At 36.0% G+C, this 72,089-nt stretch overlaps 1 protein-coding gene across 1 annotated transcript; it reads right to left on the bottom strand.

Moving 5' to 3' along the window:
* Nucleotides 1-12,247: 12,247 nt before the first annotated feature.
* LOC131151189 (peroxidase 24-like) lies at nucleotides 12,248-43,696 on the bottom strand. The gene is made up of 6 exons (XM_058102436.1): nucleotides 43,579-43,696; nucleotides 43,299-43,381; nucleotides 36,131-36,262; nucleotides 35,345-35,536; nucleotides 12,873-13,038; nucleotides 12,248-12,648 (listed from the first exon to the last, which is right to left on the bottom strand). Exons 1-6 carry the CDS (start codon nucleotides 43,694-43,696, stop codon nucleotides 12,248-12,250), a joined length of 1,092 nt encoding a protein of 363 aa, XP_057958419.1.
* Between the last annotated feature and the right edge of the window lie 28,393 nt (nucleotides 43,697-72,089).

The raw sequence follows: 72,089 nt of genomic DNA, 5'->3' as shown, positions 1-72,089 counted from the left end.
ACAACCATACTATTTCACATATAGGAATATAACCAAATTTCACACCAGCTCGTTCATATTCAATGCACACAATTCCGAAGCATGTCACTCATGCAAGTTTCATCATTATATAGCAATTAAAAACATTATACTCACATGAAGTTAACCAACAGTACAATTCAGAGTTAATGTGGTCATACAAATTTGAGTATAAATAGGTGAAATCTCGAGGTATGTGTGATGTGTGTGACTCGTTACATCTACGATACTAGTGGACACCTATAGAACGGTCATTTTGACTCGCCCTAACTGGTATACCCTAAAAAACACTAAAAAAGAATGAGTTCGGTCGTCATATGTGAGGAGAAGTGTCGCAATCAAACATCCCACATATTGCAAGAAAAAAACGTTAAATGTATGGATTAGACTAGTCTGAAAAGGATCTAGCCTATTTGTGAGGTGTTGGATCCTTCACCCTAGCATCTTCTCGCCTACTCGTTATGTCCAACCAAGACCACCCTAGATCAAATTATTCACAAACTAGGCGTGAATACATCTGAGATATTAAGTGATTGAAGAATCTTCATATGTGGAGAACATGTGTCATGTCCCTAACTCTTTGTGGTATTTATATGGAGCAGGTATTAACCATTCATCTCATGCACATTTTTTTCTTATTCTTTCTTTTGTAATATACAATACCAACCAAATACAATACAATACCAGAGTACTACCCATCTATACATACACATATACAACTCCAAGAATATACTCAAATATATACTAGGGAATTTCACAAATCACATTTCCCAACGCAAAACACTTATCCTGTCTATTAGCGTACCAGTTCCCTTCTATCTCGAAGCTCTCTTTACTGTTCTGTCACAGTTCCTTGAAATGTTTAAATATTTCGGTGAGACACCTCTCAGTAAGTTGGAATAAATTATTTATAGTGTGTGACACATGAGTTCAATTATATCATAACACATTTCATTTTAATAAATATATCAGCTGAGAAAAATATATATAGATATGTACTCATAATCACATAAGTATGTAAAATATAGTTTCAAAGGCTTTCATTTCATTTTCATAATCATATATACATACACTTCCATTTCTCAAATCATATACATACCCCTTCATTCTCGTATCATATACATACTTAGTTATTCTCATATCATTTACATACTTTCTCATTCCTCATTCCTCATAATCATATTCATATTCTTTCATGTCCCGTATTCATATTCACATTTCCTAGCCTATGGGTGTCCACCAGCATATAGCACATCGTTTCTGTAACCCACAATTGTTCATTTCACATATCAATTTCATATTCTTTCATTTCTCATATTCATATTCACATTTTCTAGCCCATGGGTATTAACCAGCCTATAGCACGATGCATTTGTAACCCATCGTAGTTCATTTTACTTTTCACTTTTCAAAACATTTTCTAACTTATGAGCATCCACCAGTATATAATACAAGTTGCGTCTATAGCTTATGACTTTTCTAAGGATATTCACATCGTCATGTATTCACCCTACGTGACCGGGTTGTACGGTCCGAAAGCTGGACCTAACCGTGGTTGGCCTACTCGATTAGATCAAAATAGGGAACGCGTCTGTAGTATGATTGACCTGCCTAAACCTGGTCCAAATTCCAGGGGGCAACACTACCCTTCTCACTGGCCCAATCAACTGTACGCCACACGTTATACAAGTTGTGTGGTTGAACTAACACAATTCTAGCAACGATACCGTGCTCTGATACTATGGTCCATCAGGGTTCTCATTTTCACTTTTCTATATTCATATTTCATCATTTCTGTATATCCCATCATACCAATAATATTCTCAGAATTTTCTGTATTATTCTCATCATATCAATAATATTCTCAGCATTTCTGTTTATACCAACTCTATGTATATCACATATATATTTTTTTCCAGTAAAACATATTTGTATAACACATTTTATCATATCTTTGTAAAACATAACTGTATATCTCATATTGCACTATTTCGGAATACATCATATCTATATAAATCTCATGTTTGTATCAAACATATCAAGGTTTCTCACATTATCATTTTTGTATAAAAACATACCCATATAACATATATATATACACACACACACACACACATTCTATTTTATTGTAATCCCAGTATAAAATATTATTTCGCATTCCTCGTGCCACACAATTTCGTCTAATATTCACAAGGAAAATATTCATATTTTAGTTTCCTTAAAACTATACTCCAAATTCACATTTTCACATATTTTACTCAACTAGTAATTTAAAAAATAACTGTTATAATTTATTCACTTTACTTGACTTACTAAGAGACCTGCTAAAATCCCTAGTTCCACACCTGCGGCGTTCGGAGCTCAAAACTTTAAAATCATTTTTCCCCAGTTCAATCAACTCAACCCGAGAATAATAATAATTTTAATATTTCCTAGGCCCACACACTCTCGATAACTAACTAAACTTCAAAAATAATTAATTGATATAATTTCATTATCTTTACCCTAACCTTTGAGTGGTGCTTAGGAAGCCCAAATTAAAAATTTGCTCTGATTAAAATGGCGAGGATCGACACTAGGACTCATGGTGGTGTTCGATCATCAATTTGGCTAAATATTTGAGAAAAATTGAGGAGGGAGGGAGAGAGAGAGAGAGAGAGAGAGAGAGAGAGAGAGAGAGAGAGAGAGAGAGAGAGAGAGAGAGGTTACCTTATCCCAAGAGTGGTGCCTATGACGCCCTAATCACGAATCCACTCCGATTAAAATGTTGGTGGTTGAGAATGGAACCCAGTTGTATTTTTGTTCTTCAATCGGTCGAGAATCGGGGAAAATATGTGGAGAGAGAAAGAGAGAGCATAGAGACATGAATTTGGGGGGGGGGGGGGTGGGGGAGGGGGCTGCTCTCTTAAGATTTCAATAGAAATCAACCTTCCTGATTCTTCAGGAAGGTTGATTTTATATATATACATATATTTTATTATATTATATCAATATTTTATATATATATATATATATATATATCTTATTATATTATTTATTTAATTAATTCAATTTAATAATTAATATGTATATTTATATATATATTTTACACTCCCAAGCATATCATTTTATGGGGCATTACATGCAGTCACTTCCAATGATCTGTAAACTCCACAAATAAATCCCTTAGCCGCTTAGCTATCCTGTATGCTACAGTTCCTAACTGACAGAATTTTAATTCTTTGCCAAATATAGCATTTGTGCCTTGTAATTCCTATTGCAAGATGAAAATCATAAAATCAATTATGCAATTCCACAACAGAGCTCCAATACTAGAACAAAATCTCTCTTTTATAGTTGATATTTTCTCAAAAAATAATAAAAATGAAAATGAAAGAACTTGCTAGGGGCTTCTCTTTCGGGTTCCCAATTTTTGGGCACAATCTATGCATTGATATCTTTTCAGTTATCACCCATAGCCTGCGAAAAATGAACAAAACAATGGAAGCTAATTGACAAGGGAAATATAAGTTCTAATGAAAGCAATTACTCCAAATCCAATATAATCCGAGATAGAAATAGAGGAAAAAGGCAGACACTGTACAATCAAAAATAATAATGCATTTGTAGATACTTTCCTATTGAAGATGTTATAATGTGATTTAGATTCCCCAAAAATTCCTATAATTTCTCCCAGTTCTCTTTAGAATCCAACCCAATGGTTTCCCTTGTGTATGTCTCCGAAGACAAGCTTGGGAAAACGCAGACTTGTGTTGATATGGTAGTCGACTTTTGTATGAATTATGTTGACTTTTTGAGTCTGATCCCTATTTTGATTATGACAAACAATAGCATCTCACTTGTGTACTTAGTGAATATACAAGTTTATAATTTTGAAATTAAGCACAAGTGAAGGATGCAAAATGGAATCCGTAAATGAACTTCAAGCTCGCACCAATTGGCGTATTCCATGGGAATCATGAGAGCAAGCTTGAAGACTTTGGGTTGTAATAATTAATTAGGTTTAATTGTACATGCATCTCATGATTTAATTTGAAACTCATACTTGACCTTATACTAACCTTAGGCACTCTATATTTCATGGAAAATCATTTTAAAAATGTGTAAAAATTATTTCAAGTGCAAAAATCTTTTTTTTTTAAATGAAAAACTTCAAAGCAAGCTTTTCAAAGACCACTTAATGTTTCTTCCGGCTCATTGATGAGCGATTTTCTCAATCAATACATTCTCATATTAAAACACGTTCAACATGAAAGTTGTGGGATTTTCTCTTAGCTTTCTGTTGCTATCAATAACATTCAATTTGAAGTCATATAGAAAACCTTATGGTCAAAACACTGAAAGTTGTCCGTAGCAGAAAAATTCCCTTCATGTTTCTTCCGTCTCATTGATGGACATTTTTCTCTTTTCATAACTTCTTATCTTAACAAGTATTCAAAATAAAAGTTGTGGGTTTTTTTCTTAGATTTCTGTTGATACTAATAAAGTTTAATTTGGAGTTGTATATAAAAAGTTATGGGTAAAAAATGGAAGGGTGTCCACGCAGAAAGCTCCCCAACGGTTGAAAAACGGCTAGTTTTCAAATTAAATCATATTTTAATACCCCAACGGCCATAAAACGACTAGTTTTGGTTTTTACCTATAAATACAAGACAAAGAAACTAGAAAAATTGAGGAGAAACATTTTGAGAGCATATCTACACATTCTTTGTTTCTCCCTCATTTTTCATACCCCCTTTGTGCATTAAATATATTTCTCCTACTCTTTCACTTTGAAAATTCTTTTTAGGAGAAACTATTATGGGTTATTGAAGAAAGCTTGGAGCATATATCCACTTGTATATTTCTACTTTAAAGGCTTCTTTTTCTTAAGGTAATTTTGAAAAGGTTTGAGCACATACTCAAGTTTATATATATAGCTTGATAGCCTTTTTATTATCATGTTATTCAAAGATCAAATTTCTCTCATAACTTTTATTTGAAAACATTTTGGAGAAATTTATTTTGAAATTGTCTTGAAGGCTTAAGCATATATTTAATCTTGTACATATATTGCTAGAAAACCTCATTGAATTTTTTTTTTATAAAGGTTAATCATTTTAAATGAAAACCCTAACTTCTCCTATTCATTTATTTGGAAATTTTTTTTATTGGAGAAAATCTATGGGTTAGTTCAAGAATGCTTTGAGCATATATATATATATAGTGCTTGAGAAACTTCTTGACAATGGCTTAAACTAATATTCACTTTCATATATTTTGCCTGGAAGCCTTATTTAAATTAAATTTTAAAAGGTCATTTTCATAAAGAAAATCATTTTCCATACTCTCATTGGTTTACTTGAAAAATATTTTGAGAGGAATACCACACTCTACTGAGCTTCAGTTTTAAATCATTTGAGAGTGCATATCAAAGCTTTCATTGTGTACATCTTTGCTTATCTGAGAAGCATTCTCGTTGTACGCAAATTTTTATTATTGTTGTATTCCCGGTGTGTGGTCGGAAGAGGATTGCACTGACCTGTAACGTGCACCGAATTGGTCCGAACCCAGTTAGGAGAACTAGGAGCACCATCTTGTAAGGTGTGGTTGTAGATTGTGGCTCAGTCCCAAAATTTGAGCTGGGATTTACCTCACCTTGTAGGGAGAGGTTGTACCTGTGTCACTCCACCCGGTAAGTGAGCAAAAGTAGTAGAATCCTCTAAGCTAGTTTGGCTAGAGGCGGGGACGTAGGCAAGATTGGCCGAACCTCGATAACAAATCTTGTTTCTCTTTCTCTCTCTCTCTCTCTCTCTCTCTCTCTCTCTCTCTCTCTCATTTAAATTCCACATTTTAATTTCCGCATGTGTATGAATGTTTATATATTGTCATTCTTATTTTTCATGCACACTTTAATTTTTAAATGAGATTTAATGTGGTGAATCAGTGAAGTTTAAATTAGCAAAATATTTTTAAATCCCAATTCAGCCCCCTCTTGGGATCACACAATAACTCTTAAATTCAACAACTATTCTTGGGGACAAGTCTTTCTCCAAATTGTCATTTAACACAAAATGGTCATAGCTAGTGATCCTATTCATCAATGAAGTTTCCCCTCCCATATCTAAATCTTGTTCTATAGACTGAGACAAGATTGACTTGTTCTTGACATTTAACTATAAATATTCGCATGGCAGGTAGCACTTCCAACCCTAGAATCACCACCTTCTTTTTAATTTGAACCAAAAGCTTGTAGGACCGTAGCTACAAAATTGAAGGAGTGAGTGCAACCACACTAATATGCTATGGTGGTGTTGGTGATTGACATTCGATTGGGCCTGCGAAGAGATGTTGACTGCCCTGGGTTCGGACCAGTTGCGGTAGACCAATCATACTACAGACATATATTGAAATTGACTTAGCCTAGTGGTGGCTAGCTTCGGTTAAGTCCAACCTTCAGGCTGCACAACCTTGCCATAGGGGGAAGCATGACGTTAGCTAGGAAAACCTTATGTGGGAAGTTCTTTATGAATATATGTTGGTTTATTTGCATGGAGGCATTTTATTGAAATTGAACATGTTTTGAGAAAAGTAAGTGTTATCAATATATATATATATATATATATATATATATATATGCGTGAGTACAATTTTATACATTTTCTCAGTTGAAATTAATGATTAAATGGATGTGTTTTATTATATTAAAATTCATGTTGTCACACATTGATGATAACCTATCCCGTCTTACTGAGAGGTGTCTTACCCTAATATTTATTCCCATATTTTAGGACCTCGGGATGATCGAGCTTAGCGCTCTAGAGCAGGGCGTAGTTAGTTTATTGAAAATAAGTGCTAGTGAGATTTGTTTTGTATGTAGAGATGTTCTGTACACCTGAGATTGTGGTAACATTTTGGAGAACTTATATATAATAGTACTAGAACTCTGGTATTGTATTCTAGATTTGATGTTTATGATTCCGCTGCATATATAATATATAATATATATATATATATATATATATTAAATGGATTGTGAAGTTATGGTATTAAAAAAAAAGTAGAAATTTCAGGTCATGACAAGATTCATCTACTTCTTGTCTACAAATAAAATGTAAAATAAAATAAAATACAAAATCTTAACTATAAAATAAAAATTAAATAAATTAATCATATCGAGTTCTCACAAATTGACTACTACTTAGTAAACTTAGTTGATTTTCAGCACTTTGGTTTCCAAGCCGGACATACGAGGTCCAAACCAAGTGGGGTCAGTGCTGAAATGTCTATGACATTGAGGTAGGTGTATCAAAGTTAACGATGCCCAAAAAATCCTCCCCGGTTGAAAATTATGCGCTTAGAGGCAAACTTAGTAAACTTAGTTGATTTTAAGCCCTCAAGTGTCCAAGTCTGACATACGAGGTCCAAACTGAGTGTGGTTAGTCCCGACACGTCCATGAGATTGAGTTGGACGTGTCGGAGCTGACAGTGGCCAAAAACTCCTCCTAGGGAGCTTTCTACGCACTTAGAACTAAAGTTAAAATATAAATAAACATAACAAACTTAATGGATTTAAGTGCTCATGTGTCGAAGTAGGGCATATGAAGTCCAAATCGAGTGGGGCCAGTCTCGACATGTCCGTAACATTGAGTTGGACGCGTTGGAGCTAACGATTCCTAAAAACTACTCTTTGGTTGAAAATAATGCACTTAGAAGTTAACATAGCAAACTTAGTTGACTTTAAGCACTCAAGTATCCAAGTAGGGCATACAAGGTTCAAACAGAGTGGGGTCAGTCCCAAAATGTTCGTGACATTGAGTTGGACATGTTGGAGCTGACGATACCCAAAAAGTTAGATGCGTTGGAGCTGGAGGTACCCAAAACTCCTCCCCGGTTGAAAATTATGCACTTAGAGGCGAACTTAGTAAATTTAGTTGATTTTAAGCACTCAAGTGTCCAAGTCGGGCATATGAGGCCGAAACCCGACTAGGGTTAGTCCCTACACATCCGTGACATTGAGTTAGACATGCTGGAGTTGACTGTGCCTAAAATTTCCTTCTCGAAAATTTTTTATGCACTTAGAAGTAAAGTAAGAATACATGCAAACTTAGCAAACTTAGTAGATTTAAGCACTCTGGTATCTAAGTTAGGTATACGAGGTTCAAACCGAGTGGGGTCAGTCTCAAAATATCCATGACATTGAACTGGATCTATCAGAGCTGATGGTACCAAAAACTCCTCCCCAATTGAAAATTATGCGCTTAGAAGGTAACCTAGCAAACTTAGTTGATTTTCAACATCGAGTGTCCAAGTCAGGCATACAAGGTAAAAAATGAGTGGGGTTAGTCCTGCAATGTCCATGATATTGCGTTGGATGTATTGAAGCTGAAGGTACCCAAAAACTTCTTCTTGGATGAAAATTATGCACTTAGAAGCTAACCTAGCAAACTTAGTTAATTTTAAGCACTCAGGTGTCCAAGTCGAGCATATGAGGTCCAAACCGAGTGGGGTCACTTCTGACACGTTCGTGATATTTTTGGACGCATTGGAGTTGATGGTACCCAAAAACTTTTCCCCGAGAGCTTTTTACACTCTTAGAAGCAAAGTTAGAATATAAACAAACTTAGCAAACTTAGTTGATTTATGCACTGAGGTGTCCAAGTCGGGCATACAAGGTCCAACCCGAGTGGGGCCAGTCTTGACACATCCATGACATTGAGTTGGACATGCTAAAGCTAACGATGCCCAAAAACTTCTCATTGATTAACAATTATGTGCTTAGAAGCTAACATAGCAAACTTAATTAATTTAAGCACTCAGGTGTCCAAGTCAGGCATACAAGGTCCAAATTGAGTGAGGTCAAATCCCACTAATCAAACTTAGCTGTATAAAATTGTATTATTTTTCGTACTATGTTCGATCATTCTTGATATCAAATCATTTGTACATACATACTTATAGTGCATACATATTCAAACGTTACATACTGATTTTTTATATAATTATTACTTTGTAGGGTCTGCGATCTGTCTGGTGAAGATGAGGATGATGCTGAGCTCTACAGTCGAATGCAACTATCTTTTTTGTTATTTGAATAGATAATTGTTTTTTTTGTATTTTTTGTTATTCGAATAGATCATGTATATACGATGTTTTTAAACAATTTGTTATGTATATATTTTCATTTTCTGAACAATTTACGATTTTTTCATTAATTCTGGTTCAATATTATGTGTGCAAAAATTTAATTAAAGATTTTTATAAGGATTAATGGGTGATTTAAAAAAAATTTAATTATTTTAAACTTTTAGTGACGGTTCTATAACCGTCACTAAAAGTTAAGATAGTGACTGTGTGACGATTTTGAAACCATCACTAAAATTCATACTATTAGTGACGAATTCTCAAGTTGTCACTAATAGTGGCTTTTTAGTAATGGTCTCAAAACTGTCACTAATAGTACAACTTTTAGTGAAGGTTTTGAAAACCATCACTAATAGTATGACTTTTAGTGATGGTTTGGGAACCCGCACTAATAGTATGTCTTTAGTGACGATTTTTAGTCGATGAAATGTGCCAATTATAGTGACGGTCTTAGGCGTTTAGTGACGGAATGAAATCATCACTCATAGTACGAATTTTATAGAAGGTTTTGAAAACTATCACTAATAGTATGACTTTTAGTGACGATTTGGGAACACGCCACTAATAGTATGTCTTTAGTGATGATTTTTAGCTGAGGAAATGTGTCAGTTATAGTGACGATCTTAGACTTTTAGTGACAAATTGAAACCGTCACTAATAGTTAGTTGTGATTGTTGTTTTAGTCATCACTCTGTAACCATCACTAAGCCATCACTAATAAGTATTAGTGACAGTTTTATATTATTAGTGATAGTTTGAAATTGTCACTAAAGACTTTTTTTTTTTTTTTTGTAGTTTTATTTGCTCTGCTACTGCACAACCTTTGCTAGTTTTATTTTTTATTTTTTATTTTTTCCTTTTTATTATTAATTTTTTTGGAATTTACAACATTACAAATTTGCATTTTCTTTTATGAATTGTTACTTCCTAGTTTGACTAATTTGAATGCTTTCATTTTTTATTTTTTATTTTTTTTTTACAAAAGCCATAAAATGAGACGTATGTGAAATTCAATGAATAATATGGAACCTTGGATGGTTAAATTTTTTAAAAAAGTTAAGCTAATTAAGTTTTTAGGTAACCAACCATACTAGTCAGTTCAGTCTCAGTTTATACAGACATTCCACCTAGTTTGTTTGCTTTCTAGGCTGAAAAAAAAATCGATTCAACTGAAATCACCAATTGCACTATGTAACTGTGGTGCGTGTGAGTCAACTTAACCCAAGTCAACAAACCCTAAACCTACCCAAAACCTAGACCATGTCCAACTCACCTTGACCCAATCCAATCCACAACCCAAACCATCAAACTGAAAATCCAATCTAGTATTTAAAAAAATAAAATACTATCATGCTTAAAGATCAAAATTATTGTGAATATAGAACATCGATCCACACATAGAATAAGCCAGACAAGAAAGCAAAGAAACAAGAACATAGGATTCTATACTCGTAAAGTCAAAGTGGCCTACAACACTCCTCAAGCGGCAGGCGGCTTGTGACGTGATGGGGATGCAATAGGCAGCAAACAATTGTGGTGCACGGTGAGAGGCGGTACAGGCTATGGCCTTTATAGGCGGCAAATAGCTGGCCAATAGCGGCGGCGATAGCTCTTGGGCAAATCGCATGCACTAGCAAGAGGGGCTGCAAGATGGGAGCATGAGAGAGAGAATAGGGATTTGGGATACATGGGAGATTTTGTGCGAGGTTAGGGAGTAGGGGAATATTTTAGGAAATTTTCAGTGACAGTTTTAAAAATCGTCACTAAAATATCTCTATTAGTGATAGTTTTTTGAAAACGTCACTAAAAGTCACTATTAGTGATGGTCTACAATCATCACTACTAATAGACTATTAGTGACGAAAACTTTTGTCACTACTATCTGGAAAATCATTACTAATATTTTCACTCGATCGTTAGAGAAGGAAAACCTGTGTTTAGTGACGAACCCAAAACCGTCACTAATAATGTATTATTAGTGACAAATACGAGGTTCTTTGCTAGTGGCTTAAATATTTGTGACAAATTTTTATTTGGTCACTGATAGCGCATTATTAGTGACAATTTTCGATTCGTCAATAATATTTTCGTCACTAAAATGGGCATTTGTTTGTAGTGTATGTGTTTTCTAATGCTTTTCTCAATGTCAGAAGGTCGAGGATGAAACCCTTACTATCTAAAACTCATGCATTTTATCATGCTTTTCAACTTAAACTCTTTTTCAAAACCCATCGTTTCTACTACTTTCATTCAAATATCAGTAATACAAACCCGATGTCTCCTTTTTTAACTTTGGTTTTTCAAGTTAGTAATATAAGTCTAACATTATCAAAGCAACTATTTTCACCACTATCATCATTGTCATCATATTTTCTCTAGAACTTGAGTTTTGAGGCCAACCCCTTTAAGAGAAATACTTTGGACTTCTCGAAAGCACGTTGGAGTGCTCCCAATAAACAATGATACCAGCATTGGAGAACCAAAATGAATCTTTTTTCTATTTTTTCTTCTATATCTTTTCTTTTTAAAGGAACACATGTGTAATTGCAGTAATCGTTCTATGAAAAGTGTCAATAAGAATATCGGTTGGCTAATTATCACCAAGATAGGAAATTAATCACCTTCCCTATGTGCAAACGTACTCCTAGACTCGAATTCTGGTGTTTCACTAATTTATTCTAAATTTTTCTTTGTTTTTCCTGTGTTTTTAAAAAATAAGGTGGCAACTCTGAGTCATATATGTTTTTACCCCCTCTTCTACAAACCTTTCTTGGTTTAGGAACCGTCATTCCCTTTCATCAACACCCGGGATAGAATTCAGTGTCGACATTGCCAAGCAAAACTAATAACACAAACTAAAAATTAAGTTCACAACAAAAATGCATTTTATTTTTTTTTTCTTTGTACGAAAATAGAAAACAAAAAATAAAACGATATACTTAAATGGCTAAAATAAAGATGAATTAAAACTCACAATTTCATTCTCACTTGAGGATTCAATTGCAATACTCCAACACAATGACAAAACAACTTCATTAAATAAAAGCAGTTCCAGTTTAAAACACGGGAGGATGGCCTTAACTAACCATCTAGCAATATATATAAGCTAATTGACAGTGTTGCATTCTTTCCTTACTTCTCCGCTGTTTCCGGTGAGCACACCAATCCTGCCCATGTTTCGCATTGACACTCCAAACTGAGCGAGGAAAAATTTAAGGTCGAGCATCTCATCGACCATCTCGGCAGCCTCCTCGTCGGTGATTAGTGCGGCGTCTAACTGGAAAAGTCCCATATTTAGTTTAAGGTTTTCGTAGTAATTGGTGTCAAATGTCGCAGGGGTTAAGTCCAAGCCCACCGTGGTGGTTTTGTCCGAACGGTTAGCGCACGCGTGCTTTAACCATGCAGCATAGCTTGCGTTTAGAGAATGATCTCGATCTCCTTTTCCAGTGAAATTATCGATTCTTTTTTCGAAGAATAAGCAGTGTGAAGAGCCCAGGGTATGTCCACCTAAGCACACACCAATTCATACATTATATTTTATTAGTGTATTTTTCTTAGGTTAAGTAATTTCAATGACACTTCAACTGGCTAAATTTTCGAAGAGCTATGAAGGATTATGAGATGTGTGATCTATGAGCACGTCAAGTATTTAAAATCTGCAACGAGTGTGAGAAACTTTTAACACTAAAAAATTGAAGCAAATGGAAAGGGGAAAAGGGGTTTTTGATTACCTAGTAAACTCACAAGATCTCTTTTATCGAGGCCTTTGTTTTTAAAGCTTTGAAAACCCGTGGAAAAGTTGGAGAATGGTGAAATGACATTGAGAAGGACCTCAGAGGCTCGAGAGATTTTGCCATCTCTTCTACCCAGTTCTACTTGCCATAATGACTTCTTGTACTGCAATTATATATCAAGAGTCAAAAGATGGGGCATAGTCTAGTAAAGATTAAACAATTGTAAGTGTTCTTTCACATTAGATTTGAAACCCACAAATCACAAGATTTTATGTTAATATTTGAGTCAACTAGAGTGAAATGGGATCCGCACTAAACCATAGCTCTCATCAGTATGGTTCAAGTGTTTAAGTGATATATTGCAATTTTAGGGCTCTAAATGCAACATGGAGGAGTATTCACCCCTCACAAGTATATCTTTCTCGAATGATTTTTAATTTTCTGCCGCCACCACCACCACTGTTGTCGTCATCGTCGTCATCATCATCATCATTATTATTATTATTATTATTAAATCCTACCTACTTGCATGAACACACACGTGCACATATGGGCACAGAGAGTGAGAAAGAGATAAGTAACCAAGAGGCTGGTGGGGGGTTATATGCTGTAGGTTGTGATGACAATGTCGCCCCGGGGTAAACTCTCAAGAGGAAATCGAACATGTCACAAGTTGCCCTTACCACTTGAGTTAACCCAACTGGGCAAAATATATTTTATATTGTTTTTAATGTTTCTTTTTTTTATCTTTCAAAATTTCATGAAAATTTTTGTTTTAATTATATTTAAAAATGACTTGATTATTTATTTTAATTTTAATTAAAAGTATGTGTAAAATGAATGATTTAATAAAAAAAAATTATTTTTTAACAGGTAAATCATTCATCACAACACTAGCAATGACAAGTGAGAGGGCAACATCGTTTATGGTGCACCAATACAATCAAATCAATATCCCGCACACTACCAACAGATTTTTAACATGATCCTAGACTGATTTTGAATAATTAAAATCATTATAGTTCACTTCAAGTCACAACGTTATTGGGAGTAAAATAAAGAAAAATAATGGATAAAAATCCAATAATAGAGAAATAAAAGGAGAGAAAAAAAGAACATATCGATGATTAATTAGATAAACCCTTGTCATATATGTTAGATAGAAATTCCAAGAGCATTCTTAAAGCATATAAATCATTAATTAGTAGAGATCACTATTTTTGTGTGTGCATGTGTTGGGACAAATAGATATTATGAAGGTGTCCAACAAAACAAGCCTTAAGTCTCACTAAATAGCATTGATCATATTAATTCTTTTCTGCCAACTAACACGATCAAGGGCATTTTCCTCGAGTAGCTTAAGAGCTATTAAATCTCTGTATATTATTGAAGTGTAACCCCTTAAAATGTAAAATGTCATGCCACTTCAATTTGAGACATTTAACTTATACAGTATGTGCCTATAACCTAAGAGCTATGGTAAGGGGACTCTAAGATATTTTATAAGATAGTTATATATATATAGACACACACACACACACACACTCCATCTTAATACTAAGCTTAAGTGTCAAAAAATCCCTCATCCTAATACTAGCTTAAGTGTTGGAAAAGCCTTCAAAAGTCACTCGAGAGTCTCTTGAACTTTTTCTTTTTTTCCTTACTTGCATGTAATTCTCACAATTTGTGGACACAAAGATAGGGATACGATTTTAAGCATCAATAAATTGGTGTGTCATGTATGAGGAGTTCACTTACCTCATAATGATCCTTGTAATGAAGGGAAAAAAAAAAGGGGAAGTGGAGGGCACATTGATTGGCTTCTTAAAATCAAGGGATGACTCCACCCAAGGCTTGATAAGGCAAAAAGAGGGTGAGGATTGCCTCAACTCCAATCCCACGAAGGCAGAGAGAGAGAGAGAGAGAGAGAGAGAGAGAGAGAGAGAGAGAGAGAGAGAGAGAGAGAGAGAGAGAGAGAGAGAGAGGGAAAGGGGAGGAAGTAGCATGACTAATTAAATCTTGTACTCAATAATCCTTCTACCTTGCACAAGTAAGCACACTAATAGTTGATGAAAATGCTCAAGAACAATGTAGCACAATTTATTGAGCTACGATTACAACATTTTTGTTTGTTTCTCTTCTCTCCAATTTTTTGGTCGTGAAGGAAAGGTATGTATTTAGCTCATTTAAGTTTAATTTCCTTATAACTAGTTTTTAACATAAAAAACCCACCATATATATCGAGGTATGTAAAAACCTTGTCATGACCAAGAAGAATAACATGTACACCTCCACATAGTAGCCTAGTAGTTGTTGAAAGTTCTTTAAGAAGAACCATAAATTGTTATAAGTTTGCATCCTTTACATGACAAAAATCAAGTGTATAGGTTGGAATAATATGTTGCAATGAGATGATTTACCTCTTCATACCGCCCCCCTTTTATATTGGGGAAGCTTAACCTGGGTGATACGCCATTTTTGAGTGCTCTTATGGTGTTTGGCGTGAATCATTTGATTCCCTATAGTCATTATAGTGTTGGCATCAATTGCTCTGGCCGAGCAATTAACTTGGATGGTGATTGTCCTCATCAATGCAATGTTAGTCTTCTCTTAATTTATGGTAGGCTATTTTTCTAGTGATATACCCTAAATATATCAGTGTCAAAAAGTCAATCTGCCACAAAGAAGTATTAAGGCACAACATCAATAAGGGCAGTCAACTTTCAAGTCGATTAATTCTCAGCCATAGCAATTGGCACCAACTCTATAATGACCAGAATGATCCATGCCGGCACTGTAATGGCCGGAGTGATCCACGCCAAGCACCATAATGGCGAATATCCTAAGGGTCAAACCTCACTAGTATAAAAGGGGGCACTACGAAGAGGCAAAGGTATCTCATCCTAACCCATTTTACTATTGCATACAACCACTCTAGAAAATCCCTTACTTAGGCATCGAAGTGATCCTTTAGAGTTACACCCCATGTCCTCAAAGCCATCTTCATTTCCTTATTTTTCAAGCAATCGTGATTGGAAGGTTTCTCAAAGGTCACTCGACTTTTCCATTTCGGAACAGTTGACACTATTTGTGGGAACACTTCTGAGAGGTTTTCATCTTATTTCCAATCTTTGGTCCGTGAATCATGACAAGGACCACCAATTCAAGGTCAGAATCTATTGCGGGTGATCAATCACCCTAGTCCATTCACTTCACACCCAAAGACCATTCAAGGGTGACAAGGGAGGAATTCTTTGCCTTCTAAAGGATAATAGAAAACATGGCAGCTACCTAGAAGAAGATGGAAAACATGTTTAACATGATACTACAACAAAAGGGTCATGAAGAACTTGTCCCCCCCCCCCCCCACAAAAAAAATCAACCAATAGATCCTAAATCACATGAAAAAAGTGGCAAAACTGAAGGAGAGCAATGGAAAAACCAACCTTGTAAAGAAGGTGGAAGACGCAAATAGCATGGGGATCAATGAACAATAATCAAATGAGCTGAAGGAGAAGATCAAGAAGATTGAACAAATAGAAAAGATGATGAAGGAGACTCGCACCAAACCGTCTTATGGAGAGACCTTGTTGAAGTCTTCAGATCCGCCCTCCACCAAAGAAGTGATGGAGGTCCCGCTGCCAAGTAGGTTCAAAATGCCTACCTTTGAAAGGTTTGAAGACTCAACCGACCCATTTGATCACTTGGATACCTTTATCGTGTTAATGCAATTATAAGGTGCACCTGATGCCATAATGTGACATGTGTTTTCCGCCACCCTTAAAGGGAATGCCAAGACATGGTATCAGACCTTGAAACCTGGATCCATCAACTCCTTCACTAAGATGGAACAACAATTTATCAGGCACTTCATCAGAAATGGTAGGATAGCTAAAACCTTGGCCCATATAATGAGCCTAGTCCAAGGAGAAAAAGAGACATTGAAAAAGTTCGTACATTGCTTTGTCACTGCAACCCTAGAAATTCACAACTTGGATGACGAGGTGGCACCGGCAGCCCTAACCATTGCCCTCCAACCTGGAGACTTCCTATGCTCGCTGGGAAAGAAGCCTCTAGCCAAAATGGAAGATTTGATCTCAAGGGGAGATAAATATATCAATATGGAGGAGGTGATGGACACAAGAAAAGATCGGTCTGAGTTGAAAGAAAGAGTCTGAGGGATATGGGTGAAACCTTTAGAACTAGGAAAAGGTAGGAGAGCAGCAAGTTGCAGAGTAGTTCTAGGGGGTCAAGACACACAAGTAAGTTTCAGTCCTACACTCCCCTAAATGTCCCTCGAACTAACGTGCTAATGCATATAAAAGAAAAGGGGTATGTCTCATGGCTTGAGCCTATGCGTGCACCCTCGCATAAGCGAAATATGTTGAAATACTGTCAATTCCATAGGGATCACAGGCATGAAATAGAAGAGTGCATTCACCTAAAAAAACAAAATTGAGGCCCTGATAAAAAGGAGTTCATGGTTTGTAAAAATTAAAAGAGATCCTTAAACAGAAACCTACGAGTAGAGGAAACCCAAAGTAAAACAGAGGGAAAAATAGATTGTTCGGGAGATTGCGGTAATCTTTGGCAAACCTGCCTATGGAGGTGCACAAAAAGATACGCCAAACTGGTGCTCTTGAAGCAAGGAAAAGAGAAAAATCATAAGAGACATAGGCAAGAGGAGGAGATCACCTTCAATAGAGAAGACGACGTAGGTGTGTAGTAGCCTCATGATGATGCGCTAGTAGTGTCACTACTAGTAGCCAACTATAAAATAAGAAGAGTGTTGATAGACAATGGGAGCTCGGCCGACATAATCTTTTGGTTGGTACTACAGGAGATGAAAATTGGGAGAGAGCAGCTAAAACCAATTTCTACACCTTTGGTTGGGCTCAGATGAGATGTTGTCCATCCAATGGGTATGATAACGCTCTATGTGGCTTTGGGGACATCTCCACAGTAAATCACCCTTATGACGAACTTCCTAGTGGTCGATCGTCCCTCAATTTACAACATCATATTGGGTTGCCCAACACTCAATGCGACCAGTGCCATAACCTCCACCTACCGCTTGAAGGTGAAGTTCCCCACCCCCATGGGGTTGGGGTAGTCAAAGGGGACCAAACAGCTACTTGCAACTACTATGTAATGACATTAAAGGGTAATACTGATGCACGGGAGACCCTAGCCATCAAGGATCTAGAGGTAAAGGGAGAATATCCGCAAATTATCATGCTCAATAAAGATCTTATGAGCATCCCAGTAGGTGGTGACTAGGAGAGGTGCGTCTAGATTGGGAGCTACTTACAAGAGATCTTGAAAGTAGAGCTGAGCCTACTAACTAAATGAGTATGCAGTCTTTTTTTCTTGGCTGACTGATGAAATGCCAGGGATTGACCCCCCCAATCATGGAGCACAAGTTACAGGTAGATTCAAACCATAGGCTCGTAAAATAGAAGAATAGGAGCTTTGCTTTGGAGCAAGTCAAAGTAATACATGAAGAGGTAACAAAACTAGTGAAAGCCAATTTTTTTAGGGAAGTTAGCTACTCGGAGTGGCTCAACTATGTTGTCTTAGTGAAGAAGCCAAACGGAAAGTGGCGGATTTGCGTCAACTTCACAAACTTGAACAAGGCGTGTCCAACAGACAACTTCCCCCTTCCACAGATCAACTAGCTAGTAGACTCCACATTTGGACACGAGCTCCTAAGTTTCATGGATGAATACTCAAGATATAACCAGATCCGCATGCACCTTGGAGATGGGGTGAAGTTGTTATTCATCACCGAAAGGGGGCTCTACTACTACAGGGTGATGCCTTACAGATTAAATAATGTAAGGGCAACATAGTAGAGGCTGGTGAATAGAATATTTAAATATTTATTGGGAAAAACCAAGGAGGCATACATTGATGACATGCTCGCGAAAAGTTTAAAGGCTGAGGAGCACTACAAGGATTTAAAAGGGGTATTTAAGCTGTTGCGCTGCTACCAAATGAGGTTAAATCTTGTTAAATGTGCATTTAGTGTCTTTGCAGGAAAATTTCTACAGTTCATGGTGACACATAGGGGGATTGAAGAGAACCCTAACAAAATACGGGCGTTACTAGAAATGAAAACCCCCCGAATGAAAAAGGAGGTCCAGGTCCTAAGAGGGAGGATTGCTTCACCTAGTAGATTTGTCTCTTATTCTGGAGATAAAAGCCTACCATTCTTTAAGACATTACAGAAAACTAGAGAATTCAAATAGGGAGAGGAGCAAGGTAAGGATTTCGAACAACTTAAGCACTACCTTGGTTCCCCACCTCTGTTGACAAAGGTGAAAACTAGAGAGGACCTTTACTTGTACGTGGCCTCTACTCCCCATGCGGTCAGCGCAAACTTGTTTAGAGAAGAGGGAAGGCAACACAAGCCCATCTATTATACAAGCAAAGTACTAAGTGGGTCCGAGATCAACTACACTATAGCCGAGAAGGCATCCTTTGCCATCATCTATGCAGCTCGAAAGTTGAAACCTTACTTTCAAGCGCACAAGGTAATTGTGCTGACCAACTTGCCATTGAAACAGATCCTCCAGTGACCAGAGACGTTTGGGAAAATGGTGAGGTGGTCGATTGAGTTAGGGGAATTTGACATAAACTACAAGACAAAGCTTGCAATCAAAGCTCAAGTGCTAGCTGATTTCATGGTAGAAGAGTCCTATGAAAAATTCAGAGGCGCCAAATGTATAGGTGCTGCACATGGGTGGGTCCTCCAACAAAGCCGAAGGAGGAGCAAGGTTAATCCTTATGGTCCCAAATGACTCAAAAATTTTGTATGCTTTGCTATTGGAGTTCCCAAAAACCAACACCGACATTGAATATGAAACCTTGCTGGCAGGTATGCGCTCATCAGAATGACTCCGGGTGGCTTGACTTCAAGTCTCGAGTGATTCTCAACTTGTAATTGAATAGATAAAGGGAGAATATGAGGTTACGCACCAGAAAATGAAAAAAAATATCTGGAAAAGGCACAAAAGTAGATCAAGACATTTACTCAGTTCGACATAGAGCACATACCACGAGCTGAAAACACGAAGGCGGATGCGTTGGTGAGATTGGCCTCAGCTTCCAAGCTAGATTAGGAAAATGCTATTTACTTGGAAAGAATTGGGAAGCCATCCTATGAGGAGGTTAGCATCAAGGTGGTGGTAGTAGGATATAACGAAGAAGACTGGAGGACCGTCTTGAGACAGAACCTCCCAGACGAATCACTACTAGACAATAAGAAGCAATCCATTAAGGTGAGAAGGAAGGCAGCCAGATATACACTCATAAATCAAGAGTTGTACAGGCGATCCTTGTCATTGCCCTATCTGCGGTGCTTAGGCATCAAATAAGGAGAATATGTGTTGAGGGATGTTCACGAAGGGGTATATAGGAACCACTTGGCTAGCAGAGCCTTAGCTCACAAGCCTTTACGGTGAGGGTTCTATTGCCTCACTTTGAGGAAGGACATAATCAAGTTAGTTAAGCGGTACGACAGATGCCAGAGGTGTGCTAGTATACCACACTTGGTGGCAAATTCTCTCTCTTCCCTAACAAGTCCTTGTCCGTTTGCCCAATGGGGACTAGATATTCTAGGACCGTTACCTCAAGAAGCATGGCAATGGAAGTTCCTACTGGTGGCTATTAACTACTTTACCAAGTGGGTAGAAGTAGAAGTCCTGACCCATATAATAGAGTGCAACATCACGAAGTTCATATGGACTTCAGTGGTCTGCATGTTTGGCATCCCCTGTGATATAGTGACGGATCATGGAAGACAGTTTGACAATGATCGCTTCAAAAAATTCTGTGCTGACTTGGGCATAAAAATTTTGTTTGCATTTATTGGGCATCCTTAAAGTAATGGACAAGTAGAGAATATAAATAGGACAATATTATACAATCTAAGAACACAGCTCAATTCCTCACATGGGAAATGGGTAGAAGAACTACCATCCATTATTTGGGCCTATCATACAACCTGATGAATAGCTACTAGGGAAACCCCTTTCACGCCCGCCTTTGGAGCAGAGGCCGTAATCCCTGTGGAAATAGGAATCTCTTCATGGTGAAGGCAGCATTTTAACAAAGAGAACAACAATGAAAAATTAAGAGCAGAGTTGGATCTTTTTTAGGAAAGACAAGATTAAGTGCAGGTGAGAATCACAGCATACCAACAAAAGGTGGCTAGGTATTACAATGCTTGGGTGAAGGCACGAATGTTCAACTTGATAGATTTAGTCCTAAGGAAAGTATGAAACATCCATGTAGAACCTGGATCAAGTAAGCTGAAGCCCAATTCGAAAGGACTGTACCAAATAGCATCAGAAGTCAAATTGGGAGCATACACGTTAAAAGACTTCAAGGGAAAGGAAATTGAAAACACATGGAATTTTGATATGTTAAAGAAATACTATACTCAAATTACCATTCATAAATTGTACACTTTATAGCAAGCTGCAAAAGCTTGGAAATCTAAATTACAAAAAGTAAAAGCAATAAAACTTTAGGCTGATCTTAGTTACTAGCTTTGCTACCTTCTCCACCCTCCTCTTCAATATCTTCAATCTCGTCCATCTCCTCCCCCAACTATGGACTTTCACCACCATAACTATATGAGCAGACACTGAATAAAGAAAGATCAGGATGCTTCGTCCTGACATGCTCTTAGCACCTCTGAAAGCTTGCTCGGTACAACTAAGAATGTCGAGGATAAACTACTTGGAGCTTTGATAGCTTGATATCGTGGCACTTGTAGTAGCAGGGACCTCTTCATTCCGAATCCTCACAATCTCCTATCGAAGAGCCTTCTCTCGACGAGCAGCTTCAGATCGGACTTTGTACTATTTGTTATGCGCAGTAACATGTTTCTCCCTCGACTCCATAGAAACCCGATACATCTCAATCACATTTTCTTCCATGCTCAGAGACATAGTCGCTAGTTGAGAAAAATATCAACATCAACATATAATGGTGAGCAGCAAAAATAAACTACTAGGCAAAACCAACAAGGCAACCTAATAAGAAGTATGCCGAATACCAGTGGACAGATTCTTAGGGAGAGTCATCTTTATCTCCAGAATATCCTCAAAGTGCACTACGCGCCAAAGAGCAGGGCCAAAAAGGGTAGGGTTGTGAAAAATGGGTCCCTCAGAAGCAATAGGCGCTAAACGAAGCACCTGAGTTGGGAGATGCTCGTCGTATGCTCTTGGGGCATCTTCCCTTTGAGAAGACTCACCTTGTAAGTTTCTTTTCTTACTCTTATTCTTGCTTGCCCTTTCTTTTTTCACTTCAGCAAGTACGACCTCGTAGCGATTGAAGTCCATATCTATAAAAAGAAAAGAGTGGGGGTAAGAAAAATAAGATAGAGTAAAGTACATATGTATACTACAAAGCTCATAAAAAGTAAAAATCAGGAGAGATAGGACTGAGTCGACATTGCACAAGGACTCGCTCCTTGGGCAGTTTGTTGTGGGGGACAATCCCTAGACAAGCACTAGTTCAGAGCTCCTTTAGGATGACTTCCTCTAAAGGGGATAGAGTGGGAGCCAAGTGGTGTAGCCGAGCTGAAATAGAGGATAGTTAGATAAAAAATGCCTATTCACGCACACTATAAGTAAAGGATTGGGAAAAGAACATCACCATCAAGAGGGGTGGACCAAACATGAGGCCCATGATAATTAAGCTCCCTAGATGCAAAAAAGAATCAAAACTTTTAGTCATGAATGAACGAGTTGCCAGGGATAAATAGCTTAAAATCAAAGAGACAATTGAAGTAGTACAAATATTTTTCTATGAAATGCTTTCATATGAAAACAGCTCCGAAATATAGCCACTGTGGGCTGAAGACCTCTTTGGATAAGGGAGACAACAAAGCACACCAACATCAAGTACGAGTTGGGGACCAGCTACGAAGGAGCTACTTTGTAAAAGCAAAATATAGTAGAAAGAAAAGGGAATAAGGGAAGCCTGAGACCTAATTCAAGATAATTGGTGTATAGGCAAATCTCATTGGAACCCGACTCTCAATCGGACTCAGAGCTGGTTGGCAGCCTAATTTGGATGCTATCCAGATGATAAATAAGTGACGCGGCGTATGCATATCTCCAAGGGAAAGGTTTGACCTAGAATTGCTTATATTAGTTGGAGGCATGGACTGAGCCTTAGAAGACCTCATGGGCATCAAGTTTGGAAAAAAAAAAAACAAAAACAACTTGTGTTGTTCAAAAGCTTGAATCAATAGTTCTTACTTTCAACGATTTGTTAGGAACATTCGAAGGAAACACGAAGAACATTCAAGGAAAAGTTGAAGAACATGTGAAGAACATGCAAAGAACATGTGACTAGACAACAAGAACGAAGCGAAAATAAACCACAAAATGCCAAGGAAAAGTAAACAAAAGCAAGGAAAGTAGAAAAAAGAGAAAGGAGGATGGAAGGGCGTACCTAGCAGACAAGGAAACCTTTAGGTGGAGAAAAAGAGGAGTGAGCATGTGAACGACTTTTATAGAACAAAGCTAGCTCTAATCTCCAAAAAGCACATATCACGAGAAAGTACGAATTATAGGGAGGTCCGAATCTTAAAGAAGGATTTTGTAAAGTCCCTTGCAAGCACAAAGCCCAATGAGGATGTGAATCCTTTTAGGTACGGATATTGAACAAATGCATGCATATATGATTTTAGAAGCAGTTGCACGTCCCAAGAAGGTTGCATACTTGAGATAGCATGTGTCCCTTGCAAGCATGGAGCCCAATGAGTGTATCTGGCTAAGTACGGATATCGAGTATACGCATGTGTATATGATTCCCAAAGCAGCTGTGCATCCCCAAAAGGGTACGCATACCTACAAGCCTCAAGAAAAGCCTATGATCCACGTAGAGATAGCCCAAAAGATGATCACAACTTATTAGGCAAAGAAAAATCAGCCCAACTGATGATCAATGCTCATGAGGCCATAAGACAATCCAAAAGATGAGCACAACTCATTAGGCAAACAAAAATTGGTCCAACCAATGAGCAATGCTCATGAGGCCTGAAGAAAGCCCAAATAATGAGCACGACTCATTACGAAAAGATAAACCAACCCAACTGATGACCAATGCTCATGAGGTCTGAAGACAACAAAATGATAAGCACAAGTCATTAGGCAAAGATGAACTAGCCCAACCAATAAGCAATGCTCATGAGGCCCAAAGATAGACCAAATGATGAGCACAACTCATTAGGTAAAGATGAACTAGCTCAATCGATGATCAACACTCATGAGGCCTGAAGGCAGCCCAAATAATGAGTGTAACTCATGAGGCTAAGAAAAAATATCACTCAAAGAGCTGCTTGGCACAAGATGCCTCTCAAAGAGCTGCTCAGCACAAAATGCTCCCCAAAGAGCTTCTTGGCACAAGATGCCTCTCAAGGAACTACTCGACACAAGATCCCCCCCCCCCCTTCTGAAAAGAACTATTCAGCACAAGATGCCTCTCAAAGAGACACTCGGAAAAAATGCCTCTCAATGAGCTACTTGGCACAAAATGCCTCTCAAAGAGCTACTTAGAATAGACATCAGCTTGGATCATCCAACTCCTTAATGAGTTCGACTTAGCAAAGCTAAACACACGTCAACCTCGGCCCGAATCAGCCAATACTTCACTGAGTTTGGCTCGGCAAAGCTGAGCATACATCACCCTTGGCTCGGATCAGTCGACACTTCTACAAATTCGGCTATGTCATTCTTAGCTCGGATTAGCTGACAATCTAACCAGTTTGGCTTAACAAAGCAGAGCACACGTCAACCTCGGCTCAAATCATCTGACACTCCAACGAGTTAGGCATGGCAAGCTGCATATGCAGCACCATCGGCTCAAAACAGCTGACACTTCTACAAGTTTGGCTCATTAAAGCCTTGCACTCATCAACCTTTACTTGAATCAGCCAACAACCCATTAAGTTTGGCTCGGCAAAGCCGAACACACGTCAACCTTGGCACGGATCAGCTGACACTTCTACGAGTTCGGCCTAGGAAAGCTATGCACACATCAACCTCGGTTCGAATCAGCCAACATCCCAACGAGTTTGGCCCAGCAAAGCCGTGCACGTAGCAAAATCAGCTCGGATAAGCTGATAGCACTCCAACACCAGCTCGGCAAGTCGTATATAAGAAGACTGCCCAGGAAGTTGTTAAAAAAAAAGGAGATAAAGAGGAACAACTTTTGAACTTTGGAAATGGACTTCAAAAATTCGAAACTAAAGGGGGTGCAACTGATATACCTTAAATATATCAGTGTCAAAAATTCAATCTACCATAAAGAAGAATTAAGGCACAACATCAATAAGGGTAGTCACCACTCAAATCAATTGCTCAGCTAAAGCAATTAGCGCCAACTCTATAATGACTAGAGTGATCCACGTCGACACTGTAATGGTTGGAGTGATCCACGCCAAGCGCCATAATGACAAATCTCCTAAGGGTCAAACCTTGCTAGTATAAAAGGGGGCACTGCGTAGAGGCAAAGGTATCTCATCCTAACCCATTTTACTGTTGCATACAACCTCTCTCGCAAATCCTTTACTTAGACATTGGAGTGATCCCTTGGAGTACACCCGAAGTCCTCCGAACCATCTTCATTTCCTTCTTTTTCAGGTGATCGTGATCAAAAGGTTCCTCGAAGGTCACTCGATTTTTCCATTCCACAATAAGTTTGCAACCTTTACATGACAAAAATCAAGTGTATAGTATGTGTCATTTCTTAGACATGATATACACGTACTTCTTATTCTATTTTTAGTTAGATGATGGAGGCCATGTTGATAAGGTAAATGACATATTATTGTATGCATGGGTCATTTAATTTAGCTATAATAGAAACCTTTTGAAATAAAATAAAATACCTAGACCTACATAAATTGTTGGAAAATATAAAATCTCGATCCTAACTCTATATGTATTAGGATGAGTGAACACGTGTAGCAATTTCAGACTATTACTATCAAACATGGAGATTGGCCTAGGAAATTTGTTACCTAGTGATTATATTAGGTGAAGATAATCTATTAACTACAATCTTGTCATGGTGAATTATAGTGCATGCATTCGAATTTCATAATCTATTTGATTTGAGCATGTATGAAAATTTCACATATGCAAAAATACTTCAATGTGTAATTACCCTCGATAGTATTCTAATACACGTTAAAATATACATATTAGAGACTTATCACATTAATCAATTTGTGAATAATGTAGCACACGTTAGAATAGCAATGAGTTAATATAGGACAAACACCCTTTTATGAATAAGTAGTAGCAAACAGTCATTAAATATTAGATATTGAAAAATAACAAATACATGTTGTTGAAACAACATTGTTTAAGAATGTCTTTTTCTCTTTTAACAACTAATGTGCAAGAAAATACTAAGGGGCCTAACCCTAAATGGGAGCACCAAATAAGGTTGTGAAGATTAAGCCCTAAAATAAATCTTATACAGGTTAGAGAGAAGTCCCAAAGGGCATCCTTAAAACACATGAATGTCTTTAGTAGAAGTCGTTATAGGGGGTAACTTCCCCATCAATATTAGATATTATGAATGTATAGACTCCAAAATGTTAAGGGTCATTCATACCATATCAATTTGAGACATTATTTAACCCATTAGAGAATGCCTATAAAAGGAACCTCGGGGTGACAATAGTGGGAACTATAATATATTTTATAATATGACTATATAATACATGCATATATATAATCCATCTTGACACTAACTTGAGCATCGGAGAAGACCTTCGGAAGCCACAAAAGGCCTCCAAACTCTTTTTTTTTTTCTTTCTCTTGGTTACAAGTGATCATCACAATGTGGGATGCAAATCGAGATTTGTTGGTTTTACAAGGCTTAAAATCTTGTTATTTTGTTTTGATGCTAACAAACAAGTGAAATTTAACGTATTTGTGTGAGTAATGTTATCTCAGGGCTCATATATGAGAAAGCAAGGTCAAAGTACTCACATGGATCAAATGTAGCTTAAAAGAGTCAAAGTATCGATTTAAAGATAATATTTTAAAGTTTGAAGAAAATGAGGACGTGGATGATAAGCCAAAGAAAAGTGAGAATTCAAAAGAGCAAAAGAAAAGCAAAGAGAAAGAGCTCAAAGAAAGACAAAGCATGAAGACTCAAGAACCTAGAATGTGAAAAGTCTTAGAAGTCTTTATGTAAATACTTTAATATTTAAATATCGTTTGAAATATTATGAAGCTCTTAAGTTAACTTCTTGGACCTAAATACCTTTTAACATACTTGGAAAATATTTTTAAAAGGTCAAAAATTGTTTCAAAAAGGTTAGAATCATTTTTGGAATGAAAAACACCAAAAAGAGGATTTCCCAATTGCTGTCATTTTTCATACATTTGCATTGAGGTGCATTTTTATCTATCAAAAACTCCTTATTTTAAAATGTGTTTAACATGAAAGTTGTAGAATTTTTTTCTTACCATTCGTTTGACACCAAGAACACCCAATTTGGAGTTTTAAAGAAAAAGTTATGACTAAAATACTGAAGTGGGGTCGAAGTTGTCAGCCAACTTAACACTGTTCACGGCGGAACATCAGAAGACTGAACCAGACACTTGGGTTGTATGACCCTTGACCTGAGTCATCTGAAGAATATCTTCAGTTGACTGAAAATTAAGTTCAGTCATCTAAAGTTTTTACTCAAAGTTTTCTAAAGAGACAAAACCACCTCAGACGGCTGAACTCGAAAGTTTAGACGTCTGAACACTATTAACAGGCATATTTTTCAAAAAAATTATTTTTAAATATTAGTTGCTTGGGCTCCAAACTTTCTCAAAACTTGGGAAATACTCCAAGTAAACTTGGGCAACAAGAAAACCCTTTTGAATGCCTATAAATACATGGTTTTGCAAATCAAAATATACCATGAATTGAAAAATCCGTTTGAGAAGTTGAAAGCACTCTTGTTCTTACAAATTTTTATTGTTCACTCATTGCAAAACTCTTTTGCTGAGATATTCTTAAGTGATGATCCTTCCTTCTCTGAATCCTACTGCTAATTCTTATCTAAGAAGGATATTGGTGAATTCGACACTTGGGCTTCATTCTATTTTATATTGATATTTCTACATTAATTATATAGTACTAAAATTGTACTAACTTGCTCTTTGTGAGAGTATATTTGTACACAAATTATACCTTGTTTCTTGTTTGACATTCCAAGGATTGTTTGGATCATTGGCTAAGTAAGGGGATATTGTTTAGAGAGGCGGGCTCTAGCCTATTTGAAGGAGTGACCGAATGAGGGTACATCGTTTGGAGAAAGCGGGCTCTAGCCTTAACCAAGGAGTGCTGTAAAGGTTTGTTCCGCCCATTAAACGAACAGGTTTAGTGAATCTTTTAGTGGTTTACCAAAGGCGATGATGTAGGCTGGGTATAATCCGAACCTCGTAAAAATCTCGCTCTCACTCTTTCTTTCCCTTATTCTTTATTTTCAACATATTTAAATTGCGTGGATGGTTTAATTGATAATCATATATACTACGTAATATAGAAATTAAGTAAACATGAAGTCTAATTTTGATCTGGGTTGCGAAAATAGAAAGGGAGTAAGTTGGTTATACCATATCTTGCGGAAACCATATGGGAGTACGTTACTTGGTTAACAGCCCAGGGATAAATTAACTGAGAGTTTAATTGAGTTTTGAATATTGAGAAGAGTATAAATATTGTGTTGATTGGAAGTTATATTGCACATCATATTGAAGAATCAAAACCATCAATACAGGACATTATATCCGCAAGTACAAATTTCATATATACAGGGCTTATATAAACTAACAAACTATTTTAAGTGCTTACATTGCCAAAGGGGTGTATGTGTTAATTTTAGTTTGGTTGTTTACTTTTAATTTGTGATTGATTGATTGTCTTGGCTACTTGGATGATTGATTACTTGTTTGGCTAAGAAATAGTGTTGTGTTGTTGATTGATTAAAAGAACTAAGTTCTTGTGTGATTGGTAAATCAAACAAACAAGTCAAGAGTTGGTTAAACGAAATAAAAGAAATAAAGTCTTTAAAGGAATTAAAATAAAATCCAATTCACCCCCCACCCTCTTGAGACTACACCTTACTTTTCAATTGGTATTAGAGAGGGGTTATAGCATATCTTAATTAGTAGCTATAAAAAGATCCTAATGGCTCAATTAGGCGTTGCTCCCTTTGGAGAGGGACAATCTTCAACTAGGTCACCAATCTTTTGTGGACAAAACTATACCTTTTGGAAAAAAATAATGCAAATATATCTCCAAACTATGAATTGGAAAGTTTGGGAGGTTGTTATGGATGGGGACCGAATCCCCACTAAGATAGAAGATGGAAAACAAGTTGCCAAAGACAAAATTGATATGACAGACTTAGATTATAAGATGCTACAACTTAATTCTAGTGCTGTGAATGCCTTATATTGTGCTTTAGATGCCAATGAATTTAATAGAATAATGGCTTGCAAATCAGCTAAGGAAATATGGGACAAATTAGAAGTAATATATGAAGAGACTATAGATGTTAGGGATAATAGGATCAATATGCTTACAAGTGAATATGAAGCTTTTAAGATGAACCTAGATGAATCTATAACTAGCATGTACACTAGGTTCACTCATATAATAAATTCCCTAAATGCATTAGGAAAAACCTATACTACTTATGAGATGATTAGGAAAATTCTTAGAGGGTTGCCACCAAAATGGGAACCAAAAGCCACTGCCATAACTGAAGGAAGAAATCTGAAAACCACCTCCTTAGATGAGTTAATAGGTTCTCTACTTACATATGAAATGACAATAAATGAAAGAAGTGGAAAAACTAAAGCTCAAGAATCTATAGCCTTCAAAGCCTCAAACTTTAGTAGTGAAGAAGAAATGGATGAAGATGAAGTAGCCTTCATATCTAAAAAGCTAGCAAGGAAACTAAGAAGGAGAAACAAATTCAAAAGAAGAAATCAAAACTCTGAATCAGAAGAAGAAGAAACTAATATAAAGAAATCAAAGAATAAAACTCCCACATGTTATAATTGCAACAAAGCTGGACATATAAAACCAAAATGTCCACTACTAAAGAAAGAGTCTAAAAAGAAAAACAAAAAGGCCATGAAAGCCGCTACTTGGGACATGATGAGTACAAGTAGTTCTAAAATTGAATCAAGTGAGCAAGAGGTTGCTTATATGTGCTTTATGGCTTGCAATGATGAGGAAAGCTCCTCATCTAAATCTTCAAATACTTCTTATAGTGATGAATCCAATGATGAAAGCATGTCATCTTATGAAGAACTTCAAAATGACTTATTCAAAGTGCATAAGAAATTAATTAAAGTAAATAAACAAAATACTTTATTGAAAAATAAAAATGAAGGTATCACGGAAGAATTAGATTCTCTTAGAACTACTAAAAGAGAAAAGGATTTAAGAATCAAGAAAACATAAAGTAAGAATGAAGCTATGACAAAGGAGTTAGAATCCAAAAATCTTGCTGAAAAAAAAAAAGAAAAAAAAAAAAATTTGAAAATCGAAGAATTAGAATGCAAGAATGAAAAAATGATAGAAGACCTTCGATCCCTATCCTCTATAGAATATAAGAAATATATATATATATATATATATATATATATATTTATGAATTAGAGGATAAAGTAAAAAAATTATCTCAAGAATTAGAGAAATCACTAAAGAAGATTGACGACAATAAAGAGATAGAGATAAATGATCTCGAAAATCAGATTGCAGATAAAGAAAAGATCATCTATAAATTTACAAAAGGAAAAGAAAATTTTGACAAAATGAAAGATTTGCAAAGGATGTCCTTAAACAAAGAAGGTATTGGATTTAATGGGATTGATAAGAAAAAGAAAAATAATCTTTACATGGGTTATTTTTTAAAAGAATCCAAAGATCATACTAGTACATTTTTTAATGCTTACACTAACACCATATACTATCAATGTAAGAAAAATGGGCATATAAAGTTTGAATGTCCATTTAAGAGAAAATGTGTGAAAACTAAACAAATATGGAGAGTTAAAGAAATATCCTTTATTAAACCAAGCGGACTCAAGAAAGTATGGGTACCAAGATGAAAGACTAGTTCATAAATGAAAAACTCCATGGATTAAGTCATTCCCCTTTAAAAAAAATTGAGAAAGTAACTAAATAGAAACACTTAAAGATGAATTTAAGAGCTTATTATAACGAATTCAAAATGGCATTGATGGCCAAAATCATAGGAAGATTTTTTACAAGGCTTAAATTAAGAAAAATATTAAGAAACATCAAATTGAGCGTACTACATAAGTGTCTTGATTAAGAAAAAGATATTTGAGAATGAAAGCCTATATGCTACATGCTTATATGATATGCTATATGCTACATGTGTATGACTTGACTTGACGTGACTTATATTGAAATTTTATGGCTCACTATGTTGAAAATTTGAGCATGAGATTATTGAGCAAAAGCATGAATTTTGATATAAGATTAATCATTGGCCATGCATGCTATTGATGAATCACGTGGATATACTTACTGCTCTTTGTATTGGTATCCATGAGCTATGAAAAATTTTTTGATATTCATGAACTATGCAAGATGTGATATTAGCTTTGGTATCTATAAAGTATTTTTTGTATCACAATTTAAAAATTTTAATTGGTATCACAATTTAAAAGGCTCAATTGGTATCACAAATTGATATTTAAGAATGATAAGCATAATTGAACTCATGAGCATGTTATGATATTGATGATAACATGATATTGGTATTTGATGAGTGTGTTCATAAGAACATACAAGATATGAATCAATATATGAAGCATGGATAATAAACTTAAAAGCATAATTGGTATCAAATCTGAATGTATTAAATTTAGGGAGAGTATTATGACTTATTGCTTGTATTTTGTTTCTTCCCTAATTATTAAATTGGAATCATGAAATAAATAATTGGTATCATGAATTATTATGCATGCTGAAGTTTCAAAGAACTACATTTTTTTATTGTTGCTTATAGCCTTAGTATTTAAAGTCTTACTCTTTTTGATTGACGTTAAAAGGGGGAGAAGTTTTAGGTAGCAAAAATTGAGTATCATATTAAAAATTGGAAGCTTATTGAAATGATATATCTAAAGGAGGAGAAGTACTTGATGTTGATTTATTAATATTGAATAATGTGATTTTGATATATAAGCATGATAGTAAAAGAGTTTTTGAAATTGATCATGATATTGTTAAGTTTGTCAATATGATGATTATTGAAAGGGGGAGCATTTTTAAGGCTTACTCAAATTTTTACTCCTTATTTGTCATCATAAAAAAAGGGGGAGATTGTTGGCCTTATAAGGCTTAAAATCTTGTTATCTTGTTTTGAGGCTAACAAACAAGTGGAATTTAATGTATTTGTGTGAGTAAAGTTATCTCAAGGCTCATATATAAGAAACCAAGGTCAAAGTACTCATAAGGATCAAATGAAGCTTAAAAGAGTCAAAGCATGGATTTAAAGATGATATTTTAAAGTTTGAAGAAAATGAGGATATGGATGATAAGCCAAAGAAAAGTGAGAAGTCAAAAGAGTTAAAGAAAAGCAAAGAGAAAGAGCTCAAAGAAAGACAAAGCATGAAGACTAAAGAACCTAGAATGTAAAAAGTCTTAGAAGTCTTTATATAAGTACTTTAATGTTTAAATATCGTTTGAAATATTATGAAACTCTTAAGTTAACGTCTTGGACCTAAATACCTTTTAACATACTTGCAAAATATTTTCATAAGGTCAAAAATTGTTTCAAAAAGGTTAGAATCATTTTTGGAATGAAAAACACCAAAAAAAGGATTTCCCAATTGCTGTCATTTTTCATACATCCGCATTGAGGTGCATTTTTCTCTATCAAAAACTCCTTATTTTAAAATGTGTTCAACATAAAAGTTGTAGAATTTTTCCTTACCTTTCGTTTGATACCAAGAACACCTAATTTGGAGTTGTATAGAAGAATGTATGACTAAAATACTAAAGCGGGGTCGAAGCTATTAGCCAACTGAACACTATTCATGGCAGAACATCAAAAGACTGAACCGGACACTTCGGTTGTCCGACCCTTGACCTCGATCGTCTGAAGAATATCTTCAATTGATTGAAGATTAAGTTAAGTCATTTGAAGTTTTTGCTAAAATTTTTCTAAAGAGGCAGAACCACCTCAGACGACTGAACTCAAAAGTTCAGATGTCTAAACAATATTAACAGGCATATTTTTTAAAAATTTTACTTTTTAAATATTAGTTGCTTAGGCTCCAAACTTTCTCAAAACTTGGGAAATACTCCAAGTAAACTTCGGCAACAAGAAAACCCTTTTGAATGCTTATAAATACATGGTTTTGCAAATCAAAATATACCATGAATTGAAACATCCGTTTGAGAAGTTTAAAACACTCTTGTTCTTACAAATTTCTCTTGTTCACTCATTGCAAAACTCATTTGCTGAGATATTCAGAAATGATGATCCTTCCTTCTCTAAATTTCTACTGCTAATTCTTATCCAAGAAGGATATTGGTGAATTATACACTTGGGCTTCATTCTATTTTATATTGATATTTCTACATTGAAGTATATAGTGCTGAAATTATACTAACTTGCTCTTTGTGAGAGTATATTTGTACGCAGATTATATCTTGTTTCTTGTAGTTCTTTGACGTTCCAAGGATTGTTTGGATCGTTGGCTAAACAAGGGGATATTGCTTAGAGAGGCAGGCTCTAGCCTATTTGAAAGAGTGACCGAACGAGGGTACATCGTTTGGAGAAGGTGGGCTCTAGCCTTAACCAAGGAATGTTGTAAAGGTTTGTTCCGCTCGTTAAAGGAACAAGTTTAGTGAATTCTTTGTTGATTTACCAAAGGCGATGACATAGGCTGGGCATAAGCCAAACCTTGTAAAAATCACGGTCTCACTCTTTCTTTCCCTTACTTTTTATTTTCAACATATTTAAATTGCGTGGATGGTTTAATTGATAATCATATATACTACGTAATATAGAAATCAAGTAAACTTAAAGTCTAATTTTGATTTGGGTTGCGGAAATCGAAAGGGAGTACGTTGGTTATACCATATCTTGCGGAAATCATACGGGAGTACGTTACTTGGTTAACAGCCCAGAGATAAATTAACTGAGAGTTTAGTTGAGTTCTGAATATTGAGAAGACTATAGATATTGTGTTGATTGGATGTTATATTACACATCATATTGAAGAAGCAAAACCATCAATACAGGGCTTTATATCAGCAAGTACAAATTTCATATATACAGGGCTTATATAAACAAACTATTTTAAGTGCTTACATTGCCAAAGTGGTGTATGTATTAATTTTGGTTTGGTTGTTTACTTTTAATTTGTGATTGATTGATTGGCTTGGCTACTTGGATGATTGATTACTTGTTTGATTATGTAATAGTGTTGTGTTGTTGATTGATTAAAAGAACTAAGTTCTTATGTGATTGGTAAATCAAACAAACAAGTCAAGAATTGGTTAAACGAAATAAAAGAAATAAAGTCTTTAAAGGAATTAAAAGAAATGTTTAAAATCCAATTCACCCTCCCTCTTAAGACTATACCTTACTTTTCAAGATTGAAATATAGTTTTTGACATCAATAGATGACATTAAAAGTATTTGAAGACAGAGTTGATGGTAAAGTGACCATTTTGAGTTCCCTAAAGCTATGAGTTTATCAATTCACTTTTGACTACTTACCAAATATCTCATGAATGTAGACGTAATAGCCAAAAAAAAAAAAAAAAAGGTAACATAGTGGGTGGATAACATAACATTTCTACGTGAAAGTAATATAGGAAGAGCACAATGCCAAAAAAGTAACAGTGGCAATAAATAAGGAAAAAATTGTCCCTCTCAACATCAATAATGAGGCAATTACCTTAATTTATATAATATATTTCAAATTTTAGATTTGAATTTATTTAGAATACTCGGACAAATCATAGCATTAAATTATATTGAATTTATTTTAAATTAATAAATAAAAATCTAAATTTAATACTCAAATTCCATACTCTCAAAGACTATCCTAGTATGTTATTCATTGAATTCTTCTAGATGAGAGATTGAAGATTATAAGTTTTCACGCCCCATGGTAATAATCACAGCCAGATCGAAAGTAGATCAATGTAAATGATTGCTAGCTAGCTTCATCTGGTTTGTATTTTAGTGCAAGGAAATTGTAAGATAAAAGGAGAGGTGATGTAAACTTAATTATCTGTACATAGTTTCAAATTAACTATTGTAAGATTCAATGAGTTATAAGATGCATAATATCTTTTTTAACACCGTCACTAATGTTTATCTATAGATTGAAATTAACTCTTATATTTATTAACTGGCAACTTACTTGGAAAGAAACCGCATCTCTAGCTGCCAAAGCAATTATGTCCGCACAAGAAACGACTCCTGGGCAAACAGTCTCAAGTTTGGTCTTTGCTTCCTGAATAACCTCATATCCTCCCATAGATTGGTTTGGGAATGAGTCCTTTTCAGCTGTGTTGTTAGGCGTAGAGTCCAGCAAAATTGAGGCATCGCAACCCTAAGGCACCAGTCAACCAGATAAGAGCTTAAAGAAAAAAAGAAAAATCAAAAGAAACTATGTATAAGAACTTAACAGACATCATGATTAAGATATGTAAGGACCCTTAAAAAATTATGGTCCCAATAAGACTACCAAAGCTTATGCAGCCCACTTGTTAAGTATCGTAAGTGAGAACAACACGTACTGCTGGATAATCAAATCTATGTTTGGTTCAAAAGTTTCCATGTAGTGGTTCTTATTGTTTCAAAGTTTTTTAAATCTAAAAATTCATGGGTGAAACCATATCTGGGTCTAGCATAAACTCACGAGATTTTACTTTTTTTGTCTATTCATTTATGCCCAGTGGACAACTTTCATATGACTGGGGGCATGTAGTTACTTGGCCATCACCTAATTAACAATTTAAAAAAAAAAATTCCATGAATGGTTTCTTGATAGTCTGATACCATGAATAGCTAACTAATTTATAGTCATGACTAGCAAAGAAAGAGAGGGGAAGAGAGGGAGAGAGTGTTACAATAAGTGATATTGACTGAAGATCCAAAAAAAAAAAAAAAGACTAGCCATGAAGGAGTGTAATAATGTTCTTACGTTGACAAAACAATCATGGAAATGCATTCGAAGCAACTTGGGGCGCAATGTTTGATTCTTGTACACATTTTCCCAAACAATATTTTGAACAATTGGCTCTGCTCGTGGACAACTATTCTGGTAGAAATTAAGCTGCAACCCACGACTTGCTGCATGACTAACTTCAACAACTCCAAACACGATCACTATGGACACCCGTAAGAGAATGATGCTTGCCTTCATCTCTCTCTCTCTCTCTCTCTCTCTCTCTCTCTCCTTCCCTCTGTCTTCACATCATTATATATGTACTTCACAACCTTTTCTTTTTTACTTTCTGCCTACAGTAGAAAACAATCACTTAATATTCCTTCTTTTTGTCTGTAGAAATAAAAAGGATAATCTAATTAACTAGGACCTATCTTCTCTAAAGTTTCATTAACATTTCACTTTGGTTAATCACCAATATAAATGATATAGTTTCTCTTAACATTGTTGGAAAGTCTTGTCCAGATGAATAGAATTAATCAACACACATACCAATAACGCGATCAGCGCAGGTTATTTTGGCATCAAATTTGTCTTTTAATTGCAACTAAGTACCAATCAAACCATATGTTCTTTGACTTTAGTCATGTTTTAATGAATTCTATTTTTTGTCTGATATTTTAATGAACTCTAAAGTTCTTTAGTTATATTCTAGAATGTAAAAATTTCAAAGTATGGAACACAAGAAAGTAAAAATTGCCCGAACCCATGTGATTTTGGTCTCAAAACCAACAAATAACCTAAATCCACGTGATATTGGCTTACAAAATCATTTACCTTAGATTTCTCTTAAGTAATTACCACAAAAAATCATCAACAATATCGATAAATACGACCTTTGTTGTGTATAATTTGTTAATTGTCAAAAAAGTATACTATATCAAAAAAAAAAAAAAGGTTCCTTGCTCTACATGAGGAATAGATTGTAATGGTCCAACACATTTTTCTAGTTGTAGATGCAAAGTTACTTCCAAAAGAATTCAACTAGAGTTATATTGTCTAGCAGCTAGCAATGCTTTTGGAAATATTGGCATAACTCTTCTATGTTTGCACATTCAAAGCAAAGGTGATCTAAAATTTTTCCTGGTACAACCTATTGTTATAGCACTCTAATGTTTAGGAATGACTTTTATGACTTAAGTCATTTATTATTTTAAATTCAAATTATATGACCATGTGAATTTAAAATATAATTAAAAAAATATGAAATTTGTAACATATAATTTGCTCAAAAAAATTATTTTACTATTTTTTAATTTTCACAACAGGATATTATTTTACAATGGCTCAAACATTGTAAAGTCCGGATGGAAGATAAGTATGAGTCGGGAAATGCAGTTTGGTTATCTGTGAGGGTTTGGCTCACAAAAATTGCAGAAGGCGTGAAGGGTTCTCTGTCCTCTATAGATAAAAATTTATTAGAAGAGCTACAGGTGAAAATGAAAATGTCAAAGTTTAGAACTCCTCGCAAAGTAGTATGGGAAAAGCCTCCAGTAGGTTAGTTGAAACTAAATATTAATGGCTCTTATAGAGGAAATTTGGGTTCTTGTGGTGGTGCTGGTATCATCTGCAACTTAGGTAATATTAAGGCCGCTTTCTTTGAAAAATTTGAGTTAGGTACTAATAATGAAGCGGAGTTGAAGGCTCTTACTAGTAGTTTGCGGCTCTATAAATAATTGAGACATCAGAATATTTGTATTGAAAGCTACTCAGAATTGGTTGTGGAATGACTCACATCTGGAATTTTTTCCTTTTGGTACTTATGGGACTTTTAGGAATTATTAGAGGAGGAGTTACAAGGTCTTAATTTCTCTACAAAGCACCAATTTAGAGAAGGTAATCAGGTGGCGGATTTCTCGGCTCCTCAAGGCAAGGGAGGCACGACGAGAAGATATTTTGCATATGATGTGCTGCCGCATAAAATAAGAGGTTTCATTCGTATGGATAAGCTGACTATTCCAAGCCTTGGTCTTTAATTGACATCTTTTGGCTTTCCTTTGGTTTTCCTCTTATTTTTGTTTATGTTTGATTTGTTTGGTTTTGATTCCATATAGACTTGTTTAGATTGGTTTATTTGGATTATTGTATTGTTTTTTTATTGGTTTTGATGTTTGAAATGGTTTTCTAGTTTAAATGTAAATCCCATGTCTCCTGCTTATAACCACGGTATTCTCCCACCATAAGCGAGGGCTATCAATAAAATTGAGGTTCCGTTAAAAAATAAATTAAAATTGTTCTAACCATATCTAGAATAAAATAGGATAGTGGAGACTCCACAAAATTTTAAATAACTTATTTCTCAGTCTCATATATTACACCAGACTTCATATATTATCGAGTTCACCACTCAGTCGAGGCGATCCCAAGATTTGATCCCATCCTATTTACAAGGGTCAGCCCTCCGAGACATTGTGATAATAATAATAATAATAATAATAATAATAATAATAATAATAATAATAATAATAATAATAATAAATGTGTTCATTCACAGATCTCCGCACACAGTTGTTGAGGTCGCCGCATGCCATCGTTGCTCATCTCCGCATGTCGTCGCTGCTCGTCGTTACACGCCAAAGCCGTGATTGCATAACGTTGTTGAGGATGGGGGGTGTTGTGCAACGCTGAGGTTGTCTTCTCCAGCTGCGGCAAGCTTCACCTAAGGCATGTCGTCGCGAAACCTAGGGCCGTGAAGCCTTGCGCCCTGTTGTTTGTGAACGGAATCTACAACTGTGATTCCAAGAAGCTCAAAAATCCTGCTGCACGAGACCTTGCTCCCTTGTTGCTTTGAAGCTCTTCAAGAATTTGCCATCGTGTAGCCCTTTTGTTGATTTTTTGAGTCTGTCTCCTGTTTTAATTATGACAAACCACAGTATCTCATCTATGTGCTTAGTGTATGAATAGGTCTACCTTTCTAAAGCAAAGATGATAGATGAGAAATGGAAGCCGAGAAGCAATTAAAGGAGCACATATTTTGGCAAATTCCATGAAATTGCAGAGGAGCAAAGCATAAAGTTTTCATTTATTTTAAGTTGTATTTTTATATTTATCATTCGGTTTTGTAATTATAATCCTTGGTCTGTAATAATTAGTGCATGGCATGCATAATAGGACTATAAGCTCAGTAAGCCATATATGGACCTCAGGGGGTCGATCAATGCCAAAATTTTAGGGTATATGCTTAAAGACCTTAGACTGACCATAGATCCTAATATGTTGCATGAAAAATCCCCCAAAAATCTTAGAAATAATTATCATGTGAATAGGGGTGATTTCAAAAAAAAAAAAAATAGGACTTAAATGCACAAATCTTATATGGTCGGTCGACCGAACTTAAACCTACAAAGACTCTCAGTCGACTAAACGTCTCTAGGTCAAAGGTTGACCATTTGGTCAACCGAACCAAAATACACTAGGACCTTCAATCGACTAAACCTCTCTAGGGTCAAAAAGTTGACCAGTTGGTTGACCATTTCTAAAATGAACTACAACACCCTCGTCAACCGAACTTGAAAAAGAAAAATGGCCTAGTCGACCGAACATCCCAATTCGGTCAATCGAACTTGGTCCAGTTGACTGAACCTCGGAGGTTAAAACATCGCCTCATGTCTGGTCGACCAACAACTCAGTTCAAAAACACCCTGATCGACCGAACTAAGTGACCTAGTTGACCGGACCTTAAAAAATGGTTGACCGAACCTCTCGAGTTGGTCAATTTTTAATTGTAGTAAAATAAGTTTAATTTTATCTAACCTTCATTAATCTTTTCCAAAAATACTCCTATCTCCCTCAACAGTTATATTTCTATGAATGTCTATAAATACCAATTCATTTGGAAAGATTAATGATGGATTAGTAAATATCATTAGCAAAAAATCTCTAAATTTCAAAACCCTTGCTTTATCATATACAAGCCATAAATCCATCTCTTACTCATCCTACTTGCTAAAATCCTTTGGTAAGAGTATTATTGAGATTGTTTATATTGGCTCACACTCTCATTGTATGTGTTTGATGTTGATTTTTGGAGAGTGAGCTTGAGAGTCCCCTTGTGATTTAATTCATAAGTCTTCAATAGGAATACTCTCTAGAGCTTGTGAATCTTGCATTATTGTTGCAAGTATTCAAAGGTTTATTCTTGTGCTTTGTGAAATATTTTTCAAACAAGCTTGATATCAAATATCTCTTGTGCTAGAATTTTGAGAAAATCATCTTAGAGATATTTTGATTATATTCTCTAAAAATCTTTGAAACCCTACTTTTGGTTGAAATATATTTACATATTGTTTTAAAGATAGATTGGTAATACACTATTGCATTAGATTGCTTATTGACATTAGATTGAGTGTTATTGCACATATCTGTAATGAGCTTATAGTTCTTATATTATTGATGTGCATTAGTTATTGCTTGTGCGTATTGGTACATATCTGCTTGTGTAGAAGCATTTTATTTGTACCCCAAATTTGAGCCGATTGATTGGATTCCAGGCGTGGACTTGAAGAGGGATACTTGCCCTGGTAAAAGTCCCGAATTGGCTTTGACTTGGTTAGGAAAGCTAGGTACATTGTTAGCTTTGGTGCAACCCCAATAGGGAGGTGAATTGGGAATTTAAAATTTATTACCTAGGTTAACTGGTTTTAATAATAATGTAACACAACTTAGGGTCAATCTATGTGATTAACAAATAAACATACACGTGCAATAAAAGTAAAGTGTAGAAATGTAAAAAACACGCACGATATGTTATCGGGGTTTGGCCAACTGTGCCTAGGTCCCCACCTTGGTCACACTAGCACAAGGATTACCACTATAATGCTCACTTAAACAGGTGGAGCGGTACCTAATACAACTAGGTCAATTCAAGGGGCTGACCTCAACCAACATGCCTTAACAGGATGACACACCTAACTTTCCTAACCGGGTCTAAGCCAATTCGGGACTATTCCACATGGTTAGTCTCCCTCTTCAAGCCCACGCCTGGAATACAACCAATGTTTACAAAATGTTTGTATACAGAAATTCGCTTCTAGACAAGCAAATGTGTGCACCAGTATAACTCAATCAATAATGCAAGCACGAATGATGTGTAAATATGCTCAGTGCTCTAATGTGTGCTTAACACTCAATAACGTATAGATTTCCAGTTCAGATCTAGAGTGTATATTCAAGCAATATTTGAAATGCACTATGTGAATAACACAAATCAGATCAGGGTTTCAAAATTATGCTTAGAAAGTTCAAACAAACAAACTCAATAATATATTCTAATAATCAAAGCACACTAGAGTTGTTTGAAGTACTAGCTTTTGTAAAGGATTTTTGCACACAAAATCTAGGTTTAGGTGTCTTGCAACTACAATGCAAGAACCACAACCCTTAAAGTCTTCCCACACAAGATTTATCAAATGAAATCGGTGGAAGAACTTTAATGCTAAACTCTCTTAGAAAATTAATCAATCAATAATGTAAATAAGAGTTCTAACTAATAGGTTAAGCACAATAGCTTTTGAAATACTCACAATGCTTAGAGAAATCAAGAATAAGGAGTATGTGAGTGTTTGGAAGTATTATTTGGCTAATATAGGGTTTTGTGAGTTAAGATAATTTTTTCCCTAATCTTGTTTGCTATTCCTTGCTAATTAAGACAAATGAATGAGTATTTATAGGCAAGGAGGATTTTTTGACCGTTGGGGACATAATGGGCATAATTAGAATTGTTTAAAAGGCCATTAAGAATATTAACCCCTTTTTACCCTATTTAAAAATTCGGTAAAAATATTTTAACCCCCGAGGTTCAAGTGCTCGGCCAAAGGTTCAGGTGCCCGAACAGACACAGTAAAAAAATCAACTTTTAGAGGTTTGGGTGCCTAAAGGGTGAGTCAGTCGGCTGAAACAAAGTCAGTAGCAAATGTTCAATAGTTTAGGTGCCTGACTCACAGTTCAGTTAACCGAACTAGACAATTCGATTGCTCGAGCCTCCTTTTGAACGTAAACATTCGGTTGCCCAAGTAGTTGAAAAATGCTCTCATAAGCATTCGGGTGTCCAAGGAAGATACGTTCAAAATAGGTTCGGGTGCCCAAAGACCAAGTCAACATGTTAACTAGTTTGGTCGCCCGGGACGCTTTATACGGCCAAGGTTCGATCACCCGAACCCTCTCAACCTTTTCAATTTAAGTCCATTTTTAGCCAATTTTAATTCCCCTAATATAAATATGATAATGGGGACTTACTAGTGCATATGTCTTGGGACCTAAGTTCTTTTCAAGTGCGCAAAAAAACCAGGTGTCGGTCGACCGAAGGAAGCCTTTAAGTCATTTTTTCCCTAAGGTCTTTCTAAGGTTTGTGTAGGTACCTAAAGTCCAACTAGGGTCGATTTGAGCATACCTACCTATCATGCATGATGCAAATTATTAGAAGCCATACACGCGCACAGTTCATAATAAATTACATCCCAGAATGAAGGAATAATAAAATGAATGCAAATTACAACACATAGATCTTCATTCTTTGGCACGAACACCGCACGCCATCGTGGAATGTCTTTCAGTTTGAATACACGTGCACAGTGAACCTGCATGCAAACCTTAGTACAACCATCAGTACCAAGAGTATTTGTCATGATCAAAACTGGGTGTGACCTATCCGGTCAACATGCACCATCTTGGTAAGGTGTAGTTATAGGTTGAGGTCAGTCTCGTTAATTGACTTGGCTGTAAACAGTACCGCTCCACTCGTTAAGTGAGTCGTAGTGGAAACCCTCTTGCTTGTGAGTTCGAGGCGGGGACGTAGGCAGTGTTTTCCAAACCCCAATAACATATCATGTGTACACTTTATATTTTAGCACTTTCAATTTACTACTCATGTATGCTATTCTCAATTGTCTGTGAATTTTGCGTATGATTTAATTTCCACACATTATATTTATCTATGCATTTGGAATTGCATAGACAAACCCTAGGTTGTGTATATACTGCTTCTGGATAGTTTAACCTAAGAGATAAATTTTTAAAATACCAATTCACCCCCCCTCTTGGGAATATACCAATTTCAACACCTTTCCACTTATGTGTATCTGTCTCTCCCATAATCCACCAGTATTTGATAGCCACTCTGTCCGATATAGCCGAACAGGAGGCATACCCTAGAAAGCCGCTCATTCGTTCCCAAATCGCCGCACGCAGCCACTGAGGACGCCGCACGCCGTCCATGCTCATTGCCGCACACTAGAGTTGTGATTGCACGATGTCACTGACAATGGGGAGTGCTATGCGATGCTGAGGTCGTCTTCTCCAGCTACGTCAAGCTTCACCTAAGGTACATTGTCACAAAACCTAGGGTCATGAAGTCTTGCGCCCTGCTGTTTGTGAATGGAATCTACCACCATGATTCCAAGAAGCTCAAAGACCCTATTGCACGAAACCTTGCTCCATTGTTACTTTGAAGCTCTTTGAGAATCTGCCACTATGAAGCCCTTTCCGCCTGTGCGTGTCTGTCTCTGCCGTGATTCGCAAGCATCTGACAGCCACTCTGTCTGACATAGTCGAGCAAGTACGACGCCCATAGCGTTAGTATTCTTCTACTTAACCAACTCCAACCCTCTGTAGGTTACCCTAATGCCGCCAAGGGTGGTTGGGAAGGTGTCGTCCCCCGCCGATGGCCTCACCGTCGGCGGGGAATGCCGTGCAGGCTAGTTCCGGGGTGCAGTTGTATGCACACGCCATGAATAAAAAAGTGGAGATACCTGCATTCAAAATTCTTATAAGATTGCCAGTTAATATCAATGGTGAGTTGAGATTTATTTTCTCAGAAGCGGAAATGGTTAAGGCTGAGGAAGAGTTTCACTTTGCATTAGTGATGAAATTTTTGAGGAATCGGCCATCTATTAATAAAATTTAGTTATCGATTGTAAAAACATGGGGCTTTATGAAAATTCCAACGATCAGTGTTATGGATGATTACCATGTGCTTATACACATGAAAAATGAACACGATTTTTTGCATTGGTGGGCAAGGGAAGGTAGAACTATGGAAGGCAATTCATTTTGGCTATTTAAGTGGACGAAGGATTTTGATGTCAAAAAAGAATCTCCATTGGCTCCTCAATGGATTTTCTTACCGGGGTTACCAATGCATCTTTACCGAGCGAATTTTCTTTAAATTACAGTGACTCATTTTGGTCGTTATCTTGGGACCGATAATGCAACAATTAACCGTACAAGAGCGTCGGGGGAACGTATTTACATGAAAGTCAACCTGATGATGGAGCCAGTTAAGGGATTTCCTCTTATTTTATCTCCGAAACAATGTATTTGGCAAGAGGCCAAGTATGAAAAGATGAGTTTTTTCTGCTCTAAATTTTGTTGCCAAGGACATATCTCGATTGTTTGTAGGGTCGGAGAGAAGCGAAGGGATGAGGGAAATATAAATAAATATATATATATATATATGGAAACCAAAGATGAATGATGGTGTAATGGAAACCAATACCGGTGTGGATAAAGGGGCAAAGAGGGTGGAGCAAGAAGCAGGACCCAGTAATGTGTCAATGATGAAGACGACCAAGGATAGGTGCCCTATACTACCAAAAATTCCTATGACTCAAGAAAAAGGGGATTATGCAATTCAAAACTCTGATGTACCACAGAGAGGCTTGGAAAATAATATGAATGAAGGTTCAACAGAAAGTGATGAAAAGGAGTGTGAGGAAGTTGGTTGTGATGATGATGCTCGAGTTTCATATGGTGAACCTATATCTCAAGAGAAAGTGGATCATGTGGATCATGTGGATAATACTAAACATACTGAGGGTGGGAACCATGGTTTGCATCAGGGGGAATTAGCTTTGGGTTATTCGTCCGAGATGGAGGAAGGTGAAATTTCAGTGTTGAAGGGTAAAGAAAAAATGTATGAGTCTTATACAGGGCAGGGATGGGCTTCCAAAAACTCCAAAATCGAAAAGGAAAAATTTGTGAGGAAATCACAGAGGGTTCATATCCAACCATATAAATTAAATTTATGACTGATACAATTTTATTTTTTTTGGAATATTAGAGGGTTGGGCAGGTCAAGAGGCAGGTTAAAGAAGCTGATCAAAGGAACAAGTTTTTAGCATCCTAGTTTTAAGAAAATTTTTATACTTAGTCCCGATTGTGTTAAAACAAGCTTAATGTCCTAAAAGTTCAAAGAAAGTCAAGTATATTTACAAAAGGACATACTAAGCATATAAGATATCAAAATGGGTTTTCAAACGTGTTTTATTAATTAAAATATTTTATATTCAAAATAAAACTCATTTGGACAAGTTTTAATCTTCATTAGACTTAATATATTTTATATACTTTTGTCCAAGAATGTTTTGAGTCATTAAAACACTTTTTGATAAGGAAAAACAAAGTAATCGTCACTGTCGTAGTGCAGTCTTGAGTCCTGAACAACTTGCGGTATTCTGGGCATAATGTTTTCTAGAAAAGTCCAAATGGGACGATCTTGGTGTCACTGGAAAGCTAAGACAAAATTTCATAACTTTAATATTGGTGACTTTTTCTTATTCAGGGACCTCGTCGACAAATACAGGGGATTCGTCGACGAATTCAACGGGCAGAAGCGCTCCAACGGGCGAAAAACGGCTAGTTTGCCAAATAAAATATTTTTTCTTCCCCCCAACGGCTAGTTAACGGCTCCTAAGGTTCTTGGGCTATAAATACAAGCTATTAGACTTGTATTAACATGGTTTTGAAGGTCTTTGATCATTGTTAGTAGAAAACATCATTTTATACAAAACCTAGTACATTGCATATTAGTTCTTCATTACATGTGCTCATTCTCTCTTACTCACTTATTGTGTTTGATTCAATTCTTGATAGAATAGTGTGAGATTTGAGTTGTAAATCATATTTTCTCATTGTAAGGAACATTCTTTGTAATCTTCCATCTTCTTGTGAAAGGTTCTTTGTGAACCAAGTTGTAAGGTTCTTTGTGAACCGAATCGGTAAAGGCTCTTTGTGAGCGGTAGGGATTTGTTCCCAAGTTTGTAAAGCTTGCTCCTCTGTGGAATGAGCGATTATAGTGGATTGTGGAATCATTGGCTTGGTGCTAAGGTGTGGACGTAGGCTTGGTGCCGAACCACGTAAAAATACCGGTGTTATTCTTTCTCTCCCTTACACTCTTTATTTTATATCTTGTGCATGATTTATATTTATATTGTGATATAATTTCTTGTATCTTGTCAAGAGTTTTTATTTTGTAGAAAAATATGTATTCCTCGAAAAGAGTCTATTCACCCCCCCTCTAGACTATATACTCCCTGGTTGGGACTTCCAACAAGTGGTATCAGAGTAAGGCGCTTGTATTTTCGGAGTAAAATCCAGAGCGTGAAAGATCAAATGGAGTATTCGGTGAGCACCTCTTCATATGGACGATCCATTTATCAACCACCGATGTTCAACGGTTCAAACTACCACACGTGGAAAAATCAAATGTCCGTGTTTATTCAAGGATACAACTTCGATTTGTGGGAGATCATCTCCAAAGGAGACTTCTCAATCACAAACAAAAATGAGGATATTCCAAAGACTTTATTGGAACAATCACCAAGCGAAAAAAGGTTAGTTGAGCTAAATTTTAAAGCAAAACATATTATTCTTTGTGGTTTAAATGATGATGTACATAATCTTATTTGTGAATGTCAAACCGCAAAAGAAATGTGGGATGTACTTGAAAACATCTATGGAAATACATCACAAAATGAACAATCAAAAATATGCATGCTAGTTAGAGAATATGAAATATTTAAATTAAATGATGATGAAGAAATTTCTTCCATGCTCACTCGGTTCACACGCCTCATAAACAACTTGAAAGCATTTGGTAGAATTTATTCATTAGAAGATTATATTCAAAAAATTCTCCAATCTTTACCTAAGTCATCTATGACCATTGAAGAAGTAAGAAATCTAGAAAAACCTAAAATAGAAATTGGTTTTGTCTTAGAATCATCTTGTAGTAATCAATAAGAACTAATTGAAGATAATGACATTGCATTCTTCATAAGAGAAGTTAAGAAACTTTTAAGTAAAAGAGCGCAACAAAAGGAAAAAGAAGAGTCATGCATTGAATGTTGCGTTTGTACTAACTCTAGGCATGACATGATAAATTGCCCCCTAAATCAAAATGAAAAATTTTTTCTAAATGGGGATCATAATGCCATAAATGGTGCTATTTGGGATCAAATCGATGGATTGACCACCAATGATGAAAATGAGAAAGAAGCACATCCTTGCTTCATGGCTAACGAACAAGAAGATGAAGTAAGTTCGGATAAGGAAGATTATGCACCTTCATATGATGAAATTGTGAATAGTTGTGCTAAATTGTTTGATGAATTACTTTTAGTAAAAAGGAAGAATAAAAATGTTGAGAAAGAGTTTGCTTTGTCAAAACAAATAGAATTTTCTTTAAAAGAAGAAAATGAATCCCTTAAAAGGAAAAATGAAGAGTTTGTTTTAAATTCTCAAAAAGAGCATGAAACTTTGAAAGAAAAGATTGAAAATTTGGAAGGAAAATTGTCAAAATCCAAAGGTAAGGAACCTTGTTCTATTTTGAAAGAAGAAAATTGCTCTTTAAAAAAGGAAAAATGAGGAGCTTGTGGAAAAAGCTCAAAAGGACCAAGAAATTCTTCAAGGGGAAGTAGGAATTTTGAAAAATAAAATTGAAAATATTTTGAAAGAAAATACTCTCTTGAAAAACAAAGTTGAAAATCATAGTAAAATTATAAGAGGAAAAGAAAACATAAATAAATCTTTGGAAGTTAAGAAAAATAATGTTTCCAAAAAGAATTCAAAATCATCTTATACATCACAAGGTTATGCCTCAACGAATAAAAATAATACAAATAAGTCAAGACCCTCACATGAAAACAAGATTTGTCTATATTGTGAAAGAAATGGTCATGTTAGATATTTTTGCCCATTTAGAGGAGTTAGAGGCAAAGAAAGAAAAATGGAATGGGTTGTGAAGAAAAATCCATTGGGACTCAAGGAGGAATAGGTACCAAAAGGAAACACATGAGCTCTTTGAATTGTTTCCTTAGGATTAGGAAGATTTAAACCCCACCTAGGTAAAAGTATTTAATAAGCGAAAAATCCCAAATTTTGAATTGTTTAAATTACTTTGTTGGGAACTTTTAAAAAACATGCCAATATTGATGAGTTCAAATTATAAAACCAATGTGATGCTTTAATTGTATATGTCATTATCAATTGGTTCCTTTTTGAAAATGTTGGCTATTATTTATGGGATAAATAGCATGTGCTCTAAGTTTATTAAATGGAAATACCTTGTTTTTTTTTTCATATAAGTTTCTAATGTTTTGAATTTAAGTTCAAAGACATGTTATGATAGGTAAATCCATCTCTTATGGAAAAGAGATGTATTTCTTAGTCACATAATTCGTTTTGATGATATATGCTTATCTCATGCCATGATTCATGATTTACATCTTTTGTTAAATTCATTAACAAATCATGGGTTATATTTGCATGCTATCTTATGAGATATCTTAAAAGAAATTTTTTTTTACTCATAAGATGCTTGTTAGGTTATAAGGGGTAATAATGCTTTAAATGCTTAAATAGTGTTTTGTGCTTAAAATTTTAAATTTTAGTATACATTATTATTATACTAAGAACCTTAGGAAAATCAGGCCAAAATGGGAACTTTAGTGAAACATCCAATCTATTTCGCTTAATATATATATATCATTATGATTGGTTATTATATGATAGTGTTGGTTATTGCATACTTAAGTAAACCCCCTAAATGGACAAAGGATCTTAACTGGTTAAATACTTTATTAAATGTTATGTACATATGTTTTTGTATGAATATCTTAAAATATAGCATATTTTGTCCATCATACAAAATTGAGCTTTTGCGAATTAATTATAGACTTTGCACATATAGCCCTAAACTCATCTTGAAGCTTAAATGATTAATATATTCAAAAGATCATAAAATTTTTGTACTTGGGTTGTATAATTGAAGCGAAGTAGCAAATTTAAAGTTCATCTAATAAATACTTCAATGCATTGTACTTATTTTGGAAATATCTTTTTTTATATATTGGATGCTTCATGTGAACTGAACGCTTACTATCCATTACTTTCTAAATGATACATTATTCGATGAATAGTTTATATTGATTGAATATATTGAGCTGCATGCTTGATTTGAACGTCATCTACTTGGCCGATGTAGATTTGTGCATTGCATGCTGGTTGTTCAATAGGGTCTGGCATGTTGAATTCATTGATCTATTTTAGACATACATGCTAGTTAGTCAACTGAAATTATGACTTCATAAGACTTATTTTTTAAATTCTAAATACTTTTGAAAGTCTTATGCAGTATTAGTATGGTGACCAAGTTGAACTTAGTGTTTTAACCTTAAGTGGTCACTTAGACTGGTTCATGCACATTGTCATCAATGAATATTTATAAATGATGCGATGCATGATAAAAAGATCATTTGCATGAAGATTCATTGGTGATTATAAGTCTTTGCATGTTAAATGATCATGACTTGAAATCCATTGCATGTAGGTTGAACTTTATGAATTTTTTATAATGCATGCTGAATAATTGAATAGGTAGTGGTACATGTTGAATCCTAAACATTGTATGTTATATTGAAAAACATGCAAAATTTTTAATAATCTTTTGAATTTTCCTAGAATGCTCTAAATTATACACATGTTCTTTACCAAGTTGTTTGGACACATTTACCATGCTTAAATTATAAGCATGAATATTTTGTGCTTATTTTGAAAATGTCCATTCTTGAATGATCATTGAATGATTGATCTACAACAAATGATTTAACTTCTGAATCATCATTCATGAGTTTGGAAGGAAGCCAATCTAGGCTTTTCTAATATTATGGTTTAGCACCCAAAATTTTGGTATATGTGATTAGCACATACTCACCTCACCACCATGGAATCTTAGATTAAGTCGAAGAAATCATTTTTAGGTAAAATAAATTGTACCTCTCTCTTTTTGATGATGATCAAAGGGGGAGAAGATATTTTGGTGTCCTCTTTGTCTCTTTGTTAAGAGAATGTTGTGTGGTGTTATGTGTGGAGGAGAACTGAAATGCAAATAAAATGCATGTGGGGTATGCATGTGGTAATTCAAAGATAATATGAAAGTTCTAATTGCTTACTTGTTTTATCTTACATGAACTTTCTATTTTATGGTATGCACGTTTAAAGATCTAATAGATATGAAAAATATAGTTAAATATTTTTACACCTTATATGCATAAAGTAAGGCAGAGCATATTTTAATACCATTATAGAATATGCAAAAATTAAGGGGGAGCTTTAAATTTCACCCTATAGGAGAACACCAATGGTTTGCTTTAGAGGCTATGTGAGTTTAATTGCATTGTTTTGATGATAACAACCCATTAGTGGTTCTAGGTAAGCTTATCTTTGCATATCAAGCCATGATTAGTATAAATATAAATGTAAAGATTAAGTAAATTAGTAATAGGTTAGACATCATCAAAAAGGGGGAGAATGTTAGCCTTAGTGGCTACACCATCATTGTTTAATGTGTTTTGATGATATCAACCTATATGTTGTTCTTAGTGTTTTCCTATCTTTGCATATCATGTTTACTATAGGTACTCGTACATGAATTATTGGATTGAAGGCAAAGATCGGACCGAGTTGATGTTAAGACGGAAAGATCAAATGGACACATACTCGGAATGACCCAAGTACAACCAAAGGAAGCTTAATTGTAGAATTATTTGTAATAAGGGTTGTGTGAGGTAGTATGTTTTGTAAGTCTTGTGAGTGTGTTTCTTGCATGATTTCTGAGCAAGAGTTGAGCAAAGCACATGCATACTAGGACACATGAGTTTATAGGATTGCACTAAAGGCATAAACACAAACTCACCTTTCATGACTTTCTAAGTTAAAACAAGAGCTTGTCAAATGTATCCTAAAACTCAAATATGATTTCAAAGGGACAAGTTTTTAATATCTTAGTTTTAAGAACATTTTTATACTTAGTCCCGATTGTGTTAAAACAAGTTTAATGTCCTAAAAGTTCAAAGAAAGTCGAGTATATTTACAAAAGGACATACCAAGCATATAAGATATCAAAATGGGTTTTCAAACGTGTTTTATTAATTAAAATATCTTATATTCAAAATAAAACTCATTTGTACAAGTTTTAATCTTCATTAGACTTAATATATTTCATATACTTTTGTCCAAGAATGTTTTGAGTCATTAAAACACTTTTTGACAAGGAAAAACAAAGTAATCATCACTGCCGCAGTGCAGTCTTGAGTCCTGAACACCTTGCGGTATTTTGGGCATAACTATTTTTTAGAAAAGTCCAAATGGGACGATCTTGGTGTCCCTAGAAAGCTAATACAAAATTCCATAACTTTAATTTTGGTGACTTTTTCTGATTTAGGGACCTCATCGACGAATACAGGGGATTCGTCAACGAATTCAACCGGCAAAAGCGCTCCAACGGGCGGAAAATTGCTAGTTTGCCAAATAAAATATTTTTTTCTTCCCTCCAATAGCTAGTTAACAGCTCCTAAGGTTCTTGAGCTATAAATACAAGCTATTAGACTTGTATTAACAAGGTTTTGAAGGTCTTTGATCATTGTTAGTAAAAAACATCATTTTATACAAAACCTAGCACATTGCATATTAGTTCTTCATTCTCTCTTACTCACTTATTGTGTTTGATTCAATTCTTGAGAGAATAGTGTGAGGTTTGAGTTGTAAATCATATTTGCTCATTGTAAGGAGCATTCTTTGTAATCTTTCATCTTCTTGTGAAAGGTTCTTTGTGAACCAAGTTGTAAGGTTCTTTGTGAACCGAATCGGTAAAGGCTCTTTGTGAGCGATAGGGATTTGTTCCCAAGTTTGTAAGGCTTGCTCCGCTGTGGAAGGAGCAATTATAGTGGATTTTGGAATCCTTGGCTTGGTGCTAAAGCGTGGACGTAGGCTTGGTACCGAACCACATAAAATTACCGGTGTTATTCTTTCTCTCCCTTACACTCTTTATTTTATATCTTGTGCATGATTTATATTTATATTGCGATATAATTTCTTGTATCTTGACAAGAGTTTTTATTTTGTAGAAAAATACGTATTCCTCGAAAAGAGTCTATTCACCCCCCCTCTAGACAATATACTCCCGGGCTGGGACTTCCAACAAAAGTTGTCCGGGACCAGATGGGTTTGGCTCTGATATTTATATTTCTTGCTGTTACATTGTTAAAAAGATGTCTTGGATGCGGTAAAGAATTTTTTTCAGGGCAATCCTCTTTCCAAGTTCTTTCTTCTTTGTTTATTGTTTTAGTTCCAAAGGTGGACAATCCTTCTAGCTTTGATAAATTCTGGCCTATTAGTTTATGCTTTGTGGCTTATAATATTTTTTTTCAAGATTATTGTTTTTAGGCTAACTAAGATTGTTAATAATTTGGTCTCTTATGAGCAAGGTGTTTTTATTCTCGAGCATAGTATTTTTGAGAATATTACGCTTGCACAGGAAATGGTTTATTCTTTGCACAAAAAAATGGCTGGCGACAATGTGATGATAAAACTAGATATGGCTAAGGCTTATGACAGAGTGAATTGAAATTTTCTTCTGGAAGTTCTTGAGGCTTTTCGCTTCTCTGAGAGGTTTTGCAAGCTCATAAAAAATTGTGTGGAGTCCTCGTGGTTTTCCATTATGATGAACGGAACCTTTAAAGGGTTTTTTCAATGGACTAGAGGCTTGAGGCAAGGGGATCCACTTTCTCCTTATTTATTCATCATAATGGAGGAGGTTTTGACAAGGTTGCTTAGGAAAAACTATGAGATAGGTCGTATTGGACCATTTAATCACCCGATTAGGCCCCCTTTGATATCGCATTTGCTTTATGTGATGATATTCTTATTTTTGCAAATGGTGGGAAAAGGTCTATTAGAAATTTGATTTACACTCTAAAGATGTACGAGAAATGGTCGGGTCAAAAAATCAGCAAGGAAAATTCTGCGTTATTCCTTTTGAAATACATTACTGCTGTTCGAAAACGTGGTTTATTAAGAATCACGGGTTTCATGGAAGGTAAATTCCTAACTACATATTGGGGTGCGCCTTTGGTTTCTAGAAAATTGTCTTCCAGAAATCTTGGAGCCTCTTGTGGAGAAGATTAGGAAGAAAATTGCAGGGTGGAAATATAAGTTGCTCTCGTAAGGTGGAAGATTGATTTTATTAGGACATGTGTTGTCTAGCATGCTGATACATTTGATGTTGGTTATTAATGTTTCGCAGGTCACATTTTCTCGCATCAACTCTCTTTTTGCTAATTTTTATGGGGAGAGGTGAAAGGTAAAAGGAAGATTCATTGGCGCTTTTGGGAGAAAATTTGTAAACCTACCTCGGAAGGGGGTATGGGCTTGAGAGATCTTAAAGAAGTCCAAAAATCGCTCCTCATGAAATTTGTCTTTAGACTGCTCACTTCCTTCAATCTACGGTCAGACTTTTTTAGGGCTAAATATTGCAGAAATGATCATTTATTAATAAGGAAGGGGATACCAAATGACTCTCGGTTTTGGAAATCATTCATGGCCACTATTCCAAAAGTTATGGATAATGTTAAAATCTTGGTGAAAGGTGAGAACTCTTCTTTTTGGTTCTTTAGGAGGCTTACATCAGGCCCGTTAGCTGTGCGCACTGAGCATATTTCGAACAAGAAGTTATGTATTAAGGATTGCTGGCTGAATAACAACTGGAACTCTGATTTATTAATGGAATTGGTTGGGGCTGACAGAATAATGGAAATCTTGCATAATGTGCCATCTTGTAAAAGTGGTCAGGATATATTCATCTGGAAGCTTGCCCCTGACAGCAATTTCTCTACAAAAAGGGCTTAGGAGACAGTGAGGAGCAGAAGTGATAATTTTGAGTGGAATGACTGGTTTTGACATTTTTTTATTGCCTTGAAGAATCTCAATGTGTTTATGGAAAGCTTGGTTTAGATTCTTGGTAGTTGATGATAGAATTCATGTCAAAAGAATATCGATAGCTTCGGCTTGTGATTGTTGTGTGCAAAGAAGCCAAGAAAACACTAATCACATTCTTTCTTTAGGCAAAGTGGCTTCAGAGGTTTGGCGTCGGGCTAGTGTGGTGTTGGGGATTCCTTTCCAACGGTTCCTTCCTTGGAAAAATAAAATTGCAAATTGGTTCTACTATGCTTGAAAATCATCTATTAAAGGTATTTTAATCGGTCTAATTCCGTGTTTGATTATATGGTGCCTCTGGAATCGAAGATGCAAAGCGAGAATGGAAGGAGTTTATCAAAGTTCAGATCAGACGTGGAGAAGTGTTCAATACTGGGTTAGTTCTTCAGATGAGAGCTCTAATTCTTTTGGAAAATTGAAGATTTCGGAAATTATGATTTTGAAAGGGCTTCAAATTCAGTATCAAAGAGTTTGCGCCAGGCCTGAAAAAATTATTTTGTAGGTTAAACCCCAAACAAGGTGGATAAAACTTAACTGTGATGGGAGTTGTAGGGGCAATCCAAGTACTTTAGGAAGTGGAGGAGTTATTCGGGATTACCATAGCATGGTGAAAGCGGCTTTTTCAAGCTACTTTGGCAATAGTACGAACAATAGTGCGAAATTAAAAGCAATTCTGGAAGGGATTCGTTTATGCAAATGACTTCCTTATTTTAATGTGATTATTGAAAGTGACTCGAGAATTGTTGTTGATTGGTTTCGGAAAGGTAGATGTACCTTGTGGTATCTTTGGGATTTTTAGGAGAACCTCGTGATGGAGTTAGACAGAGTGAACTTCATGGTGATTCATCAATATAGGGAAGACAATAGTGCGGCTGATTTTCTCATTAAAGAAGGAGAAATGGGAAACAATATCATCTACGACGAACAACATCTTTTACCACGTTTTCTAAAAGGTATCCTTTGGATGGATAGGTTGCGTTTCACTTCCTTTTGTCATTGATTTTTTTATTTTAGTTTATTTTATTATTTTTGTTTTTGTTAGGTCTGCTTAGATTTGTTTCTTATTTAGCTTTGTTTGGATTTAAAGTCTTGTGTTGGGTGGTTGTTGGTATTGTTTTTGGGAGGTCTTTAACGTTTTTTATCTGTAATCCCCCAATGCTTGTCTTGTAACCACGGTATTCCTCCACCAGAAGTAGGGGTATATCAATAAATAAATGGAGGTGTCACTCTCCTTCTTTTAAAATAAAATAAAATATAATAATAATAATAATAATAATAATAATAATAATAATAATAAATGTGGGGAAGAAGTAGTGGAACCTTCATGGGATTGATTTTCCATTCTGGTCCCATAAAAAACTCCTTTGAGGAAAAAAATTTTAATTCAAAAATTCCTCTTTTTTCATAGAAAAGAAAGTAAGTCTTCCTGATTTTCATAAAATTGAATTTTCCAGTAAATGAATTTTTTCAAGCAATAAAATTTTCAAAAAAAACTTTTTTTCTCAAAAATGAAAATAAGTTTTCCTAGTTTTCCCAGTTTTCCCAAATTTCCCTGTATTGGATTTTTCACTTAAAGAAATCATTTTTAAAAAAAAAATTCAAAAATCCTTTTTTTCTCAAAAATGAAAATAAGTTTTCCTAGTTTTTTTCCAACTTGGATTTCCACCAAAATTATTTATTTTCAGAAGAATAAAAAAAAAACTAACATTTTAAAAAAATATCCCTTTTTCACAAAAATGAAAATAAATCTTCCCAGTTTTCCCAAAATTGGATTTTCCACCATAAAGATTCATTTTCAAATAAAAAAAATTCAAAAATGATTTTTTTTTTTTTCTAAAATGGAAGTAAATCTTATGGATCTTCCCAAATTTGGATTTTTCACCGAAAGGTCTGTTTTCAAAATAAAAATTTTCAAAAATAGTTTTTCTCAAAATGGAGATGAATCTTGCCAGCTTTAAAAATTGAATTTTCTACCTAAAAGAATTCATTTTCAAAAAAAAAAAAGATATTGAACTAAGTGAACTTAATCCCAATCATCAAGTTCGTAGACAGCTTATGCCGAAAGGGTAAGTTCTATTTATATATATCCTCCCCGAATAAAATCAATTTTTTATCAAATATAAAAGATATATTACTTGTTAGGCCTCCATGAGCTTTGTTCGTCTGTATAAGTCTCACAAAAATCTTTTTGAAGAAAATGGAGATACACATACATACACACACATTATGTAATGATCCAAAAATATTTGGGTGCAGTGATCATTAATAATAATAATAATAATAATAATAATAATAATAATAATAATAATAATAATAATTTAAAAATTAAAAGTTAAAATTAATTAATTAAATTATTATTAATTATATAATATAATATAATATATTAATATATTAATATAATATAATAATATTATATTATAAAATAATATATATGTACTTAACTCCTAAAGCTTTAGTAAGCTTTAGGAGTGAATTCATTTCCTGTAAGAAGTTCAGCTTACGTTCTTTCTCTTCTCCTCCGTCTCTCTCTCCCACTCTCTTCAATTTTTCAACTAATATCCGTCCGATAAAAAATCAGAAAGTACCACTGGATTCCATTCCCCGCCACCGTCTACCGGGCGAATTTGTCATAAGAGCGGCGTAGGCATATCTCCTAAGGTAAGCTAAATTTTTACTCTTACCTCAATTTCTCGTAAATTGTAAGTCTAATTGACGATCGGATACCACCACGAGAATCTAGGTATAATTCTCTACAAGTCTAGCGGAGCGAATTTTTCGTTGGATCGTCGTAGGCATAATTCCAAAATTAGGATAAGGGGTTATTAAGAAGCTAATTACTATTTAATTAATGTAGATTTAGAAATGCTAGAATATTGGGTATTCTAAGATTGAATTTGGGTTATTTAATTCAGGGCTCGGGTAAGCACCGCGGGTGTAATTTCGGGATCTTACAGGCATAGTTCAGGAAACGCGAATTGCAAGATTTGAGTTTCAGGCGCCAAGGGCGTAGGATCTGAGTTTTAACGAGACTCTCAATAAACCAAGTAAGAGGAATAAATTATAGCAATATTTTTGGAACTACTGTTTAAATTGATATGTGAAAATAAACATATGGTATTTTGTCTGAAAATTATTATAATATAAATATTAAATAAATTGTGTGGCATTTGAGTAATATTGAATTGTGATTTTTTGGGATATGAAATATGACTATAGAAATATTTTCTACAATAAATGGGGAAATATGAGAATATGATTTGTATTATTGAAAAGTGTGGAAATTCACGAAATGAGTTATATATATTATTATGATAATGAAATGTGTATTTGAAGGATGGGAAGAAACAGAAAATGATGAAAATATTGTTGATATGATGTGATGAATTGTGAATGCTGAAAATGAAATTATTGCAATATGAATCCCAAAATGTGTATATTGAGATGGGGAATTCTGAAATTATGAATACTGGAAATGTGAAAATTGCATTGAGAATTCTGTAAGGTAAATACTGAAATGTGAAAATGGGAAATATGAATATTGTAATGTAAATGCTGCAATATGAATAGTTGAAACATGAATATTGAAATGAGTATACTGAAATGTAAATATGGCATTGTGAATATTCAGTTGAGAATTAGAAAATGAAAATATTGCAATGTGAATACTGCAATATAAAAATTGAAATGTGATGATTGAATTGTGTATATTGACTGTGAATATTGGGAAAATGTGAACATTGCAAAATGCGAGAACTGCAATGGAATCATTGTAATGTGATTAATGAAATGTCAATACCGCATAATGATTGCGGGTATATGGTAATGATAACTCTGATGGATGGATACGGAAACCCTAATGATGGGTTGTGATATTGAGCACGGTACTGTTACTAGTGGTGTAGTGCAACCACACAGACTCTTGGAGCGTGTGGCGTGACAGTCGACTAAGCTATATAGTAGAGTTGTTGTTGTTGTACTCCCTGAGTTCGGATCAGGGCTGTAGGCCAGCCAGTCGTACTACATACGCAAGATATGTAATATGATATTTTGAACTAACCAGGTCGGCCAACCGTGGTTAGATCTAACCTTTGGGCCGCACAACCCTAACCATGGGGGGAAGCATGGCGTGGAAAGAAAGATCCTTAGGTAGCCATGAGTTACAGATGCGATGTTGGTACTAGATACCAAGGATACTCTGGAGCTGGATAGTGAAATGGAAATGGAAAGTGAAAGAGTGATAAAAATGGGTTAAAATGAGAAATGAAATAAATAATGGAAAATGCGAAATTGAGAATGATAAAATTGAGAAATTGATTCGTGTGAGTTAATAATATAAATAATTGAGGCGAAGTGAAACTCTCTGCCTGAGGGCTTATTGAGTAAGGTGAGTGCCTTGATAGGTATTAGATGTGGTCATACTTGACAGCATAACGTGTTAGGGTAGAGGAAAGCTACTCGTATGAGCAGGTAATCTTCCTTATTCTTAGGAACTTTGCGAGTAAATATGTGTTGAAAATGAATGAACTTGAGAAATGGTTTTAAAGCTTATAAAAGCTTGTGTTGTGTATCTATATGATTTTGAGAATATGTATATCAGTGTATTTTCTCAGATGAAATGATGATTTGGAAAGTAAAGTGTGTTATAACTAAACTCATATTGCCACGCACTGTAAATAATTTATTCCTTCTTATTAAGATGTGTCTCACACAAACTGTCTAAACTTTTCAGAGAACAGAGATAGGCCAGGTGATAGAGTTCCAAGACAGTAGGGAGCTGAGACCCTGATATACAGGGTGAGTTCTTGGACTAAGGAGGTGTAATTCCCCTAGGATTGTGTTATTTTTGGGTATAAGATGGTAATGTGTGTGTATATATATATATGTTGATACTCTGGGTATTGTATTCTAGTTGTTATGTATATATTGTCTTCCGCTGTTAGGTTGTATAAATGAAATGACTATTTACCCAGTACCCAATATGGGTCGGTTCATATGGGTGGTAATAGGGTTGTTAGCGTGGCCAATTTGGGAATATTGTTGATGACGTGTGAATATTTATTATTTTTTATATATATAAAAAATTGGTACAAAAATCGAGGCGTCACAGTTTGGTATGAGAGCCTAGGTTGTTAGGTTCTGCAGACTTTAGTAGACAGCAAAATACAATACCAGAGTATAAGAGTGGATTTTGAGGAAAATAGTAGACGGGTAGATTGAAATGTGAGTTAGTGATTGTTAGAGGATGATGTGAGAATTTAGGGTCCTATTTTGCGGCCTAGAGACAGGACTACCAGGGTTGTTTCTATGTTTTTCTTGGGGTGACGATTTTAGGAAAACCATGGATACTACCGTTGGGTCTTGTTTCTGAGTGGTAGGATTGAATCTTAAATGAGGATTGAGGATATAGAGATAAGTGGTCGTATGAGAGTAATTTATGAGTTATATTAGTGTATTGGTGTTGTGATAGTAATTGTATGCTGAGACTAGTTGTTTCCTTTGCAAGATGGATCCAGGGAACAGTAACATGAGTGCGAGAGGTGATGGAGCAGGACCTTCCAGTATGGGTGGAGGAGACCCTAACGTAGTATTGCGTAGCGTCACCCAGCAGGTGATGGCCGAGAAGGCTAGGAGATCGGGGGAGCGGAGCTGCATGATCGAGCAATTCACGCGTTTGCGACCCCCATCATTTGTTGGAGGAGTGGACCCATTAGTAGCAGAGAACTGGGTCCAAGACATAGATGACATATTGGTAGTTTTCTCATGTATAGACAAGCAGAGGATGTCATTTGCCACATTTAAATTGACTAGGGAAGCAAAGCGCTGGTGGAGGTCGGTGAGATTATTGGAGGAGCAGAGGCCTGACCCTATAGCGATGACGTGGAGTCGCTTCAGGGATATTTTCTTCGAGCGGTACTTTCCTGCTAAAGTTAGGAGTGTAAAGGCATCAGATTTTATGTATCTGACACAGGGGCCTTTGAGGGTGCAGCAGTATGCAGCAAGATTCATTGAGCTATCTCGATTCGCCCCGTATCTGGTACCAGATGAGGAGAGGAAGGCGAGGAAGTTTGAGAAGAGCTTGAGGCAGAACCTGTATAAGCAGGTGGAAGGCTTCCCAGCTCAGACCTTCTCAGAGATAGTAGACAGGGCTACAGTGATTGAGAGTGGCCTATAGAGAGGCGCAACAGCACAAAGCCAAAGGAAAAGGCTCGTGCCTCCCAATTTTCAAGCAAAGTCCATTTAAGGACCATGGAGGAGATATGATAGTAGATGGGGAGGACGATAGGGAGGAGGAGATCGAGTAGTACAAGGAAGACAGATGCCCCCTCCTTGTCCTAGATGTTTCAGGAGGCACCCGAGAGAGTGTCAAGTGAGGGAGGTTGTTTGTTATTAGTGCTACCAGCCTAGACATATCGTAAGAAACTGTCAGGTACTGCCAGCGATAACGGCTGCTCCTCGACCATATAGAGGGGGCTATCAAGCACCTCGAGGCAGACAGCAGAGGAATATTGCACTGGAGCGAGTTTATGCACTGACGCTGGGAGAAGCTGAGGCGGCAGGAGATGTGGTGACAGGTACTATTTCAATACTGTCATTTAAAGCTACTGCCTTGTTTGATTCAGGGGCGACTCATTCTTTTATCGCCCAAGAAGATGTTAAGTTGTGTGGGTTTGAACCTCAATAGTTATATGTTGGTTTGTCAGTTGCTACACCGACTGGGGTTGTAGGGATATGCAGAAAGGTACTCAGGGACTGTTCAGTGGGTATTCAAGGGAGGTTTTTGTCAGCTAATTTGGTGGTTTTAGATATGCATGGATTTGAGATAATCTTGGGGATGAACTGGCAAGCTGCCCACTATGCCAGCATTGATTTCCATCAGAGAGAGGTAGTGTTCGGACCTTTAGAGGGACAGGAGTATAGATTCATGGGATCATCTGTGCACACCCCACCTTAGTTACTATCTGCCATTCAGGCAAGGAGATTTCCATTAGAAGGCTGTCAGCGATTCTTGGCCTATGTGAAGGCAGTATCAGAAGGGGAGCTGAGGGTAGAGGATATCCTAGTGGTGAGAGATTTTCCTGATGTATTCCCTGAGGATTTTCTAGGACTATGTTCTGATCGTGAGGTAGAGTTTGTTATTGATTTGGTTTCGGGGACAACATTGATTTCGAAGGCATCGTATAGAATAGAACCGATAAAGTTGAAAGAATTGAAGGAATAGTTACAGGAACTGTTAGATAAAGGGTTTATTCATCCCAATGTGTCACTCTGGGGAGCACCGATTTTGTTTGTGAAGAAGAAGGATGGGTCGCTGAGGTTGTGCATCGATGATTACGCGCTAAAACTAATTAAGCATCTTAATCCGGGCATTATGGCTTCTATTTTTAATTAAATGTCTAATTATGTCCAATATTTTAACAAAGTGCCCTATTTATCATTTTTCAGTTTTATTGAACAATTTATGAATTTTTGATAATTTTATATCGCAGAAAAATTCTCAAGAGTCAAAACCGAAACCTATTCGTAATTCGCACATAACTTTTCTGTCTGAGCTCCAATTAAGACGATTCAAATTTTTGGATAAAGAGGAAAGTATTATCTACAACTTCCGTGTTTTGAGTTTCACGAGAAATGGGTTTTAGGAAGGTTAAACTTGGGTTTGAACGCAGAGAACAAAAATGATAAAATATATATATATATATATATTGAGAACAATTGATGTGACCCAGCCATGCAGGCCGGGTTGGGTCAAGTTGCTGGATCCTCCATATGGGTCATAGGGCTTTCCCCGATTCCCTTTAAAATCCTCTTCTTCTCCTCCTTCTTTTCTTGGCCCCAGATGCTCCCTTGTTCCCTTCTTCCTCTTCCCTTTGTCTTTCTCTTTTCTTTTCCTTGATCTCTTCCCTTCCTTCTATTCTCTCTCTCTTTCTCTTTTCTCTACTCTTTGTTTTCCAGTACCTTTCTCAAACTCCCTCAATCCCTTTTACTCTCCCCTCTCAGTCTCCCTCTCCCCTTGTTTCCTTTGGCCTCTGCAACTCGCAGCCTTCATCCCTCCAAGCACCACACCTCAGCTCCACCCGAGAGTCCTTCAACATCCACAACCCCTACAGTAATCCCCGAGGGCCCTGTACCAGTTTCAACCTCTACAGTAATCTCTATCAGTAAGATTAGCACTCCGAGAACCTCCTCTACCAGCCAGCCTCGAGAGCCACACCAGTAGCAAACAAGGCTCCACTCTAGCACTGCCTCCCCAACAGCTTCATCGAGACTCCTGCCATACCAGCTCCACTCCACGACACACCAGCCCACCGGAGCAACTTCCACAGGAGCTCCAGCTTTGTAGCACTCTCGACCGCAACAACCAGCCAACCCATGCAGCTCTTCTACCTTCCTGCTCTCTCTCTCTCTCTCTCTCTCTCTCTCTCTCTCTCTCTCTCTCTCTCTCTCTCCTCCTCCTCTCTCTCTCCTCCACACTACTCGCTCTCAATCTCTCCTCTCTCTCTCTCCTTCTCTACTCATCTCTCTCTCACTCTCTCTGTCTCTCCCTCTCTCTCTTTTTATATTTATTTTTCTTTGAGCTTGGGATGTAAGGAAAACTTAGTTTTTTTTTTAGTTTTGGAAGTTTTTTTTAGTTGAATATTGTTAGGAAATTTATTATTATTGAAGTTAGTTAAAAAAATTGAATGTTAATTTTTCTTTGTCTTTTGAATGTTAATTTTTCGTTCAAGTTCATGGTTGCATTTAAATTGTGATTTTGTTTTGAGTTCTTAATTTCGTTAAAGGTTCAGTTTTTATTGCGTGTGTATGTGTTTGATTGAGTTTCGATTGCGTATTTTTAATTCCATGTGCTAGGTTACCATCTTTAATTAATGCATGTTTCAGTTAAGTAGTCTAGAGTTTCCATTAGTGTTCTTTAATTCAATGCATGGTAGTTTTAGGATTTCAATTTACGTGTTATTTAATTCGTTAAAAGTGGAATTGAACAATCTTGAGATCTCGAATCTGAACTGAGTTCAATACCCTTTTTGTTTTCGATTGGACGAACATAACATTTGATATTAAAATGCATTCCTTGAAGAGACGATCTAGCCCTTGGGCTGAATATTATACGACGTAACTCTTATACTTGGGATAGCTCTCGAACTGCTCATTTTTCGAGTGAGTCAATCGACTACAGGGAAATAAATAAAGTAACTATCAAAAATAAATACCCACTCCCTCGTATCGATGATTTGTTTGATCAGCTACAGGGGACACAGATATTCTCAAAGATAGACTTATGCTACGGGTACCATTAGGTGGAAGTCAGGGCGAAAGATGTTCCGAAGATGGCATTTAGAACACAGTATGGTCACTATGAATTTCTGGTTATGCCGTTTGGTTTAACGAATGCTCCTGTAGTGTTTATGGATTTGATGAGTAGGGTCTTTCACCAGTATTTAGATTAGTTTGTGGTAGTATTTATTGATGATATACTGGTGTATTCGAAGAGCATAAAGGAGCATGAGGAACATTTGAGGATAGTGCTTCAGGTATTGCGAGAGAAGAAGTTGTATGTGAAGGTCAAGACGTGTGAGTTCTAGCTGGGGCAGTTTACCTTCCTCGGACATGTTATATCTAAGGGTGGTATTTTTGTTGATCTGAGTAAGATTGAGGCGGTAGTAGACTGGATACGATTGAAAAATGTGCATGAGATTAGGAGTTGGTTGGGTACTACCGCAGGTTTGTTGAGGGCTTCTCTAAACTATCAGGCCCATTGACCAGATTGACCACGAAGGGAGTGAAGTTTGAGTGGTCTAACGAGTTTAAACAGAGCTTCTAGGAATTGAAATATCGACTCATCATTGCGTCTGTGTTGACGATTCCTTCAAGAAAAGAGGGATTCGTAATTTACAGTGATGCGTCCCATAAAGGGTTTGGATGTGTGTTGATGCAGCGGGGGAGAGTGATAGACTATGCCTCACGACATTCGAAAGAATATGAGAAGAACTACCCTACCCATGATTTGGAGTTAGTAGCAGTGGTGTACACGTTGAAGATTTGGAGACTATCTGTATGGGGGTAGGTGTGAGATTTTCACTGACCATAAGAGTTTAAAATACTTTTTCACGTAGAAATAGTTAAATATGAAGCAGAGGAGATGGCTAGAGCTGATAAAAGATTATGACTACACTATTAGCTACCACCCAGGAAAGGCTACTGTGGTCGTTGATGCTTTGAGCCGGAAATCAATGGATTCATCTGTATCTGCAGTGGAGATTCAGCATCCAATTTAGATGGATCTAGAATGGCTCAGTGTGGAGTTGGTAGAGGGCGATCACCATACATTTATTGCTAACCTAGTCTTGCAGCCGACTCTACAGGAGAGGATTAAAGCAGCCTGGAGAAATAATGCAGAATTGGTAGAGCTTATGGGGAAGGTATAGGATGGTTAGGAAACAGAGTTCAGCATCTCAAATGATGGAACCTTAAGGTTCTGTACTAGATTATGCGTTCCTGCTGACCCTAAGATCAAGAAGGTTATTCTGGAGGAAACACATCAATCCCTGTATACTGTACATCCAGGTAGTACTAAAATGTACATGGATCTTTAAGAGTCCTTTTGGTGGAGCAACATAAATAGGGAGATAGCCTAGTATGTGGATCAGTGTTTGATGTGCCAGCGAGTGAAAGCTGAGCATCAGAGACCATTGGAATCATTGTAGCCACTCCACATTCCTGAGTGGAAGTGGGAGCATATAGCGATGGATTTCGTCATAGGATTACCGTCAGCGTTGCATAGACGGGACACTTTTTGGGTAGTGTTGGATCAATGATGAAGACTATCCACTTTTTGTCGATCAAAGTTAACTAATCCATGGACAGATTGGCTGAGTTATATATCCAAGAGATACTTAGGCTCTATGGCATCCTATTGTCCATAGTTTTTGACAAAGACCCACGGTTCACATATCATTTTTGGAGGAATCTGCAAGGGGCCATGGGTTCTCAATTGTCGTTCAATACAGCTTTTCATCCTTAGAGAGATGGGCAGACGGAGAAGACGATACAAATTTCAGAGGATATGCTGCGAGCATGTGTGCTGGACTTTGGAGGTCGTTGGATGTAGTATTTGCCACTGGTTGAGTTTGCGTATAACAACAGCTTCCAGAACAGTATTGGGATAGCATCATATGAGGCATTATATGGTAGGAGATTCCAATCCCCGTTATATTAGGAGAAGATTGATTAGAGATAGATTTTGGGCCAGAGCTGATACAGTAGAGTCAGGATAAAGTTAAACACATCAGTGACAGAATCAATACAACATAGATCCGAAAAAAGAGTTATGCAGATACTCGCCGACGAGAATTGGAGTTTGACGCAAGAGATCATGTGTTCTTGAAGGTGGCGCCGCTGAAAGGAGTTATGAGGTTTGAAATGAAGGGTAAGTTGAGCCCTAGGTATATTGGACCATTCGAGACTCTTGAACGGGTGGGTCCAATTGCCTATAGGTTGGCATTGTCACCAGTCTTATCTAGGATCCATGACGTATTCCACGTTTCTATACTGAGGAAATACGTCCCAAACCCCTCTCATGTGATCAGTTATGAAGCACTGGAGCTGGGTGATATCTTAGCTTATGAAGAGGTGTCGGTGCAGATTTTAGACTGGAAGGAACAGAAGCTACGCATGAAGAAGATTCCACTGGTAAAAGTTTTATGGCGCAATCATGCCATTGAGGAGGCTTCTTGGGAATTAGAGGATCCGATGCGCCAGAGATATCCATATTTTTTTTATGGAGTTCAGAGTTGAGTAGGTTAGAATAAGAGTGAATAATAATGTTGTATTTTGATTTGTATAGTGCAACGTCGGATAGATTGAGTTTTTAGTTTTGGGATGTAAATGTCTTTGGGAGAATTTTGAATAGTTATAATCTCTTAGAACCCTCTTTGTAACCACGGTGTTCCTCCACCATAAGTGAGGGTAATTAATAAAATTAAAAGTGTTTTCTTTAAGGATGAGAAGCAAATGAATAGCAATTTGAAGGATGAAATTTTAAGAGGGGAGAATGTAATGACCCCAAAAATATTTGGGTGTAGTCATCCTTAAAAATAATAATAATAATAATATTATTATTATTATTAATAAAAATAAAAATAAAATTTTAAAATTAAAATTAAATTAATTAAATTATTATTAATTAAATAATATAATATAATATATTAATATAATATAATAATATTACATTATAAAATAATATATATGTACTTAACTCCTGAAGCTTACTGAAGCTTGAGGAGTGAATTCATTTCCAGTAAGAAGTTCAGGCATCCATGCCCCTTTTGGTCTCTCATGTTCTCTCTCGTCTCCTCTGTCTCTCTCTCCCACTCTCTTCAATTTCTTGACTGATATTTGTCCGATCGAAAATCATAAAATACCGCTAGATTCCATTCCTCGCCACCATCATTTCTACTGGAGCGAAATTGTTGTAGGAGCAGCATAGGCATATCTCCTGGGGTAAACTAAATTTCCACTCTTACCTCGATTTCTCGTAAATCGTAAGCCTAATTGACAATTGGACACTACCACGAGAATCTAGGTATAATTCTCTACAAGTCTAGTGGAGTGGATTTCTTGTAGGGTCGTCGTAGGCAAAATCCCAAAATTAGGATAAGGGGGTTATTAAAAGGCTAATTATTATTTAATTAATGTAGATTTAGAAATGCTAGAATATTGGGCATTATGAGGTTGAATTTGGGTTATTAAATTCAAGGTTCCGGTAAGCGCCGCGAGTGTAATTTCGAGATCCTGCAGGCATAGTTCAGGAAACCAGGTAAGAGTGTTAAATATTAGTTTAAATGTTAATTTAGAGTATATGGAGCCTAGGGAAGGTTATATGAGTATTATTTTGGGAAATGAGTTAATTAATCTGGAGAAAAAGTGAATTGCAAGATTTGAGTTTCGGGCGCTGGGGGTGTAGGATCTGGGTTTTAACGAGACTTTCAGTAAACCAAGTAAAGGGAATAAATTATAGCAGTATTTTTAGAGCTACTATTTGAATTGATATGGGAAAATGAGCATATGGTATTTTGTCTGAAAATTATTATGATATAAATATCAAATAAATTGTGTGGTATTTGAGTAATATTGAATTGTGATATTTTGGGAATTTAAATATGACTATAGAAATATTTTCTATAATAAATGGGGAAATATGAGAATATGATTTGTATTATTGAAAAGTGTGGAAATTCACGAAATGGGTTATGTATATTATTATGAGAATGAAATGTGTGTTTGAAGGATGGGAAGAAACAGAAAATGAATATTGTAATGTAATTGCTGCAATATGAATAAACATGAATATTGAAATGAGTATACTGAAATGTAAATATGGCATTGTGAATATTGAGTTGAGAATTAGAAAATGAGAATATTGCAATATGAATATTGTAATATGAAAATTAAAGTGTGATGATTGAATTGAGTATACTGACTGTGAATACTGGGGAAATGTGAACATTGCAAAATGCGAGAGCTGCAATGGGATCACTGAAATGTGATTGATGAAATGTCAATATCGCATAATGATTGCGGGTATGTGGTAATGATAACCCTGATGGATAGTTATGGAAACCCTAATGATGGGTTGTGATATTGAGCACGGTATCGTTGCTAGTGATGTAGTGCAACCACACAGATTGTTGGAGCGTGTGGCATGCCAGTGGACTGTGTTGTATAGTAGATTTTTTATGGCCCCTGAGTCCGGATCAGGACTATAGGCTGGCCAGTCGTATTATAGATGCAAGATATGCGATATGATATTTTGATCTAACCGGGTTAGCCAACAACAGTTAGATCTAGCTTTCGGACCGCACAACCCTAACCATGGGGGGAAGCATGGTGTGGAAAGAAAGATCCTCAGGGTAGCCATGAGTTACAGACACAATGTTGGTGCTAGATACCAAGGATACTCATAAGTTAGATAGTGAAATAGAAGTGGAAAGTGAAAAAATGATAAAAATATGCTAAAATGAGAAATGAAAGAAATAATGGAAAATAAGAAATAGAGAATGATAAAATTGAGAAATGGATTCGTTTGAATTGATAATATAAATAATTGAAACGAAATGAAACTCTCCACCTAAGGGCTTACTGAGTAAGGTGAGTGCCCTGATAGGTATTAGATGTGGTCATACCTGACTGCATGACGAGTTAGGGCAGAGGGAAGCTACCCGTATGGGCGGGTAATCTTCCCTATTCTCAGGAACTTCACACGTAAATATGTGTTGAAAATGAATGAACTTGGGAAATGATTTTAAAGCTTATAAAAGTTTGTGTTGTATATCTATATGATTATGAGAATATGTATATCAGTGTATTTTCTCAGATGAAATGATGATTTGAAAAATAAAGTGTGTTATAAATGAACTCATATTGCCACACACTGTAAATAATTTATTCCTTCTTAGTGAGATGTGTCTCACCCAAACTATCTAAACTTTTTAGGGAACAGAGATAGGTCAGGTGATAGAACTCCGAGACAATAGGGAGCTGAAACCGTGATATACAGGGTGAGTTCTTGGACTAGGGAGGTGTAATTCCCCTAAGGTTGTGTTGTTTTTGGGCATGAGATGGTAATGTGTGTGTGTGTGTGTGTGTGTGTTGATACTCTGGGTATTGTATTCCAGTTGTTTATATATATATATATATATATATATATATATATTGTCTTCTGTTGTTAGGTCATGTAAATGAAATGTTTATTTACATGGTACCCAATGCGGGTCGGGTCATATGGGTGGTAACATGGTTGTTGACGTGGCCGATTTGTGAATATTGTTGATGACGTGTGAATATTTATTATATAAAAAATCGGGGCATCACGCACTAAGTGTGATAACCATTCTTTGAATCAATGTCATTAGGGCAGTGCTATTAGGGGGTGCTAGAAGGAATTCCATTGCTCGAATAGTTATTCAACTACCTTCCATATGCGCAAACAAACTCCCAAACTTAAAAAACTCTTTTCCTTAGGTTTTTTTTTTTTTTTTATCTCTTTCTATGTACTTATATTTGAACAAAATTCTCCTTTGTCTTTGAGATCTCCATGTGGTTAGTTCCAATTGGCAACCTGGCCCTCAAGGCCAGTGTTGATAATACCGATGCCTTTCCTAAAGCTCAATACATACAACTATTCAATGTGCAACTCCTTACAGATTGATTATACAAGGGGAACCAATGGTACTTGTCCTTGGAGAATAGTTAGTAAACACTTGGTGAACACCATTCTAGGATGGACATTTTGTCTTAAAACAATCCAAAGAGAGGCTTACTCTCAAATGGGTCATAGGGTCTAAGAAATCCCTTGGCCTCTTGGTTGCCTTTTAACAAACACCTAATGTGCTATTATTGTAAGAAGATAGAACTAAGAATAGAGGACATACTTGAGGTCCTACGAAGAATCAATCAATTGATAGTTTGATTTTCAATCTTATTTAGGGATTAAGTTGATCATTACAATCAATCAACTAAACTTTATTCTAGAATGATGGATAAAAATAATTTTATCTTGATCATTTTCCTCTTACTATTATGAACTGTTAAACACCTTATGGAGAATTTTTATTGAAACTTCGTCTTTTGTAATTGCAATTTTTTTTAGGGTAAACTTATGGTAGAATCAACTCAATTAGAGTGAGTAGAAGCACGGTGTCTTTTGCCTCTCTTTTAGGCTTTCTTTGCTTTTTGAAAAGAAAACATAAAAGGAGAGAAAACTACTTTTAGTTAGAATTGACTCTCTTTTTAAGTGATTTTAAAGCTTTGTCTCTTGTTTTTCATAGTGCTTTGAAACTCAATTGAAGGCTAAATGCCCATAAATGTGTGTAATTTACATTTCTAGCTATCTATTAAGATAAAATGTCTCATAAATTAAGAAAAGAGTCCAAAATATTCTACAAGAATACTTGCTTTTTACCCATACAAATTTTAAGGCAAAGAGGTACAAGAATTTGCTTGCACATGATATTTTGAATATCTAATCCTTCAAAAAGTAATATAAAGTTTCTATGATATATATTGTAGCAATTTTAAACTAATAGCAAGTGATATTATATCTTGATACTATTTATGAATTGGAAAATTAGTTTATTTCTATTGTATAATAAAAGTGTTTGTTATTTGCCTTATGGAATAGATCATCTTGGATAAACTTGACTAATGTTCCGATTCATCTTATGGTCTCACTACTATGGTGGAACAAACTTAATAGGATTGTTGCCGATCCTTCTATTACTGCTAGCACTGTGATACTCCCTTTTATGATCTAGTAAATGAATATTGTTGGGAATAAAGCTCCACCAAAAATAATAAGGGGTGAGCCCCACCACAAGACCATGAGCAAGGCATATAAGCGAGTAGATCTGCTTTTTGTAAGTCATCCATTTGTAGGGCATGTGGATGAGTAGACTTTGTTAGGAACCTGTGAGCAACCAGAAAGATGTGACACTAGAAATTTAACGTGGTTCGGTCAATATCGAACTACGTCCACGGAGCACACCACGAAATTCACTATTCGCTGGAAAAAATACAACTCTCACTCTCTTCCTCTTCTCTTTCTTCTCTCTCACTCTCTGAGCTTCTCTTGCTGCCTCTCTTGTGTACATATCACATTCCTCAACTCTCTATTTATAGGGCTAATATTTAAATCACAATTAATACATTAAATTAAAAATTTGAGAGTTTCATCCATTAAGATAAAATAAAAATAAATGGAGAGATAAATGGACCACGTTTCCAACTCAGCTCTAGCTCCTAGCTGTCTCCTGGCTCCAGCTACAACAATCTCCCACTTGGAGACAGAGACACCTCCTCAACCAGTATCATGAATAAATGATGTGCTCAAAATATGTCTTCAGGCATGAAGATCAACTGAAGTTGAACATAACTTCGGCTTCTCTGTAGTCACCACCTTCCTATCTGCTCGATTCCTACGGACTAATCTGATGGTTGTCAACTTCACAACTGGTGCAAAGATGTCGGTGTAGTCAATCTCTTCCTTCTGTTTGAAGCCTTTGACTACCAACCGAGGCTTGTACCTTCCGGAGCCGTCATGCTCCTCTTTGATTCTGCACACCCACTTGTTGTGAAGGACCTTCTTACCTTTGGGCAACTCAGCTAGTTCCCACGTTCTGTTGGAGGTAAGGGATTTCATCTTGTCCTTCATCGCAAGCTCCCACTTGCTCAAATCTCCTGCCTAACATGCTTCAACATAGCATTCAGGTTCTCCTCCATCTATAGGAAGTAAGTAATCAATATACCTTCTGTTTGGTACATAGGACTGAGTAGATCTCCTAAGTTCCAGAGCTGGAGTAGGAGGCGATGGTGCGACGATCTGCTCCACAAGTTCCTCCACTTGAGAATTCTCGACATTCTACTGTTGTGTCTCGACACATTTTGAGTGGACTAGTTCTAGTCTTTTATTCTTTGAGGCACGGGTGTTTATTTGGAAACTGACCCTCTTCCGTTTCCTGACTATACAATCCTCACACATGTCAGTCTGCACTGACTGTAGACCACTCAATTTTCCCTTTGAGTGCATCACCCTGAGGCCCTTCTCGCTCATGTGACCGAGTCATTGGTGCCATAAGTTGCTATCATCATTTCTTGCAGCAACTGAAATAGACATAGAGGCTTTGGATGTTGGAAAAAGTGTTTCGCTTTTCTTACCTCACGCAATCGTTAGTACACCCTTTGAAACTTTCCATTCATCGCCAATGAATTTCGTCACGTATCCCTCATCTGCCAGCTGACCAACCGAGATCAAATTATTTCTCAGGTCTGCAATATATCTGACATCCTTCAGCTTCCATACTAACCTGTTTATATTGATCTTCACAACTCCCTTGCC

This window comes from Malania oleifera, chromosome 3, assembly GCF_029873635.1.
Source record: "Malania oleifera isolate guangnan ecotype guangnan chromosome 3, ASM2987363v1, whole genome shotgun sequence".
Lineage (NCBI taxonomy): Eukaryota > Viridiplantae > Streptophyta > Magnoliopsida > Santalales > Ximeniaceae > Malania > Malania oleifera.
This window is presented reverse-complemented; position numbering and strand designations above follow the sequence as displayed.

Excerpts from the sequence above, each read along its gene's own strand:
- LOC131151189 (XM_058102436.1), bottom strand. The coding sequence starts at position 43,696 with ATGTCAGACAGAGTGGCTGTCAGATGCTTGCGAATCACGGCAGAGACA. Across the intron at positions 35,537-36,130 it reads TCCATGATTGTTTTGTCAAC|GGTTGCGATGCCTCAATTTT; the intron begins GTAAGAACATTA and ends CTGGTGCCTTAG. Across the intron at positions 13,039-35,344 it reads GAGATGCGGTTTCTTTCCAA|TACAAGAAGTCATTATGGCA; the intron begins GTAAGTTGCCAG and ends ATATAATTGCAG.